This window comes from Megascapheus bottae, chromosome 19 (assembly GCF_031878675.1).
Source record: "Megascapheus bottae isolate mThoBot1 chromosome 19, mThoBot2.hap1, whole genome shotgun sequence".
NCBI classification, from domain to species: domain Eukaryota; kingdom Metazoa; phylum Chordata; class Mammalia; order Rodentia; family Geomyidae; genus Megascapheus; species Megascapheus bottae.
This window is the reverse complement of record NC_143527.1, coordinates 20,173,146-20,245,234: the sequence shown is the minus strand read 5'-3', so window position 1 is coordinate 20,245,234 and position 72,089 is coordinate 20,173,146. Positions and strand designations below refer to the sequence as shown.

The following is a 72,089-nucleotide window of genomic DNA, read 5'->3' as shown; positions in this document are numbered from 1 at the left end:
CTATTTTGTTTCTGAGAGATTTTTTTTTTCTTCTGAGAATTTTGTGTTAAGTAAATCCAAATTTTTTAAACTAGAAAGAAACAAAATAGCCTACCCCAGTGGTAGGTTTGCTAACACTCTTGTAGTTTGGCAAGGTCCTATATAGTACAGAGAAGTTCTACTCCCAGCAATATCAAGTACCCTCCTGCCACCTCATATCCCTCCCCTGACACCCATAGGGCAGCAATTTGCCAACCAGTCTGCCTCAGATCATCCCTAATAGTTTCAGACTTTTCATAAACAACTCAAGATTAAAAAGCTAGCTGGTGACCTCCATAACTATAACTATATATGAAGTTTTGAAATATTCTTTCTTCCTGCCTGAAAGGTAACTCAACACAAGAAAGGAAAAATACTGCCAAGCCCCCCCCAAAAAAAAACAGAAAAAGAAAAAGAAACAAAAAGAAAGCCCTCTAAACCAAAACCCCAATTGATGTCTTTGCTCCTCCTGTAGTCTTACTTTAGATCTTCATAGATAAGACCCTTATCCTAGTGCACCTTCTATCTGGCAAATATCATGTAACCCTTCTATTAATTACAATAAAAATATATGAAAAAAGACCCTTATCCTAAAACTTGACTGAAGGTTAAGGGATGGAGATAGGGGGAAAAAGAAAAATTAAAAAAAGAGCCAGTAATAGGTTAGAAACGAATCCCAAACCTACTGGAAGCTGGAAAACAGTGACATAAGCTTTATGTGAGAATGTTGTTGCCAGATGGGACCAGAACACATCATCTCTTTATAAGAGGAGGCCAAGGAAGATGTCATGACTCAAACCTATAATCTTAGCTACTTGGGAGGTGAAAATTGGGTTGTAGTTCAAGGCCTGGGCTAGCAAAAAATGTTTGTGAGACTCCATTTTAGCCGATGAATAACTGCAATAGCAAACATCCATCCTACCAGCTACAGGGAAAACGCAGTGGCTGCATGTGGTGGTACATGCCTCTTGTTCCAGTGATGCGTAGAAGCACAAATAGATCAGTCCAGTATGGCTAGGCATTAAGAGAGATCTCCATCTCAAAAAATAACAAACACAAAAAGAGAGAGCCAACTAATTTGTTTAAGTCATAGAATACCTGCCTAGGAAGCTAAAGGCCCTGAATCCAAATCCCAGTACTGTTCCCACCTCATTGAAAAATGAGAATCAGTAGTGAGGCTTGTGGGGGTATGAGCCTACAACTCTCTTAAAACATTTCATGCCTTCTAGAATCTTTGGGAGACTCTGAAAGTAGAGAGCTCACTGACAAAGCTTCCACCAGCCCCAAGTAATTGATCAGTTTGTCAACTCAGTTAACAGCCCATTTCCTTTTGTGAATTCAGAGTAGAGAGTCAGTCCCCAGTAACATAGCTGGCATGAAGCAATGTATTTCAGAAATATTTGTTAAGTGAATTAATCAATGAATAAATGGATAAATAGAACAGTGAGAGAAGACATAACTAAATAGATAGGAACCTCGCAGGTACAGATAAAGTGTTAGCTCTTCATGTCAAATTGACCTAGTTTTTAATAGGAAGTAGATATTTTTTGATGAAGTGTCCAACTGTTTATTCCATATGGGCAAAACCAAAGATGCCTATGTTTGATCTTTCCATCATTTGGTAGGTCAACTGAGAGAGTTGTTGAACCCTTTTAGGTTTCAGGGTTTTTTTTTTTTCATCTTCAGTACAGTTTTAATGATAGCACCCACAGAACTCCATTGAATGCTGGGAAGATTGAGTGAGAGATCAAGAGAACACTAATTGCAGTTAATACCATATAGGATGGAGTTAGATAAGAATAGAGTTAATTCTTACACATCAAAGATGTAACAGGAGGTTGCCTTTATGGAATCATGTCAAAAGGTAGAGCGAGCCCCTTCTCTTCCAAATATTCTTTCACTGGCCTTAAGTTTGCCTATATTTGTAGAATTTTCTTTGGGCTAATGAAAATATCCAGAGACAGACCAGTGATGACATAGAAACACACTCAACCATTAGCCACTGGTCACTTGGCAAATTTCAACCTACCTTCAAAGCAATATGCATAGTCATTAAAACTTTGACCTGAAGCTCTGAGTTCAAAATGACATTAGGTGAATTTGTTAGTTTTTCTGAATCTCCATGTTCCAAATTATTAAGGGTTAATGTTACTGTCCTTTGATGTTGCCTTGGGGATAACATGAGCTAAGGTGTATGAGAACTTCTTGATACTTGGCTCATATTCAGTCACAGGAAGTGATTATTATTGATATGGTTTCTTTCTCCTTGAAGATGTTTATTTGAATATTGTTATGAATGGAATGGTTTTCTTACTGGAAAAGTTCATACATTGAAGCCCTAACCTCCAATGTGTTAGGACCAGGGCTCTTGGGACATGATTATATTTAAATGAGGTTATTTTGTAAGGAGGCTTATGAGGTAATGAGCACACTTTTAATCATCTTGATAAGACAATGGCTTTCTCTATCAGGAAAGGACATAATGAGAGGATGGCTGCCTGAAAGGCAGAAAGACAGAAGTTACTAGAACCCAACCATACTACCAACTAGTATCACTCTTCAGCCTTTAGAGTAGTGAAAAATAACTGCCATTTAAGCTGTTTTTTTAAGTTATAGATGCTTGAGTTAACAAATATGACTAAATTTTTCAACAATATTTACAATAATAGCAGCATTGTTGAAACAAGTTCCAGCACCCCAAAGTGACTGCCTGGGAAAAATATGGCTCTCCTCCATCCGCACAAATCAGTGCAGTATTGACGTTCCACAGTACGGGGAAAGGCTGGAAGGAACAGAAGAATAGGGAAAGTTATGGAAAGCATCTCAAAGAGGTTCAGAGAGATGGACAGAATGGGAAGAAAAATAGGGAGAGTTATTTCTACTGTCTGTGACTGTCACCATTTTCATGTTCCTGTGGCTACCTACTTACCTCCATCCTATCTCTTCCCTCCTCAGTCCTCATCCTCCACCTATAGTTTATACCCAGAGAAGGTAATGAAGGGAGCTTCCTACTCCTCTAGAAATATGTTTGCAGTTTGTTAACTTACAGAATTTATAGCTATAGATACTAGAAGACTTTCTGATATGTCTTGTTGTCTAACTATAGCTTCTAGAATCAGTAGCTTTTCCTGGAAGGTACCCGGGCCCAAACCCCAACTAGAAGATGTAAGGGCTCATCAACTCTACTCTTTCTTTTTAGAAGTCATCTTTGTCACGGTGTTTGTGGCTCATGTCTATAATCCTCACTACTCAGGAAGCTGAGATCTAAGGATCATGGTTCAGAGTCAACCAGGGCAGGAAAGTCCCCATGAGACTCTTATCTCCAATTAACCACTCAAAAAAACAAAAGTGGAGCTGTGGCTCAAAGTGGTAGAGCACTAGTCTTGAGAAAAAACCCAGGGACAACGCCCAGGCCATGAGGTTAAACTCCACACATTACAGAGAGAGAGAGAGAGAGAGACAGAGAGACAGACAGACAGACAGACAGACAGACAGAGACAGAGAGAGAAACAGAGAGACAGAGACAGACAGAGAGAGAGACAGAGACAGAAACAGAGAGACAGAGAGAAGGAGAGAGATGGAGAGAGATGCAGAGAGAGTTAAAGACTGGAAGGAAGGGAGGGAGGGAGGGAGGGAGGGAGGGAAGGAGGGAGGAAAGGAGGCAGGCAAGAGATTGTAATCCTTAAACCTTAGATCTTTCTCTGGTCTGAAACCTTGCCTGGCCTCTTTGCCTAGTGATTAGATCAAGGCTGCTGCAGTGTCTGAAATCAGTGACCTCAATTTATCCAGGTAATCTACCTTCATTTTCAAGAGAAAGAATGTAGGTTGGAGGGAAGTGGAGGAAGAGACACATGGAAAACAATTTAAGGTAATATCATATTTGAGTTGCAGCAGAGAAAAGGGTTAAATGGAGACTTTCTTCTATCTACTGAGATCATTTTATGGCTTCAATCTCAAGGGAAATGAGGAGTTTGCACATTTGCTGTTTCCTATCAGCAGACCATCTGTAGGCATTACCTTTCACAAAGAGCTTAGGCATTAACTGGTCACTTTATCATTGTAATATATGTCTGGAAAATCAAAAACCAGCTGTTAAAAAGCTATAAACTAGAGACTTTATTATGCATTGTTTATCATCACTTTAGTATTAGAAGATCATAATGCAGGGACTTTGAGATCTATCTGTATTGCCAAGGAGGCCAAAGTTTATTTCCCTAATAATATGCAAATGGAGCTTTTATACCAGATAATGAATAATCACTTTAGATTAAAGGCTGAAATTTCTTGTACTGGTACTGGCAGTGCAGCCTTTTGCATGAAGTTAATAATTAATTTAAAGAATTACCACTTCAGTGAGCCTACCTTACATTATTTATTAAGTGTAATTAAAGTATTTATTAGTCATGTAATAAATGAGGGACAACCCCCAGCACCTTGGCAATGTTGTAAAAGAATCAGAAACTCTGTTTATCTGTAAAACAAGGCTGTGTATGGCTTGAGTGTGTTAACAGATTATTCGTGATCATTTAGGGTGTTATCAGTGTATACCAACAATGGGTATATGTCTAGCATGCTTACCTACTTCCACATCTTGGTTCCTACTAGGAAAACAGATGCTTTGGTATGTTCTCACTGCTAAATTGGGTTTGTTGACTTAGAAGTGAGATAAAAGGGATTTCTTTTTTTTTATATTTTTCATATATTTTTATTGTAATTAATAGAAGGGTTACATTATATTCACCAGATAGAAAGTGCATTATTAAGCAAACATTGATACCCCTTCTCATGTCTTGGTCCCCATTTCCCTCCCCTTACTCTCACCCTTCATCTTGTTTTCCTCCCTTCCCTATCCAATTTCATATAACCAAATACACATATATCCAATATATCAGATAATAAGGAGGTGAAATACTGTAACAATATGAGATAACCAAGGGACAGCAAAAGAGATGAGAGATAACATAGTACATTAAGGACAACAATCATTCATTATATGGCTTTTGTCTCTGTATCCTGGAGGTGATAACGGGGATTTCTTAGTTCAAGTTAATGCTACCCCCTCCACCATTCTTATAAGTTGCTTGCTGCTCAAAATAGCTGCTCTAACACGGTGTTTTAGAATTTCTGAAAGATTGCTGAAAACATTATCTATAATTTAAAACAACAGTATAAATCACAATCTTAAGAATAGAAGAGGATTTTTTTTAATTGTGGTAGGTAAACGACAGGGTTCTAGGTCAATAAAGACTACATCTCCAAAAGTTAAAATGGCTCCCTTAATCCAATTAGCTGGGTTGCCTGTAGCAATGAAAGATACAAAATGACATTGAAAAAAAAAATCAAAGACATGAGAATCAGCTTCCATGGTTGACTACTGCTCAAAACCTGGACGCCTTCCCTCGATTTCAAGCAAATTAGACTATACAGTCTTCTCTAAGCAAGTCTCACCATCCAGACGTGACAGCCCCCACCTCTGATTACTACCACTTTACTCACACCTCTCTTGGTTCACATCTCTGACTCTTAAGATCTTCATTCATGGATTTCTTTTTAACTCCACTCCATGAAGAGATTGCAAACTCTTTAAAGAAAGAGACAGACTATATTTGCACAGTTTGTGTTTTTTTTTCTTTCAACATTCTTACCCTGGAGTCTTGCTAAAAGTAGGTACTCCATAAATATTTAGTAAATATATTTATAGTTGGAAAGGATAACGTCTTGTCTTTCAGTTGAAGATGGGAGTGTGCGATTTCAGCCCAAGCTCACTGACCAGAATCTGCTACTGAGCAGCAGATGGGCCTGTGGAGTGGACATAAGCATGAGGAAAATGTGACCAGCAGGCAGCTATTCCAGGGGCCATTTAGGTCAGCCATGGGAATCACATAAGTGTGGATGAACTGACCAATCAACACATAACGTCTGCAGATCTATTTCAGTCAGCTAGCACTTCCTTGGTCCTACAGTGCCACACTCAGTCTTTTGAACCCTTTATCCATTCTTTCTTGACAAACTGGAATAAACACTATTGAAATGTATACAAGTTGAGGGTTTCCTAAGGTTATTCAGCTTGTTAACAGTCCTCCCGCAAATCTCACTTCATCTTTTCTCTGCCCACCTCTCTCATCATTTTGAATAGTCATTTTGTCCATGCCTGCATCTTAACCTTTTGTTTCAGTGCAGAAAGGTCCCGCTCCCCCAGGACAGAGGTTGCATTCCTTTCTTCCTAGCATGCTCCAGTTGCTGGGCTTATTCAGTTGTCCCTGAACCCCTTTGCCCCTCTCTGCTTTCTCTGCCATGCCCCCAATAATCCCATCTGAAGAGTATATTGTCATTTATGGCAATGATTTCAGAACAAATCACTGTGTTAAAACAGGAACAGTATCGATATAAGGTCAGAGTTAAAGGGGCTAAGTGGAATTTGAAGGGGAAGAAAACAAAAACAAAAATGAAATTTCACATTTAAATAACAGCCAATGTTACCTGACCCAAACTTGTGAGCTTCTAAATTGATTTGTCCCCGGCCCCCATTTCAGAGCTGTTTCTAGGCGACTGACAAGTTGGCCGTACATCATGTATACCTTAGCCTCGTGCTGTGGCAGCCTCCCCCTGACCTCTTAATCAAGGTGAGAGCTGGGGCATGGAGACAAGATAGACGATCACTTACAGAAACCCCCAGCTGGAGTCAGTCCCACAAACCATCTGCCTGTCTCACTGTGGTCCGACTGTCTGCTAATGCCCCCTTCTCCCATGAGCCATTTATATATTTCCACATTCTTTTCTTTTTTAAAAAAAAAAAAAGGAGAAAACAAATAGATGTTATTGGATGAGCTTGGTTCGGCTGCAGCTGTGAATCACAAAGTAGGAAATTAGTCCAAGATGGAGTCAGGACAGCACCTTCTCTGCCTGGTAGACCAAGACCCACACTGCTGATCTAGCTTCATTTCATGCTGGCTCTTTTATTTGTCTATAATTTCCTCACGGCCTTGCTAGGAAACATCTTGCTGTTGTGTATTTTCCCATTCTTTTTGTGCTTCCAAAGGGATAAGGCCTTTGCTTCAGTCATAACCCATTTCTTCTTGGCCTTGTCAGGCAGTAATCAGTCTGAAGACACTACAACTCGAGAGTGATCTACAACTTGGTAGCATCAGGGATGGGAGCAGGATCATAGGGCTTTGACATAATCCCCTTAGCTTGTCACTATTTACCAAAGTCAGTAATAGATCACAATTATAGACTAGTGAACAGAAGCAGATCTTGGGGTGAGACCCTTGCCTATCATTTGTTGTTCCATTTAATAGAATGTGGGAGATAACATCATACTCTCTAAGGACCAAAAACACACAATCACTGTGTCTGCAAGACAGCACTCTGACAATCCGTTCCTCATACAACCAACAAGCCGATATTGACTAAATCCTCTATACCTCAGTTTGAGTCCCTCTACTAGACTTCTATAGCAGAATCTGAGCTGAAGATTTGAAGGCAAACTGTTTAGTCAAAAATTACAGTATGGGCAGGGAGTTTGGCCTAGTGGTAGAGTGCTTGTCTAGCATTCACGAAGACCCAGGTTCAATTCCTTGGTGCCACATACATAGAAAAAAGCCAGAAGTGGTGCTGAGGCTCAGGTGGTAGAGCTCTAGCCTTGAGAAAGTCCAAGGACAGTGCTCAGGCCCAGAGCTCAAGCCCAGGACTGGAAAAAAAAATTGCAGTATGGAGGTTCCACAAAATTTACCCATGATCCTGCAATGCCACTCCTCAGCATTTATCCAAAAGATTATAAACCAGGATACAACAGAGCCACCAGCACAATCATGTTTATTGAAGAATTATTCACCATAGCCAGAATCCTGTGTAGGAGATAGTCTTAGCTCCTAACTGGACCTGGATGGATATATAAAATCTTGGTCTTCCACTTGAGGAAACTTGACCCACTACCAGACACAGTTTGCTCATTTCTAAAGAGGAGATAAATACTATTCCATTGGGATAGTAGTTTTTGAAATGAATATCAAAAAGAACAATGACTTTAAAATATGTACACCAAAACATGAAAAACTAAAGTTGCAATGATGAATATTTAAAGATGAAATACATTTGTGCATTGTGCTATCCTGTGTGTGTGTATGTGTGTGTGTATTGTGCTTCAAATTCACTCACCACCAGTACCTTCTTCAATCCCCCTCTTCCTTACCATTGACTCTTCTCCTATCAGTTCCCCTTTTACACTCATGTCTCATCATGATTCTAAATGCAACAAAACAGAAATTGAACTTTAGGTTAATGTCATAGAAATTAGGGTTTAAAAATATGACATTTCAACGTGTTTACTACTTTTCTTGTCATTTGTATGTTTCTCTCCAATGCCCCAGATTTGAACAACACTATAATTCTTTGTGAGAGCTGCTTCTGAAATAACCGCTCTCTGATGCTGGCAGTAGGTTGTAAGTGAAGATCATGAGGGGCTAAGATGCTGGCAAGACAAGGGCAAGGTCAGGTATGTGAAAAACATGGCTACAGGGAAATTTGTAAGAGCTTGGGAGTTTAGTTAAGGTCCAGAGTGGTGTGTGAGTTCTTCCAGCAGCACCAGAGAGCAGCAAAGAACAGGACTCAACCTGGGCAATTCATGATCAAAAAAGTACACATCATCGCCTGGACAGCAACTTTACCCAGAGCTAGTGACCATGCACTTGCCCTTAACTCCAGCTGCCCTAGGGAACAGAAAAAGCCTATGTATAATTACATTGAGATAGCTGTATAGCCCAGTTTTTACCCAGACTGGGCTCATAATGGCTGTGAGAAGGTATTCTTTCTTTTCACTCAAAAATTCAAACCTAAACTTGGAGATATGGCTGAGGTGGTAGAACACCAGCCAATGAGTAAAGGCCGGGAGTTTAGCCTAGTGGTAGAGTGCTTGACTAGCATGCACAAAGATCTGGATTCAATTCCTCAGTACCACATACATAGAAAAAGCTGGAAGTGTTGCTGTGATTCAAGTGGTAGAGCGCTAGCCTTGAGGAAAGTCCAAGAACAATGTTCAAGCCCTAGGATGGACAAAAATAAAACCTGTATACAAAATCTATCTGCTTAAGAAAACCAATCCAAAGTAATTCCTTTTCTCCGGTTTCTCTTCCATAGCAAGGAAGAATGGTCAAAATCTTTCCTTCCTCTCTGAACCTGCTCTCTGGTAGGCACCAACCTATACAGGATTTAGAATGAGGCACTGACCTCTAGTACATAATTGGCTTGGCAGAGGTATCAAAAACTTTGGCTCTCAATACAAATCAAATCTCAATGCAACATTCCTATTTATTTTTATAATATTGGGATTTGAGCTCATAGCCCCACACTTGATAAGAAGTTACTCTGCCACTTAAGCCATACATCCCAGCTTCAGTGCAGTATTTTTAAATCGAATGTCATATCTTGAACTCTGTATCTCAGCCATAAACTGCTTACCTAACCTATACAGTGCCCTTGATTTAACCTCAACACCAAATCCAAAAACAAAATCCATTATGTGCAAAATACCAAAACTTTCAATAACAGTAATATCCAGAGAGGTGCTATGCTCAAACCAGACTGGAGCCTAGAACAGAAGGAAAAACCAGCAAAGAGCTTAACTTTAGGTAGAACTCTGATGTTCCTTTCATTTTGAATCTTTTTTATTAATGTTCATGTTTTAAAAATATTGCATTAAAATATTATTTGTCTTGAGTCCTGAGTATTGTGACACCCTTTAAACTCTGTGCCTCAGGCTACTGCTATTCCTAATGAGTGGCAGCAGCTGCACATATTTTTTCTCAGAAGATTAGGACTCAAGTGGATGACACGCCTGTGTTCACAGGTGTGCAGAGTTGTCCTCTCCCCCTCCCAATACAAATCCAAGATGCTTAGAGTGGAAAACATCCATTGAAACATGCCAATCTCCAACTCTTTTTTTATGTGAGAATCAAAATGCAGCTGGGAATTTGGCCAAGTGGCAGAGCGCTTGCCTAGCATGCATGAAGACCAGGGTTCCATTCCTCGGTACCACAGACATAGAAAAAGCTGGAAGTGGTCCTGTGGCTCATGTGATAGAGCTTTAGCCGTGAGAAAGTCCAAGGGTAGTACTCCGGACTGACAAAAAAAATGCATGCTACAGTTGGTGAGTACACCAAATCCACACAGCTATTTGGAGAGAGCTTCCACACATTCATTACTTAATAAATTTGTTTTTGTATGGGAGATTGGGACTGAACCCAGGTCCTATCACATGCTAAGGACATGCTCTAGCAGTAAGTACCACACCTAGCCATTAACTTAGCAAATGCTTCTTGAGCATCTTTGTTTCCTCCTCCTCCTCTTCCTCAATGTGTAAATGAACAAGAGAGGCAATGTGCATGCTCTTATACAATAGCCATTCTGACAATTCTAGTTATTTCCTGGAAAGCAGGAAAATTTCAATTAAGTCCATATACCCAAGTACATGTCAGATAAGGAAGGTCTATGAAAAAAGTTGAAGCGAGATAAGAAGGAAAGAGTGATGGAGTGATGAATAGTTTTGTGGCTGCTTTATATAAGATGGTCATGCCGGACTTCCTGAAAATGTAGCTTTAAGTAAGCATGTAAATAAAGTACAGAGTGGAGAAAGTCATGTGAGGGAGGAAGGGAGAGCTTGGTGTTATTGGTATATCAGGATGGATGCTTCTTTCTGATGAGGGGATGATCTGTACATTATGAAAGGTTTTAGAAGCTCTGTAACCCTTAATCTGCTCCAAGACAATAGTAGTTACAATAACCGAAAGAGTCCCTAAGCCCCGACAAATGTGTATGATGGGTAAAATCGTCTCCAACTATGAACTGGAAGAGGAAGAAGAATTGCAAAGACCTGAAATAACCCAAGCTCCTCAGAGCTCAGAGCCATCTGAAGCCATCAATTCTACCTAGACTTGATCGCCATGGCTCTGCAGGTGACACCCCTTCCTGAATTTATTTCCCATGGTCTGTGAGTCCCTATCCATCCACAAGAGTGAAAACTCCCTGGGTACAGACTGACCATTCTGTATTGTAGAAACCTGGGGTCCTCCCTACTATAAATGGACATCTGTGCCTTCCCCTACTTCCCCCCACTTCCTTCCAGGTGGAGATGCTCTTTCCAGGAGCCTGAGCTGTGGAGAGAATGTTTCCCAGCCCATGTCCCCTATGAATTCCCTGCTATAGGTACTAAAGGGTGCACAGATTTCTCAAAGGGACAGCATGTGACAAAAGTTCACCTTCCACTCAATTAACCTTGAGAGAGAAGGTTTCCTTTTCTTTTTTTTTTCCTTTACTCTCCCAAGAGACGTTTTCTTCCAATGACCTTTTTGAAGCATCTTATTTTCTGGGCAAAAAGCCAAATGATACACTCTTTTCCCAGCTGCAGGGCTGTGGCAGATTTTCAAAGCTGAGGTAAAGACAGCCTTTGGAATAAATGTAAGGTGGGCAGTGTAGTTGTGGGAGTGTGACACATGCTTTATTATCCCAGCCCAGATGTGACTGGAGAGACAGGGCTTTTGCAGAGGATATGCCTGAAAGACTCAAGAGATGCAGGAACTCAGAGACCTCAGGGTTGCTGGGCACTTCCCCCAATTAGGAAGCACACATGAATACAAATTTCAAAAAAAATCAATTCCACTTTGGGTGAAAGTTGAATATTAATAAGTCGTAGCAAAGCACATCTTGCATAGTACTTTGCAATCTATGAAGTTTTTTTTATTGTTTAATATCATCAGGTCTCAGATTCAGCTATCAAATAAGATTGAATTTGAGTTAAGAATGGATCAATAGAGTACAATAAACAGCAGCAGCCCTTTCCAGCCAATCTGTATGACAACGTTATCCCAAAGCCCTCTACCCGTCTTTGCTGCTCAGCATTCCTCATATAGTATGTCCCCAGTGGTAAGTTCAGAGAGGACTAGCATTCAAAGGTCTCCAAAGGCAATTTCATATATTGCAAAGGAATAAATCAAGGGAAAAATGCAAACCAACTCCATTTTCTTGTGACACTCAGCCATTGCCAGCAGAGATGCTTTTCTGATATTCACTAGGCTTCCTGTATGCCACAATTTTGCCCAATGTTCCTGAAGCTTAGCAGCAAGAGTGTTTTAGAATCCTACAAAAGCACCATAATAGAGAAGGTCTCCAGGTAGTGGCTTTTGAGGAGGGAGCGAACCAAAGAGTCATAATAGGGAATCAGGAACCTTCCATAAAGAAGCCAAGCAAGGGGCCGAGAATTTGGCCTAGTGGTAGAGTGCTTGCCTATCATGCACAAAGACTCAGGTTCAATTCCTCAGTACCACATGTATAGAAAAGCTGGAAGTGGTGCTGTGGCTCAAGTGGTAGAGCACTAACCTTGAGGAAAACCCAGGGACAGTGCCCACCGCCACCTCCATGCTTTTCCTTCCTAACAAAGGCTTCCAATAAAAGTGTTGACTCTGTGTGCACTCACCATGATTAACAGCTGAGTGGTGTAGGCATAGGCCAGAATTTTTGTGATTCAGGGACCTTTTTGACTACTCTTGAATGCCCTCCATCAAGAAGCCTCCTGTGCAGAAATTCCAATTTAGGAAAAACAAATGTTGGGAGGTCTGGGTTATAAGAGAAACAATAAAAGCACTATTAAAGTTCATGAAACCCAACAATAAAGGCTATGCACTAAATGAAAAAAAAAACCAACTTTCCACATATCTTTAATTAGTAATGATGGGTTCTAATGAGTTCTGCACTATTGGTTCCATTTACCATTCCTCCCTCCCTGGAAACTTTTCACAGCTGTCCTCCCCCCCCCCAGTTTTAATGAAATACTGTAAACCCATTTTGCTTTGTTGCAGAAAATATTCACCCTAAGGAATATTTGGAATAAGTAGGTTGGGACCTTGGGTGTCTTTAAGACTTTATTGTCTCCTATCTCATGGGTGTTACTGTGTGACTTGGACACTAGAAACAGAAAAGTCTTTGGCATACTCCTATTTAACTAACTTGGCCAAACCAAGTGGGTACTTCTCAAATCTCTTCCTCTTATCCAGTGTCCCAGGCACATATAACTACACCCAATCCTTCTGCTAAAATTTTAGTGTCAGTCCTGTTCACAGAGGCCACGAAGCCAAGACTGTGCCCCCCAGTTTACTTTCATTGTTCCTCCCAAAACTCAACTATGTCTTCCCCTCCTTTCACCCACCCCTACTTGCTGCCTTGGTTTTGTATTATTCCCATGAATAACACTTACAGGTCACAGTGAGTCTAGATTACTGAGCACATGGACAGAGGTCAAACTGAGGGGACTGGAAGGTAATATTGTGCTGAAGGAACTTGAGAGGAAAGGCATTGTGATCTCTGTATTAAGAAGCCAAAGGCCAGGTGAGGATGAATCCAAGTGACAAGCCATCTCCAGGAGTGTAAGTGTGAACCTAACGTACAATTCATACATGAGAATTGCATTTGTCTTTGTCCTCCCCCACCAGGAGTAGCATTCTGAGCTATGTTTGGGTAGCATCAAACTAATGAATCTCCTTTTATTAGAGCCTCATCTAATTTATGGAATGAAATTCTGGCATGTATCTTTTAAATCTGCTAGGATATTCCATGCAGTTTTGGGGATCAAAACGTCTATAATAGGTTTAGCTCTGCAAACAGGTAGTTCTAAAACAGTGTGTGTAGTCACACTTAGGCAGAACTCATCAATGCCCATGCAATATTATGTGAAGGGCAAACAAAAACCTCATATTGCTCACAAGTGCCTAAAATTACACCATTCGAAAGTAATCACATATTTGGGTTAAGGAGCATTACTCATCTTCAGCATTTTTTGAAAGACAAAAAAATCCAAAAGAGATTGCAACCCGTCAATTCTTCATAATTACTGTGAATTAATACTAGATTGTTTTTCTTCCGAGGGAATTTGAAGTGACAAGTGGCCTAGGATCATTGCAGGTGGGAATTAAAAAGGAAAGACCGGGTGGGAGGAAAGCTGAATGTGGAGTAGAAAGTGTAAGAAAAGAACCTCACATTTTCCCCAGCTGTCAGTCTTCCTGCAAGAAACTTGGCCCTTTCCAAACCCCCAGAAGACATCAAGTTATCATTAAAAGAATGACAAACTCCAAGCAAAACAAATCAATGTTTCTGTTTTCATAAATCCGTAGAAAACAACATTTCCTTTTCCCTCTTCAGCAGTTTCAAACACAGGACAAATATTTTCCTACGACTCCATAAATCTAGAGTCTGTAGAGCTACAGGGAATTTCTTCTTCAACTGTCCCCCATAACAACATGGAAAAGGGAAATAAAACCTCAGTACCAAAGGCATAGACTTTTAGAGTGGGCTGACTTACTGAAGCCAAGCCCTGGTTTCCATGGAGAGACTACAGGTCAGAGTCCTGCATTCCAAGCAAGCGAGGGACTTGTACACCTTCTGGCAGGGCCCATAAATTCCCCAGCTTTAGGGCCTCTTTGTCAGGCTGCCAGGCAAGAGGCATATATTGTCCACTAGAGTCTAAGGGTTCCAGGATATATGATTTGAAATGTTGTCCCGGAAAAGTGTAGTCAGGATGTTGTTCTGCCTCAGTGACTCTTCCAGATAATTGAAATGTAGCCCTTTAAGTACCTGGACAATTCTGAAGTTTTAATTATTTAGGAGGAAAGCATTCTAAGCACTAGTGAACATGCCTTGAGAGGCTAGAAAAAGCTGGTAGAAAATGCTTTGAAAGCAGGCAGACACATGTCTGATTCCCAGTTCTACCCTGAAATATGTGAATCAATCTGTAAAGGTTTTGTGGAAGCTTTATTTTCTGTGTTGTTTGGATTTAACATCTTTGCAATTTTATTTCCTTTCTCACAAAAGGAAAATAAGATCAGGCTTAATTTGTTGACTTTTGTGACATTATCAATGAAGCACTCGACAAACAGTTTGACAAGTACTCAAAAAAATATTGCCTCTGCTATGAGCACTGGCATCATAAGGCTAGTCCTCCCCTTCTAAAACACAATGGGTAAATGTGAGTTAATTTTTGTTTCCCTTGTGATAATTGATCAATGTTCACTTTTTTTGTGCCAGTCCTGGGCTTGAGCTCAGGGCCTGAGCACTGTCCTTGGACTTTCTCAAAGCTAGAGCTCTACACTTGAGCCTCAGCACCACTCCCGGCTTTTTTGTATGTATGTGGTACTGAGGAATCGAACCTGAGTCTTCGTGTATGCTAGACAAGCACTTTAACCACTAGGCCAAACTCTCAGCCCTGAATGTTCATTTTTTATAAGGTATTCTGGCATGGAATGTCTTTGGGGCCTGGAAACTGGAAGGGCAGGATCAAACCCAAATAAACAGCCCTGTCTGTTATGACATGGGAGCCTCTCTCTCCCCATGCAAACCCCTGCATGTTTAACTGCCTTCTACCTGTGTTCTTGTAAGTCAGGTACATGTGGAATTAGTGGGGTAGAGTGGTGAAGTACAGGGGTGGACTTTGTCATTAGAAGTCTGAATTCAAATCTAGCAGTGACACCCACAAGACGCTATGTTGAGAATGAACTGTACAACTTGTGGGAGAAAAGGGATGGGGAGGGAAAAAGACAGGGGAAGAGATGACGTTATTCAAAATGAAGTGTGCTCGTTACTTAACGTATGCAACTGTAACCTCCTTATACATCACCTTTACAATAATAACAGTAATAATATTTTTGAAGTCTGAATTGAAAGTCAGGTGCCAGTGGCTCAGTCCTATGATTCTAGTTAGTCATGAAGCAGAGATGGCAAGGATCAAAGTTTCTGGCTCACATAGGGCAAATCAACCTCTCTATTGCACAATTTTCAGCTCTCCAACATGAAGCATTTGGAATGAGTAGCTTCACAAGATTCTGTCAGCTCCCAAATCCTGTTAACTAGAGGAAGAGAGGAGAGACAGACAGACAGACACACACACACAGACACATACACAGAGAGAAAAGTTATGGCTTTATAAAATGGTATAGTATCTTATAGGTCAGCTCTCTGCCTGCACCAGACAAATTATCATTTTACAAAGAAATCTCACTGATGAATTCATTATAATACTTCAAATAAGGTAGACAAGATATCTTTCAAAAAATAGAAAAAAAGAAGGCAGGCAGGCAGGCAGGCAGGCAGGCAGGCAGGCAGGCAGGAAGGAAGGAAGGAAGGAAGGAAGGAAGGAAGGAAGGAAGGAAGGAAGGAAGGAAGGAAGGAAGGAAGGAAGGATTAAAACTAGAATGATGTGTGGCAAATGTCAAGGTGTATGTAGGAGGCATAATGCTGTGCGCAATTTTTGTTTTTGTTTTGTGCTGCTCTTCCTCCCCTTCTGGGAACTGCTGAGACGTCTGGAGGGCGGTGTGTAAATCTGCACCATGTCAATTTCACTCTCGGAGCAGTCCATCTTCTCTGGAGTGTGTGTGACCTTTGCAGGTTGTCACATCCTGGGCATGGCACCAAGCGATCCTCCGCGGAGGCTGGCGTGGGGCGCGCCACAGGGCGGGGCACACGGCAGTTTCTGGGCCCTGTGCCAACCTCCAGATAATTACAGGCATCCGGAAAGAGGTGGTCGAGGTTGGCGGAGTCTGTGTCTGATGGATAGATTGTCTCTTTCTGGCAGAGGTGAGGCAGTAAGAAGGAGCGGGGAGGAGGACAGCTGGGTTCAGAAGGCCACGGGGCAGCAGGGGGAGCATCAGGGAGAGACAGGAAGCCATCGCGGATGATAGTTCAGAGAGATGGTAGAAAAGAGGAGAGATGATGCAGGTACCACCTCGAGGGGAGAGTGACACAGGCAGAGGAGGCTCGGGAACTGAGTAACAAAAGGGGACAGGAAGGGCATGCGAGCTCCGGGGTACATGAACCGCCTTTGGTGTATTTGGGATTCTGCAAGAAGGCTGAATTGCCAATGTCAACTGCACACAGAGGCAGATGAGGAAATAAGGGAGTCAGCTCCCCCTCTCCACTCTCCACCACACACACACACACACACACACACACACACACACACACACACACACACACACACACACACGGGAAAGTCAGCTCCCCCTCTCCACTCTCCACCACACACACACACACAAGGGAAAGTCAGCTCCCCCTCTTCACTCTCCACCACACACACACACACACACACACACACACACACACAAGGGAAAGTCAGCTCCCCCTCTCCACTCTCCACCCCCCCCCACACACACACACATTCAGGGAGCTGCACTGTTGGCAGCTCTGGTGATGCAGGTTTTCAGGAAAACAACCAGCCTTGCTTTCCAGTCTATTGTGTCTTAGAACTTCAAGGGTAGGGCAGGGCAGTGAGAAGGCTGGGCTGGAGCCCATGACGTGGCTGACCTGGTCACCCATGGCAGGAAATTCAAGAGGAGAGATTGCTTCCCTCCCTCTATCCATCCTTTCCTCCCTCCCTTCCTCTGAACCCTACCTGAGGAAAACCATAGAGGCACATCTGGACAGTGGGTGACCTTGTTTGGTCAGCCAGGTGGGAGCTACCTTAGCTAAACATAACTGTGAGGTGGTAAATGAGATGATTGAGCAGAAAATGTTTAGGAAAGTATCTTCTTTCTAGATGCCTCAAGGTCTATTAATAACAACAAGAACCCAGTTGGGCCCCAGGATGCCAGAGTTCCCAGAGCCTTCTGACATCAAACTGAGGAATAAAATGTAAGCCTGTAGGGAGCAGGAGGGATATTTCCTTTTTAAACCATGGCACTGGGAAAGCTACACCTTCACCTCTTAATAGGGATCTCACTAAGTTGCCAAGATTAGCCTCAAGCTTGTCCCAAGCTCCCTCACAGTTCAAATTAGAAGCATGCACCACCATCTCTAGCCAGTGGCTCTTTGAAGGAATACAGTAGTTATAAGAGACAAAGCTAGACAAGTAGGTGGAGGTTGGGTGCAAAGCTGGGTTAAATTCAGGATGTAGTAAGCAGTGGCTGCAGATGTTTAAGGAGAAAACGAGTGACTCAGTCCCTTGTCCAACTCTGTAAATGAATGAATGCTCACCAATTCTTCTGTTAGCAAATACGCATTGTGTATCCACCGTGACCCTTGTCTTAGCTAGACAGATGATAGACACATGGATATAAAAAGCAGACTGAGATGCCTGCCCTGGTGGAGCTCTGATTTATGCTGGGATGTATACATTTTATGTCTCATTTACTGATGAGGGGAGAATCCATCTGGCTGGGATTTTCAGGGTTCTGATTGTGCTAGCAATCAACCTGTAGGGAGCCCAGAGAATTGCAATGTATGGACACCTAGTCAAAACACAGTGCAGTATGTGAATTAATGCACCTTCTATCTGGCAAATATCATGTAACCCTTTTATTAATTACAATAAAAAAAAACACAGTGCAAAGACAACTGAGACTTGCCATAGGAGAAGTCACCAAACAGAGGGGACTCTCTTGGTTGCAATTAGTGAATCAAAATGAGTTAGGCAGTCAAAGGCTCCTATGGACAAACACCTGAAAACCCAGAGATGGGAGCTGCTCTGTGGAATAACTAGCATTTAATATCACCCACTCTTCATTCCCAGTTTATGTATGTCTCTCTTTGATATTATTCCATTTCCTTTATGTGGCTGTTGAGAATTTGGTGCCACCTTCTCCAATCCCATGATCTCACAATTGGCTTTCTCCATCTCACCCCACTTTGAAATTCCCAGAAAGGACCCAATAACCACCTTTGACCTCCCTTGCTCCCCTGTTGGGCCAATGTGATCTACTGAGAGGTGGGGTTCTATATTGCACCCAGGCTGGGTTACTGGGTTCCTTTACAGTTGGTGGGAAAACAGGAGGAAGTAAGAGAAATAATATTTAGCCACTACTAGAGTTTAGGCAACTAAAAACTCACTTCACAGATGGGCACTGATGGCTCACACCTGTAATCCTAGCTACTGAGGAGGCTGAGATCTGAGGATCACAGTTCAAAGCCAGCCATGTCAGGAAAGTCCATGAGACTCTTATCCCCAATTAACTACCAAAATGCCAGAGGTGGAATTGTGGCTCAAATGGTAGAATGTTGGCCTTGAGCAGAAAAGGCTCAGAGACAGCGCCCACGCTCTGGTTTCAAGCCCCAGGACTAGGACACACACACACACACACACACACACACACACTCATTTTACCTAAAAGACAACTATGCAGAACAATTACCCCAGCATTTCATTCAACTGGGATAAAAATGGTGGGTTTTTTTTCCCTCTAGCAGAAATTATAAAGTGATACCATTGGGCAATTTAGAGAATGTTGAAACCCTCTCTGATGAGCTCTCTGGAAGGAAGTAAACATTTGAAGCTATAGTGTAGAGGTATGAGGAGCAAGATCAATTAACATAAAATGACACACCAGCAGGGCTCAAAGAGAACCATTCAGATGACCCCGCTGCCTCCCTTTGCAGATCATCAGAGCAAGTCTGCCACTCTCTGGGCCACCAGCCTCCACCCCCTTTTCCCAGAAGGACAGGAAACTTGGTCAGGAGCAGTGCCTTTAGTTGGAGGCTCTTCATTATCTGAGCACTATTCCAGCACTGCAGGAATTCCCAAACCAAGGAACAAGAACAGTTTGAAAGGATACAGGAGGCATTAAGCCAGAATGGTTCTCCTGGGAGTGGCAGAGCTAAGTGGAAACGCAGTCGGAGAACCACAAAAGAAGAGTGGGGCCATCACTCTGAGAAGAAAGCAAATGCTTACCATCAGGGAAGAAGGCAATACCTTCATCAGGAAGAAGAAACCAAAGCAAAATGAAGAGAAATTCAGTCAGAAATCAATGCTTTAAAAACATACATTCAGGGCCAGAAGTCTGACCTAGTGGTAGAGTGCTTGCCTAGCATGCATGAAGACTGGGGTTTGATTCCTTGGTACCACGTACATAGAAAAAAAAAAGCCAGAAGTGGTGCTGAGGCTCGAATGGTAGAGCTCTAGCCTTGAGAAAGTCCAAGGACAGTGCTCAGACCCTGAGCTCAAGCCCAGGACTGGCAAAAAAAAAAAATCACCCTTTAGAGAGAATTTCTTTGAAGTTAGGGTAGTGTCACAGTTTGCACTGATGTAAAGAATAGTGAACTAGAAGCAGAAGCTAGGAGGTGGTGGTGGGTCCTGGCTCGTGTGTTAGCAACATGCTATGTGTAGTTTTGGACTCTATTTCCCCATTCACTAACTGAATTGACAACCCTCACTTTTGGCCACAGTTGCATACTAGGGTCCACTGAGATGATGGGTAGGAAGCAGTTGGTAAAATATTAAGAATCTCCATTATATTTAATTAGGGCCGGTGATTAATTAGAAAATGACAGTCTAAAATTGGGTCACTCTAACCAAGTGAAGTAGGAGGAGGCTGTTTAAGCCTCCTGCTAAATGAGCTGGCATCCTGCTAAATGACAAGGGAAGAAGCAATGGATTCTATATTCTTTAGAACAGACTATGTGGCTGCTGAGTAGCAACTGAGCTCTCAGTCCCTTGCAAGGTGGCAATGATGTAGAAGGCTCACATAACACATAACGTAATCCTTGATCCTTACTATCTGATTAAATAAACCATGTACAAATAAAGTGCAAGTCACAGAAAAATTAAGAGGAAAACCAGGCTGAGGAGCTGATAAGAAATGTCAACAGCACTGAGAGAGATCTGCAGGCTGATGAGCCTTGTCTTGAAGCAAGATTTGGATAAGTAAGTAGAAGAAAGTAGGAAGGTCATTAAGGTACAGGCCACAAAGGCCATGAGATGACACAGGTGCTTGGCATTGCTGGCAGAATATTTGATATGGATAAAAAAATGGTAGGTGCCAGTAACAGACAATCATTTTGGAAAGGGCACCATGTGTAGCTTGTAGGAAAACTGATTGCTAAAAAAGCAACTCATTAGCGAACACAGACACTGGCTTGACTAACTGGTAAATTAATGTAGAGACAGACTCCTGAACCAACAGGGGAGGTGAAGATAGTGGAAAAAGTACTCAAGAGAAAGGAGCTCAGGGATTCAGGAGGTAAAGGTCAAGTGATAACCGAGGAAAGAAAAAAAAAATAACAGGAGATATTCAGCAGGCCTTGATAGCTAATTATACATAGGGAATGAAGAAAATGAGGTATTGTGATTGCCTCAGTGTTGAACAAATGTATTAATTACAATACTATGTGAGCGCATGCTAATTGTGTCTTGTGTCTAGTAGGAGGCTGGAGGGAAAGAAAGCTTCTTGGAGGAAGTGAGATGTTCATGAGATCTTAAAGGTTATGTTCACTTGCTTTTAGTGGGAATAAAAGCTTTCAGAAAAAGGAAAAATTGTAGGCCAAAACAACCTGGGAGGGGTGGGGGAATGTATCTAAACACATGAAAGGTAGAAGTAGGCTAGAGCATCAGATTATTCAGAAACTTGGACTTATATAGCAGGGAGAAATAACTCTAGGAAAATATGTAAAAGACCAAAGGGAGACCTTCAGATTTTCTTACTGCTGATTGTATAAATATAGGGAATGGAAATATATAAAGATCTACTGATGAAGTATAACGTGACTCCTGAAGTATCCTGTGATAATGGTATCAATCTCTTACTGGTCACACATTGATGCCCATTGCCTTTGTATGCAATTCCTTTTAGCTCAGTAAAGGAGTGATGTTGTTTGGTGCATCCGTCTTCATCAATATTTTTTTCAGTTTTCATAATGTTTAGGGGATCATTGTAGGCTATAATTATATTTCTATCTTTGGGTCATGTACAGTTTGGTGGATCCTGAACTCAATCTTATCTGATATATGTCAGAATTTAAATTGGCAATTCTTTTAAGGTTTTGTTTCTGTCCTATACACTTGTTTGATTTTGCTGATTAGGCCTTTTCTCACTCTTTTATTTTAACGTTCTAGTTATATATTAATTTTGTCTCTTGGTAACAGCATGTTATTTTTTGCTTTGTAATTCAAATTGAGATTCTGTTTTGATTGATACATTTTAATTTTTACAGTGTTGTTTTTTATTACTATCATGGATATACTTGATCTTAATCTTAACACCACATAATTTCTACTTATATCATTGCTTCCTTCAAGAATTTTACTTAGGGTCTGTGTTTGTTTTAATTTTGGCTGCATGTGGATTTATAAGATATATCGAAAATGCTTTAATATGCATTAGTATCCTTAATTGTTATCTTTATAATGTGATAAGATACATAATCTTTTTGCCCTCTGAAACTATTGATAGTTCTGTAAGATCATGCAATTTTCTTACTTTCCTCTCCAGCTTCTTTCCTTCCCCACTAAACTTTTTAATGAATGGTAATAGCGAAGATGCTGATGCTAATGATGATTCTCTACTAATTTAAAATGCATTTTTCAAATGCTTTGATAAATCTTTACATGGTTGTACAGGGACTTACAATTTAGCATTTGTGCCCAGTTCATCTTGATCAGAGCCACACCCCTTCCAGCATCCTGAGCGGCCCAATCCTGACCCCTGGTTATATCAAGTTTCCTACTTCATTTTTCACTTATGTACATTAACTATTATATTTGTCATCCAGCTTTCCTTCCATTCATTTACTCCCCCCCTACTAACCCCTCTCTACTTTTTTTTGTCAGTCCCAGGACTTGAACTCAGGCTTTCTCAAGGCTAACACTCTATTCCTGAGCCACACTGCCACTGCTGGCTTTTTCTGTGTATGTGTTTTCAGGGACTCAAACTCTGGGCTTCATGTACACTCTACTGTTAGGACACACTTCCAGCACCCCCCTCATGCCATCTAATTTTTAATACAGATTTCTTTCCACTATTCTATTCCTTAAGTGTTGTAACATTTCGTATTTTGCTTCTTAAGAAGTTCTCTCTTCCCCTCACTTGACTTTTGTTAGTTTGTGTTTTAAATGTTATTGTTCATTAATTACATTTTTCTCTAATCACAATTGCCTGTTTCTTGTTCCTTAATCCTATCCTAAGGTCATTAAAATTCACCCCCAGAGTTTTTGCCATTACCTCTTGGTTCTCAACTGGATGGTTGAAGTTCAGCCTCTAGTGTCTTTAAGACAAGATCCAATCATCTCATTTCTCTGGGTCATATGAGTTTGGTATAACACTTGTATTAAACAATAGTTTGAACTTAAATAATTTTTGTTCTTATTTCATTCCTTAAAGGTTTTGTAGGTATTATATTGCTATGAAAAGCCTTGAACCTAACCAAATTTTGTCCTTTTGGAAAGAAGTTTTTCATTTGCTTTTGCTTCACATTGTTTGTGTTAGGTTTTCTTTGTTTAGATGGCCAAAGAATCTCTTGTCAAATTTAGGGTTGGTTTTGGGGAATTCTTTTTTCTCATAGTTTATGTTTCATTTGTCTGTTGTGTTTTTCTTTACTTTGTATTTAAATTTATCTTCTTTTACTTTCTGAAAAGATATTTTTGTTATTGTATACTTCTAATTACATTCTATGTTCTGTTTTTTCAGTATTCTTTTCTCAAGTTCTTTGTCAGCATATAACCGTAGACCTATCCAATCCATTTTATCTTCTATGTTTATCACATTCTTTATTAATCCTTTTGTCCTTTTTTTAAGCTTTCTTTCTCAGTACTAAACTTGGACCCTGTATTTTTAAGCAAGCACTCTTCCACTGAATTAAATTTCCAACCCTTCTTATTCCTTTTAAACTATACATTGCCATTGTTACTGGCTTACTTTCTTTTTGTATTAACAGCAGTGTCTGTCATCATTTTTGTTGTTTCTGATGTGTCCCCAACTTTGGGGACAAATTTTTGTTTATCCTATGCTTCTATCCTAAGCTAGCTCTCAGGTAACTCATTGTTTTATTTCTTTCACTGGAATTTATATTTTGTAAATGATTTTTCTTAAGAATTTTTTCTTTGTTGGTTCTGTAATAATGTTCTTGGCATAATTCCTTTTCTCTTGATGGCAACACCGTGGGGTATATTCTCTTTGTCTATTTGTTTCCAGTGATTATTATCTTCTATAATCTTTGTCGAGTTTTTCTGGTAGTTTCATTTTTATTCTAGTTCATTTCTGAACCAGCCATTTTGTAGCTTTTTATAGGAAGAGTTAACCTATGGCCACAGTCAGCACAATCTGTGCTTTCAGAGCTAAACTCTACAGCTATAGGATCATTTCTATGTATGTAGACACATGTTAATTTCCCAGAAGAAAGAAGAGATTTGACATGAGATGATTAATCTAGTACCATTTTTCTCCAGTATACTTGAGTACAGGGCATGTCTGTTATGTCTTCTTTGTTCCACTTCCCCTATTTCCAATGGATCCAAGGAGGTATAATCACACATTTGCTTAGAATGTGTTCCTTTTCACCTCTTTCACAAATTGTGTGATCTGGTAGCTTTGTCTTTGGCAGCAGACATCTTCCAGAAACTGTCTACCCAGATTGGGATTTCATTGCTTTTGGCAACCCTTTACTAGACAAAGGTGAAGAAAGTAGCTTTCTATTTCCTGTTTTCCTCCGTGTTTTGTAATGAATTCAAACTTAAGTAGGTAGGTCTCTTTAAACACCACTGTCCATTTTAAGAGTGTGTATCCGTCACTGGCATCTCTGAACTTCCAGCATCTGGTACTATATCCAGGAAAGATGTTCCACATCTCTTCAACAGAACCTGAACAAGGAATCCTCATTATTCTTCCCAATGATGATATAGGAAAGCAGAGTTCCCAGGGCCTTTTTGTATGGTTCAGATATTTCTGACATTCCCCACAGGTTTGTTGCATTTGCTTAGCATCTTGCTCTCACAGTCTAAGCCAAGTCAGAGTACCTTGCACACAGGAAACAGTGAACTCTACAGAGGTATCTCATATAGCAGGTGCTTTCTTTTTGACACTAATCTGGTTGCCAGCCTCAATTTTTATAGATATATGAAACTGGACACTTTTCTTAGTCCTTGTGGATTCCATGGGAGGCTCCTGTATGGGTATGAAGTTGTGGACAGCCTGCATAAGAAAAACTCAGTACAGATCTATCAGTAGAACAATCAGAGTTCAGGCTTCTTTTTTGGCCAAGAGAGAGATTTTTGACTCAGGGAATTGACACCTTAAATTTCTTAAGAACAAGAAGTGTGTCTCAGACTGTTCTTGATAAACATAGTTATTTGATGAAATAGTTATTTGAAAATTACACATGCTTGTTTCTGATTTTCCTTGGGTCTGTTGGTAACACCAAACAAAAAGAATCTTATATATTCAAAATATTTTAAGTATATAATCTAAGACAAGATTCCTCAGTCCTTTTGTGGTCACCAATGGATAATATCATTCTTTTCTTCTCCTTTTTTGTCTTGAGTCCTTCAAAATACTTCAAAATGCTCATGCTTCATACATTTCTCACCGCTACATTGACACAAGTAAGTACCCATACTTGACCACAACTGGGCCATGGAGTGATCACCCACTCTGGGTATCAACACTAAGATGAGTGGAACAGACAAAGGGAGGGTAAAAGAGATGCACTACTACATTGTGCATTAGCATCTTCATCAGGAGCATTAGGAGTAGCCACCTCTAACCACAGCCAGATCCATCAATAATCTTTAATCCAAACACATATGGTTTATCTGACTAAAGCAGAGCTCCCTGATGACCTACCTTCACTGTACTACTAGCCTGAAGACCTTACATGAGTTTTCATGCTGGTCTGCCCAGAACAGCTCAACATAATGTCCAGTTAAACATATGCCCCAGTAAAAGTTATATTTAAATAATAAATTATGTGTTTTCTCTAGTTTTTTAGCACTTGACTCTCAAAACTTCTCTCTCACTTGGAGAAGAAAAATAAAACACATCTATCAATAAGCAAAACTCTCTTCTTCCCTTTCTTTGAGAAAGATTACGACTCACCAAGAGAGCAAGGCAGATAGACCCAAAGTCCAAACACCCAGACTACCAGGAAAGTTAGGTTGGGGAAAGGTTGAAGACACAGGCACTAACTGGGTTCCAGAATGGCTCTGAAAAGGAGGGATTGTCATAGCCCAGGCTCATGGGAAATGTTTTATAATAATGCAATCTCCAGGACAGGAAGATGAGTACTTAGGGAGGGTGAGCAAACTGTGCAGCTCTTTTACCTCCCCCTGTGCCTGTGCATTGTGGCCAGTGAGGCACTGGTGATTTCTCTTGGTTATTTCATTTGTGGCAAGGATTTGGGGTCTGTATCTGGTCATAACGGTGATGTATGTGTGCCATCTACAGTAGGCATGGCTAATGAATTCTATTTTATTTCTTAATTAAGAATTTGAAACTACCTCAAATTACTGCAATTAACATGGATTTTTCTTCCTCGTTTATTTACTTATTTACTTGCATGAAATTGCACCCTTGGCTTAAACCAACCACAGTATTCACAGCCTGTTAAAATATATAGCATTCATTAAAATATTTATTCCTTACCAGCATTCTGGGGATGGTGCTGGTATCTATGTAGACAAAAACACTTTTCAAAGAATAGCCATTGAATTTAGTCCATCCAAGTTGGTAACATAAAAATGCACTTTATTGACAGACCTTTCCATTACTGAAATACACTTAATATTTTCAAAGTAGACTATTATACTGACTTATGGTGTTGTGGGGTTTCCTTGCAAAGTCTTGAAAACCATAAGCATCATCACATTTTCAGAATATCAATGGTTACTAAAAGGTAAGAATAACCATTTTAAAATAGAATTTATCAGACTGGTGTAAACACAAAAATACTTTGAATACTGTTTAGCACCAAATTATGTAGTAGTTTTTAAGATTTGACCTTAGTTTTCATTCTTCAGATTCTACTTTAGGTTTTGATTTCTGACTAGTTTATATGGAGTCAAAGCTCAAAAGGGGATGGTTGGATTTAGTCAAAAATAAACTTCAAATAATATCCAGCAGGAACATGTGTACAAAGAAATGTGTACAAAGAAAGCAATCAATAAGTAGTTCATTAAAAGTCTTAAAAGATGTATATCTTTTTAAATCCAGACAGTCCATCTCAAGGAATTTTTCTTTAGGACAAAACAGGTACATATGCTAAGATTTAGCTACCATGATATTTATAACAGCCTTGTCTATAATAATTGCCAAAATGTGCAACAAGAAAAGATTAGGTGTATTATGGTACCACCTTACATTGGAATGTTAAACAATTGCTAAAAATCTATGTTGTTTATACTTGTTCTATATAGCTGCATTATCCTGAATGGTAGCAGCTTAAAATAAGAAATGTATCTATCACTATCAGATCAGGTACAAGGGCACATTGGGTCTTTCACCAAACTGCAATGAAGGCCTTTAGGAACTCAGCTCTTTCACAGTTTAACTTAGGTGCCATCCACTTTCAAGCTCATTCAAGTGACTATTGACCAGATTCAGTTCGTCTTGAGCTGTCAGTCAGAAATGTCTCTCAGTTCCTTACATTGTGTAGGCATTTCTGTAGAGCAGCTCATGCCATGACAAATGGCTTTCTCATAGTCTGCAAGCCAGAAAACAAGACAGGATGAGCAAGATAGAAGACACAGTCTTTTTATACCAAATCTCAGAAATAATATCTTTTCCCCTTTGCCCTACTCTACTGGTAAGAAGTCGAAGGTCCAGCTCGCATTCATGGGGAATGGATTATGGGATTACACAACAATGAGGACAGGAGAGTACATCATTGAGAACCATTTGAGACACTGCCACACAGTTCAAGTTTACTGGCAAAGGTATTCATGACATCCTATACAATGACATAAATTAGATCACAAAACAGCATGCTTAGTATGATCTCTGTTTTTAGACTAAAATAAATATATTCATGTATACATATTTATAAAAAGAAAGCAATCTAGGTGTTGCATGGGTTAACAGTAGTTATACCTGGATACTGAGGTAACAAATGAATTACAGGCCCTGACTCTTAATCTGTTTTCTTTTTCTAAAATAAGTTTATTGCTCATAAGTTTTTTTTTATAGTAAAACCAGTTAAATAGTCCAGTGTTTCTGACCTCAACTATCTTTTCAGGGATATTTCTTGCTTACTGCTACTTGAAAGCAACTAAATAGAAGCACACAAGACCACTGTGACCAAAGATATTGTGAATTGTCAGTAATGTTCTAGAACTTATTGCTGTGTTTGTGGTTTCTAAAAATCTGCTATTACCAATAATGATACCATGAGAAATTAAAATTACTTTTATCTTCTTAATTTCCTGAGATCACTTGGGACCACAAGTCAATTGACTTGGGAAAGATATCGTCCTATGAAGATCTTTTTCCCCTTGAGCCAGTGTCTTTTCCTACTCAATTCTTGTTGTGTCCAGAATCATGTAGCCATTTCCTCTGCAAAATTCCAAAGAGATTGGTTCTCTTTATATGTCAAAACTAGATGAACAGATCTGACACTGCTGAACATAATTACAAGTTTGGAAAGGGAGAGGGGATAAGGGAGAGAGGAAATGGAGCCATTAATAATCTCCACACTTCATTAGTTTTTCTGTGTCATGCCACCAGGAGGGCCTGCATTGGGATGTGACTATTCAGGTTTGGAATGACTTCTTCAGCAATGTAAATGTTATCTTAAGGTCACTTACTGATGAAAACTACTGTATTGCCAAGCACAGATTTATTGGTTGTTTGACAAGCAGAGCAGCTGCTTTATACCTGTATAGAGCAAAAAGAAAGCCACCTAGGATGGGCAAGACACCTAGGATGGGAGATGAGATCATATCTCCAAGATAAGAGGGGATTAGGATCCTGTTAGCAGGCTTCTTCTTATTGGATCAATAGTATAATAGCTATTATAACTGACATCCAAATCTTGGATCATTTTCCCTCATGTAAGGTCCAAATTAATACTTAGCCAAGTGGTGAATCAGAAATCTACACAGCTCCTGTGTGTGTTTCACCATGTTCTAAGGCCTCTGAGATTGATGTCAGTTCCTCGGCATCTAGCTGAGGAAAGTGAAGATGCTATACCAACTTGATGCACTCCAGTCACCTGGGCCCTTTTTCATACAAGAGGCCTTGAAGTAGTCCCTGGATGGCAATTCCTTCCCAATGACTCCACTCTGTGAAGGGAGACTATAACCATAGGCCCTGTCTGGAAAAACTACAGAGGTAAAAGTCCTCAAATCCTTGTAAATTGAATGGGAACTCATATCAGTCACCAATAAGAGACTTATCCATAACTGTTTGAGTGGTGAATAATTCTTCCCCACATGAGAGAACTTATCGTACCAGTTGTTATGTTTATCCTTTTCATGATTCAGGCAACAAGTCACTGGTAAAAATGTTCTAAGGAGTCAAGGTTGTTCTCCACTAGGAGACACATGCCAATGTTTGCAACCAAGAGAATTCAGTGGAAGCTAACAAAACTCACTACCGCTTTTCACAGAACCTCAGGGTGAAAGAACAAGCAGTGGCATTGTTGATGGATACATACAGACTGGCCTCTCAGCCTCAGATCTGCCACTGAGCAATTTAGGCTGAGTGTGGTGACTCCAGCCTATAGTTTCAGTTACTTGGAATGTTGGGATTGGAAGATCACAGTTCAAGGCCAGCCAGGATTAGATGTTCGTAAGACTCTACCTCAGCCAATGACTGGTCTCTGTGTTAGATGCCTGTCACCTCATTGTCAAAAGGAAGCACAAACAAAAGAGGATGGAATTCTGGGACCATCAGAGAATAATAGTGAGAACATACCTTGAAATAACCAGTGCAAAAGGGGTTATAAGTGTGCTTCCAATGGAAGAGTACATGCTTAGCAAGTGTGGGGACCTAAATCTAATCTACAGCACTGCCAAAACCTAAAGCGAGAGAGTGATTTTATTTCCTAATATCTCAAATGCTTCTGGAAATGACAGATGTGTGCTGCCGCATCCAGCCATTGAATGAGATGAAGTGCCATGGACTAAAATTATAAAGGAGTCAAATAAGGCTCTATTTGTGTCCTAGCCATCTTTTGGGAGGCTCCTTGAATTCCTTGGTCTCTTCCTCCATCTTCAAAAGGGTGGTAACATTACATTACTCAGTCAGTTCTTTCTCTTTTTTTGCAGGGGGGGGGGCGGGGTCGGTCCCTGAGCTCTTCAGCTCCTTAAACCACAGAACCACTTTCAGTTTTCTAGTGGTTAATTAGAGATAAGAGACACGGTCTTTAGCACCCAGGCTGGCTTTGAACTGCGATCCTCAGATCTCAGTCTCCTGAGTAGCTACAATTATAGATATGAGCCACTGTGCCCAGTTAGTCTATTCTTACATATAGTCACATTTCTGACTAGAATTGGGAATTTTCCACTTTGAAGGACTCACATGATTAGACTGAATTCAGAAATTTTAGTCACATTTATAGTCTCTTCTGCTATGTAAGGTAATGTGCAGGAGTTCGTGCGGTTGAACACTGGCACATCTTTGAGAAAGAATATCATTATTCTGACTACCACATAAAGGAAAAAAGGAAGATAGTCAATCACGAGTTGGTTGATTGAGAAAGAAATAGCTGTAACAATCTGGGCCCACAGGAATCAGTTTCTGCAATGGAGGGTAAGGTGGTCTCGGGGTCAACTTCTACAGGGAAAGAAAAGGATAGGATAGAGCCACATACAGAGGAAAAGGTAGGTTTTACCTTCTCCCAGCTCCCATTTGACTCTGTGAAGATTACCAGAATGGAATGACCCTGCAGAACTGTCATAAGGATCAGGGCCTTTAACATACTTTTCTTCTTCTGATCGCTATGACCATGTCAAATACAGTACATGGCTTCCCTGTGCGGGAAAGGTGTGACAAATCAGCTTTCCTCTGCCAAGGATAACTCCCAATAGCTAGAATAACATGTCCTTCATTCTAAGCAAGCAATCACAGTTACATTATAGCTTTCTTAAACTTCCTGTTTCCATGTGGAACCAATTAAGAGAGTTGGTCATGGTGTGTTTTGGAACAAAATTCGACTGGCATATCTCACAGAGTGAAATCCTAGATGTAGGACATTCAAATCAGAAAGAAAGGAGTCATGTGTTTTATGTATATCAGAAGACTAAACAAGACAGGGCTTGGAAGAAGAGTAGGGCCTTGAAGGTTGTGTGAATGTGGAAGCAGGAGCATGGATCTCATGAGGAGAGGAAAATGGGATGGGTTCACAATGAGTATTGAGTCTAATGCTTAAAACACTTGGACAATTCATTCTGGGAACTAAGACCCGGAGCCAACTCAGAAATCTAGGCCTCCATCCAAAACAGAGCAGAGAAATGGTCATTAGAAGAGACTAAGGGCAGTCTAAGTAATATAGCTAATCACTTAAGCATCCTGAAAACTTACATGAGGTACTGGTGCAGAGAATACAGCCCCAGATCAGCCAGGGTGGGTAGCTGAAAAGCAAATTAGAAATCCATTTTCAGCAAAACTACGCAAACGCAAGAACTTAATTACCAAGAAAAAGGGCATTCTGTGTTATATTAAGTGAGTGGGCTGCATGGTGTATCATCTGGCCCATGAATATCATTTGGCCCGAGCCCAAGTCTGATCCTGGCACAGGAGTAAGACATGCATCCTGTTTGCATGAGTCGCAAGGGTTAGAAAGATGTGGGGCCAAGACATATGCTCACTACAGGAGAGGTGCTTTCATAGGACACCCAGGCTGACTTCAGTATTCATTTTAATTGAGTGGTGCCTGCACTAAGCAGGGAGGGGCAAAAAACGTATTTGTTCTCATCTCTGGATCCCCAAGATTCTCACTCTCTCCAAGGAGTACTGAGCTCAGTGAGTGCATAAGGCAGATGGGTGGCTACTTTGTCCAGATATCATAGACCTGCTCAGCCATCTCGACCTCTCTTCTATCCTGTTGCCAACTCTAAAGGAAATGCTATATAAGAAAAAGATTTCCAAGTACAGGTGATAAGCCTATCATCTAGCTACTTGGAGACAGATTAAAGAATTGTGGTGAGCTAAGCTGGGAAAAAAATCAAGTCTGTGAGTGTCTCTCTTGTTCAGTGGCTGGGCGTGATGGCATGTGTCTATCATCCCCAGCAATATGAGGAAGCACAAATGGGAGGATCTCAGTCCAGGAATAAAACATGAGTCTACCTTAGAAATAATCAAGGCTACCCAAGTGGTAAAATACTTGTTTGGCAGGCATGAGCTTGTGTATTCAAATATCTATTACTGCAAAAAGAGGGAGACTTCCAGCCCAGTGATGCCATATACATCTGTAATCCCAGCACTCAGAGGCTAAAGCAAGAGAAAGATGAGTCAGATGCTAGACTGAGCTACATTTTTAATGAAAAAAAAAAAGAACAGGGAAGAAGGGAGGGAGGGTGGGAGGGAGGGAAGGAAGGATGGAAAGAAGGAAGAAGAGGTACATCTCAGTGTTGGCATCCCACCTAGCACTTAGAAGGCCTTGGGTTCAATCCCAGCACCATTAAAAAGATTTTTCAAAATGTGCCATTTACACAAACATGTTTAACACACAAAGCCATGTTATTAGTTATCCTGTATTCAAATATATGCAAAGGGAAAGTGCAAAAGGCAGACAAGTTCAGGAAAATGATTTATCAGAAGAAAGATATTAAAGGGGTTTAATTATCCTTAAAACATTTTGTTTTTTATTAGAATTAAACATTAGAATGAAAACAAATCCCTTGAAGTGTTTACACTACATATTCTGAGATGTGGACACTGAGTGTTTGATAGTAAATAAGAAAGGAAGAATTAATCACCAATTGCCTTTCCTTCCTCTGGTGGAAATGAGAAGGCAGTGGGGAACAGAGACTGCAGGAGAGCCAGCCTGACAGCTTTGAAAATTATTTTGGCTTTGGATTTCTGTTCATGCACACCAAGTAAGACAGCTACATATGCTGGAGCATGAAGGGCATAGAAGGAAGCCTATCAAGCAAGGTAGTCTAGAAGTACCAGGGTCCTGGCCAGACCTAGCTTAGCCAGGCATTCAGGAATATCAAATGGCTTAAATATGACATGACTGCATTTTTCTCACTTAAAAGATGTTCAGACAAACCAACTGACTAAAGGACGCTATACTTAGAAGTCTAAAGGTATAACTCATCTCAACAACTAATAAACTTTTTAATAAAATTAATACCAAGAAATGAAAACATATTGAGGAGAGGGATTAAGAGCTGTACAGGATTAGAGGGAGGAAGGAAAATGCAGTCAAACCATTATAGTCCATGTATATTGTGTAAAATTTGAACTATGTAACTTGAGGATAGGGATGGGAGCTGGAAGAATGAGGGAGAACAACGGAAGTAGTGATATTGATCAGGATGCATTGTACTCATAACCTAAATTATGGGATTGCACAACAACCCTTCATACAAAATACTAATTTTTTTAAGAAACAAACCAAAGAAGCGCAGAGGTCAGCACCACAAGGCTAGAATGGGCCCCAAGACTCTCTCCTCAGTCATGGGTCCTTTTCCATGGAGGAGTTGATGATTCAGCCTCAGCATTTGCAGACCCAAGCTATCCAAATAGACAGATGTGGGAGTGTGGAGGCTCAAATGGTTTCTCCTTACTATTTAATTCCTCTAAAAATCCTTGCCTGGAAGTCCAGAGTAGGCTAAGAAATATTATCTTTAATTCAACCAACAAACGGGACCAGCCCGAAAAGTTGGTATTTCCATTGCTCAGGAGAGGAATGGCTAGTTAGCCAACAGCTTATAGTAGCTACAGTAGTCAATAACTCATGTTCTCATGGAGCGGAGATTGCTTCCTCTGGACAAGACTTTCTGATCCATGAGAACGAATATTGTGATGTTTTCCCCAGAGCAGCCAGGGAGCTTTACTAGTCATTGCTTCACATTTTAGAATAGGAACAATTATACTTGATGCCTTTGCATACCTAGTCACCTATCACGAAGCCCCAGAAAAAAAATGACTCAGTGACTTGGGACTTTGAGGAGGCTGCCTGTACAATATGGTTCAGCCTCTGAACACCTTCTAGTAGAAAGGTAAGTTGGAATTGTAGGGGAGAGGATAGCCTCGCGTGTACTTCACGATCTCCTTGGATATGAACACGTTCTCTTCATAGTTCCAGAGGTTATGTCTCTGAGAAAGGCACTAAAATTAAATCAGAAGAAAACTCTGTAACTCAGAAATACTATGGAACTCATTCTTGTTCAAGACCCACAAAAGAAAACTTAAACAACAGAAACTGCCAATACAATCTCCTTTGTAATTATAACATGATATATCTGTCTGTATACAATGTAGTGCAGGTTTTCTAAAAGACTTAGCAATTCAATAAATCAACAACAAAGAAGACAATTGCCCAAATACATTTCTAAATGTGCTGCTAAGATTACTTCCAGGAGGATATCATAAGGCTGGGAACTCAAGAGACAGCTGGAAGACCAGTGCCTGGTGCTGAGAAATAGAAACAGCTGCTAGATGCCCAATGGTAAGAAGGCCTGGCCTGATAGGGAGAGGTGGCAGCCTGGATGGGTGGCATAGCTAGGTTCTTGTTACAAGCACTTTAAGTTTTATGGGAGACAGAATTGGCAGGAAACATGTAAGAAGCTCACACTTTTCTCTGTATCTTCACCTCTCTCTCCCATTTCCATTCCTGCAACAGCACAGTCTCAAATCTACACTGATATCAACACTCCAACTCAGCAGCGAGCCACTCCTGTCTCCTAATTAGACTCTTTCTCTCTCACCTACTCTCCACCTGCTCTCTCCCTTTCAAATAGATGCTATCAACAAGTACATTTATCTCCCATATTTTCTTAAGGATGAGAGAAAAGAGAGAGAAAACTTGCCTTAGTCTTATTTGTCACTGCCCTGTCAAGCTAGCATTCTCCCTAATTGCCAGATTTTAAGGAAGTATTCCAAAATCAATGTCTCCTTCCCCTCCTTTATCACCCCACAGTCTGTTCCCACAATTCCACAAAAAACCTCTCAACTCCAGGATGTGCCAAGTTGTCAATGCCCTTCTTTAGCCTCAACAGGAATGTCTCCATTTAACCATCTCCTGGCCCCGCAACTCAAAGTATTAGCTACTTTTGGCCCTGCAGGGCACTGTCCTTTCTGTCTCAACTCAAGCCTTCACACTGCCTTTCTGATCTCAAGCCTTCTGTCCCAGGGAACAGCCTTTCCTACAAAGTGAAACTGTGATACCATGTGACAGCTTTATGTTACTTTTTAACCACATTTATGACAACTCCTTGGCCTCCAAGGATGCCATAATGGGTTGAAGAATTTTGTCAGACACCAGAGCCCATATTTCTTATACCGGTGTCCATGACATAGTGTGATCTTGGTTAAGTCATCTCTTTAAGCCAAAGTTACTTCCCTTCTAAAACTAAGTATTTTACATTCTTCACTGTCTCATGAGCTTCTTGTATAGATATAATCAAATATGGAATCTGAACCACTTTGCAAACACCTAAGTACAAATGTACAGACATTCCTCTGGCTTATGATTTTTCCATTTTATGATGGTGTGAAAATGATTACACACTCAGTGGAAACCACACTTTGGATTGTAATCTTTCCCTGGGCCAGCAATATGCTGTATAATACTCTCTGCAATGCTAAGCAGTGGCAGCAAGCCACAGTTTCCAATCACAAGTGATCATGAAGAGAAAGAACTGACACCTTGCCCTGTGGTTGCAAGGCTGTGGCACCTACACGCATTTGCAACTTATGCTATTTTCAACTTATGATAAGATTATCTGGGTGCAACTTAATCATAGTCAAGGAACAGCTACACTATACAAAAATGACTGATTAAAATCACTGGCCAGTAGCCTTGGAGATGCTCTCTGTTGAAGAGGGACTGGTAGTACATCCATATGTTATCATCCTATCTTGAGCAAATCTGATCATGATTTGACTTGGGCCCACTTTCTAGACAGGAGATGATAACAGCTATTCTAGTCACTTCTTACAGCTAGCTAGCATAAATACCAAATGAAATAATGAATATGGAGGGACCTTGCAACTCAGTAAGACTGAGATGCCTGCCTGCCATTTCTCATTCTTTTCTTTGTCCCTCTCCATATGCATTAATTAAGCACCCTGTACCCAGCAGAAGAAAGCTGTACTTGCAAGAATCCCACGATGCCCAATGATAGAGCTTTCCTACCACTTCCAGAATCAATTTAGATTCCAGTGAGTTGATAATGGATAATTCAATAATAGGAAGTAGCAAATAATAAATTGATGATATTTGACCATGTTTTACTTTTATAAGGGGGAAATGGAGAGGCAAATACAGTAGAAAAGAGAGAAATTGTCTTTTGAAAAAATGATTGCTCTTGGGCCGGGAGTTTGGCCTAGTGGTTAAAGTGCTTGCCTAGCATGCATGAAGACCGGGGTTCAATTCCTCGGTACCACATACATAGAAAAAAGCCGGAAGTGGTGCTGAGGCTCAAGTGGTAGAGCTCTAGCCTTGAGAAAATCCAAGGACAGTGCTCAGGCCCTGAACTCAAGCCCAGGACTGGCAAAAAAAAAAAAAAAAGATTGCTCTTTCAGACCATTTGCCCTACATTTGAACCCACTCCAAGGAAAGTCTCATTGGTGTCTCTCTGGCACATCTGAGGCAGAGTGTCTACAATCTCTAATAGATGCGCCTAAGTTTCTAGGTCCCCATGGTAGCAGAACCATCACTCATTCCTCAATCTCCTCCTCAAGGAGATCAGCTACTATTTCTAAGGAGAAGCTAGGTTATTACCAGACCAGATAGCCAGTAAGAAGCATTTTTATAAATCTGTACAACCCCGATTGCAGCAGTGAGAGTTTAGGCAACCTGTGCATGTGAAGGGAGAATAGAGAATGGGAGAGAAGCTGACATTTGTTAATCCAGGAACATGAGCTGTATTTGTATAGTCAAGCTAGTCAACAATGTCCTCTGTCCTATTTACCAACAAAGGACCCAAAGGTAAAACATTTCTCAGGATGACAAGAAAGTAAGAAGCAGAGGAGATTCCAAATGTCAGGCCATTTCTGTTCAGGTAAGCTAACTCATCAAAGGTGTCCAAGTTCACACCATGTGCCAGACACACACAGAAAAATATACACTGAGTATCCTTGTGTGCCCTATCCATAAACATTCCTCCCACCCTAAGAAATTTCATTTTTTATGGTACTATGGTTTAGTTAAAAGATCTTAATCTGCCAGGCGTGGTGGCTCACACCTGTAATCCTACTTATTGAGGAGGCTGAGATCTGAGGATCAAAGTTCAAAGCCAGCCCTGGCACAGAAAAGGACCTGAGACTCTTATCTCCAATTAACCTCTAGAAAATGGGAAGTGGGCCTTGGCCCAAGGGTAGGGCAGTAGCCTTGAGCTGAAGAGCTCAGGGACAACACCCAGGCCCAGGGTTAGGGAGCTAGTCTTGAGCTGAAGAACTCAGGCACAGCACCCAAGCCAAGTTCAAGCCCCATGACTGGCAAAAAAAAAATCTTAATCTGAGACTGAGTCTTTCCAGCTTTGTGAGCTCACCTACAAAATAAGCCTCTTGTCTCTGTGGAAAATATATGCATTGCTATGCAGGTCCAATTCTTTCTGTGAAAAATGTCTACGCTATGACACATTGCTAAGGAAGAGTGCCATTCTCTCTGTTTGTAGGACAGCAGGTGAAGGGTATTTCCCTGACACTGTCAAGGTCCCTGACACTAGGTGAGGATGAAAGGATATCCAGAACACAGCCAAGGGGATGATGTTGAATTTCAAGAGACAAGGAACACTCACAGAGCTGTTTAATAACTCCCTAAGATCCTAGTGGTCCCAGAGCTGTGAGTAGGGCCTAGATTTCCCTAGGTTGGTTGGCAGCCTCTCTGTCCTGGAATCATAGTAGAAATCACAGTAGAAAGAAGCCTTCAGTTCTTGAGTAGAGCAAGACCATCATGAGAACTTCAACTCTGTTTTTTTACTGCTTCTCCCTGGGTGTGTGATATCATGATTTTATGGACACCCCCTTCCAAACTGTAAATCCTAAGATCCTAAAATTGAATGAACTCAGTATTAGATTTTATCTGATTTTCTATGAGCCTATAGAATCACAGCGTTCCAATAAGTTGTCCATCAAGGCAGAGCAACATCTTCCTTTGAGTTCCCATAGCTAACTTCCCATAATGAGCCTTAGTGTCACACGGAAAATCTATGGTTTTTAGACGGATTCCCAATCTCACCCTAGGAAACTGAGATTTAGGGATATGAGTGGGGCAGATATGTACCTTTTTTTTATAATTTTTTAAATTTCAATGTGTAGAGGGGTTACAGTTATATTCGCCAGATAGAGGGTGCATTACTTCTCACACACTGATATCCCTTCTTATGTTTTTATTCCATTTCCCTCCCCCACCCACATTTTTCCCCTCCTATTTCAAATAAACAAGTAAACATCTATATAATATACCAGATAACAAAGTGGGATACTGTAACAATGTGAGATTAACCAAAGTGCAAAACAAGAGAAGAGAGAAAAACATAATACATAAAGAATAACAGAATGTAACTTTTAAACAAACTGCTTGCTTGTTTTCCATGTATGTGATCCCTGGAAAACAAAACAAAACTTTGAGAATTGTTTCACAATCATACACTAAAATTAACCCACTTACATGTCTAAGAACGCATCAGAAAGGAAGTTCTTCTAGGTCTAGATCTTGTTTCTGTCTCTTCCTTGTATCCCTGGAACCTACCTAGTAGAGCATTTGGCACTCTGGATGTTCATTGGGCTCAGCAGACCAAGAAGGCCATAAAACACAGCTTGTCCTCACAGTAACAGTTTCATATGTAAACTTGATGCTGTTGACAAAGGATGTGTCATAAACACAGGCAATGTCACGGGCACTATCTGTTTTTTAATTTATTTTTTATTGTAATTAATAGAAGGGTTACATGATATTCACCAGATAGAAGGTGTATTACTTCACAAACATTGATACCCTTTCTCATGACATGGTCCCCATTTCCCTCCCCCCGCCCCCCGCTCTTTTTGATTTCCCCCCTTCCCTATCCAATTTCAAATAACCAATTAAGCACATATAAAATATATCAGATAACAAGGTGAAATATTGTAACAATATGATACAACCAAGGAATAGTAAAAGAGATAAGAGATAACATAGTACATTAAGGACAACAATCACTCATTACACGGTTTTTGTTTCTTTATCCTGGAGGTCCTTACATTTAGTGTCATAATATTTGGCCTTATGTCTCTAGATTTTTGTTCTATTGTGAATCTCTGCTAGGAGAGCCCAAGCTTTCTACTGAATTTGACAAATGAGGGAGACTCTTGGGTCTATGTTCCTTTGAGTCTGGCTTACTTCACTTAATATGATTTTTTTTAAGTCTTTCCATTTCCTTACAAATGGGGAGATTTCATTCTTTCTGACAGCAACATAGTATTCCATTGTGTACAAATACCACATCTTGTTGATCCATTCATCAACTGAGGGACATCTAGGTTGGTTCCATATCTTTGCTATGGTAAATAGTACTGCAATGAACATCATTGTGCTAGTGGATTTAGCATGTCCTTGTTTCTGGATGATTGGGTAAATGCCAAATAGTGGAATTGCTGGGTCATAGGGGAGCTCTATGTTTAGTCTTTTGAGGAACTGCCATACTGCTTTCCATAGTGGTTGAACGAGTTTGCACTCCCACCAACAGTGCAATAGTGATCCCTCCTGGCCACATCCCCTCCAGCATCTGTTGTTATTAGTTTTCTTGATCCTGGCCATTCTAGCTGGAGTGAGGTGGAATCTTAGAGTTGTTTTGATTTGCATTTCTTTTATGACCAGAGATGTTGAGCATTTCTTCATGTGTCTATAGGCCATTTTTGTTTCTTCTTCAGAGAAGACTCTCTTTAAGTCTTTGGCCCATCTTTTAATGGGATGGTGGTTACTTTGGGGATTAGTTTTGGAGTGATTCAATTTTTTGAGCTGTTGATATATTTTAGATATGAGGCCTTTGTCCATTGTATGGTTAGTGAAGATCTTCTCACATTCTGGTAGGCTTCCTAATTAATTTACTAGCTATGCCCTTTGCCATACAAAAGCTCTTCAGTTTAATGCAGTCCCACTTATCCAGGCTTTCTCTGATTTGTTGTGTTTCTTGGTCCTTATTAAGAAATTTTCAACCTGTGCCAGGGAGGCCTAGTGTATCTCCTATTCCTTCTTGTAAAGTTTTCAGTGTGTCGGTTTTTACCTCGAGATCTTTGATCCATTTGGAGTTAATTCTAGTGCAGGGTGACAAAGAAGGATCCAACTTTAGTTTTCTGCAGGTGCTTAACCAGTTCTGCCAGCACCACTTGTTGAAGAGGCTATCTTTCTTCCATTCTATTTTTTTGACTCCCTTGTCAAAGATTAGGTGGCCATAGGTCTGTGGTTTAATATCTGGGTCCTCAGTTCTATTCCATTGGTCTTCAGGCCTGTTCTTGTGCACAGGCACCATCTTTAACAAATTAAAAGGTACCCAGATCTAGTCTTTGCCATTCACAGTTTCTGACATCATTTGGATTAGCAAAATTATGTAAAAAAAAAAACCCATTTCAGCACAGCTCACCTGATCAGCATAATGAAGTTCTTTATACACTCCTTGTGTTGATGAGGAAGGGAGGAATTAAAATTAACTATACATCACCCCAACAATAAAATTGAAATTAAAAAAAGTAAAAATAAAAAAGCATACACAATGGAGTTCTATGCTTCCGCATTTCCCTATTTGGAAGGAAATGGAAAGCCCTAGAAAAATTATATTAAATGAAGCCAGGCCCAAAGAACAGTTGATTGTGTGGGGCTTCCCTCATTTGTAGGGGTGGGGGTTGGGGAGGGAAAGTGGGAGAAAATGAGGCAGGAGTACCAGTGTTTGACAAGAATTGTACTCATTTCCTTACTTTATAACCTCCCTGTATATCACCTTTACAGTAAGAAAAATACAATAGTTTTCAATTTAAAAAAAGATTAACTGTAGTAGTCAAGATTTTATTATTCATCAGTATTGGTCCCAGAACCCAGACCACAGTCTCCAGATTTTTTTAGGCAGGATATCTTCCAAGCTGCAAGATTCTGAGAAGTAGCTGTGTATCTTATTTTGTTTTTAAAGAACAGTCAATGTGTTCTTTTCTTTAATGCTGCTTCTATTGGCTGCCAAGAAAATCACTGCAGAAAAAAAAATGAAGCATCATTTTAAAGTTCCCTGCACAACTCTTTCCAGAGACCTGAGCTATGGAAAGTCTTCCCTAGACCTCTTTTAAAAAAAAATCCCAAGAAAGCAAAACTAGAGTTGAGTAGATATGCATTCATTATTTGAGTTGTCTCCTTCAGATCAAAATAATGGTGCAGGAGAGTCGTTGTGTTTGTGACAGTTGCTTATGAGTTTGTTGTTGTTGTTGTTGTTGTTGCTTATTAGAGAGACTGGGACTCTTGTCTCTGCCCTGGAATTATCATTACATGGATGTAGACTTTATAGACTTGGGGGATGGCTGCAGTGCATTTCAAGGAAGGTCTACAAAGAATCCCTCCACAATCGTCCTCATCAACCAAGATGAAATTTCTCTGTCCTCTATACTCCCTAAGCCTGGTTTTCTTGAGCAGTGAGTGCCACAGCCCTTCTCAAATAAATGCTTAGCAAATGACACTAATCTAACCTAACCCCGTGGTTTGATTTTATTTTTCCTCCTTCCTTTCTCTGTTCCTTCTATTTTGGGTTGTTTGCCATTGTAGCTCTCCTGTTTCAATGTTTTTCTGCCTCTTCAGGCATTCCAGTTACTCTATTAGGCTTTGGTTTCTGGGAGGGGGGTGGGAATGTTCCTGTTTGTTTTCAAACTCCACTTCTGTTTTTATGTTTAATGCAAAATCCTGTACTCACTTTTCATGGCAACTCTCATCAGAATGCTGAACCACAGACCCCAATGGGAAGACTGTGGTGGTCCCACTGATGAGCTTTGCCTATTTCACCTTGCCTACCTGTGCTAATAAGCTGGAAATAAATCTCTCCCATTGTTCACATGTTGATCTGCTCTGGTCTAATTGGTGCCGTGGACGCAGGATAATTTCTCCCAGTAAAAAAAGTTCTTCCATGGTGCTGCCACACCATGGAGAATTCTATTTAGTGTTCAGGTTTTGAGAATAAGTATTCGAGATGGATCTAACTTACCTAAGTAAATTAGCAATCTATCCCTCTGCAGTACCTGGGCTTCCTGTCTCTTGGTCTTTAGTCCTTCATTGCCCCTGATCACACTTCTTGTTGGGGCGATGGAGCACTCGTGAGTAGCCTGATGTATCCTTAGCAAGATAGAAGGCAAGGAGAACGAAATCTCTGTTCTGATCTCCTGGAACGTTGCACTAGTTCCAGCTGTGGCTATACTTCATGACTGTGGGGATTCTTTGCTTATTTATTTTTCTTTTGAAAGATTCTATCTAGATTCCAGCAAACTTTTCAGCAAGCATTATTTTGAGACAGCTGAAGAAGGAAGGGCTATTCTTTTCCCTGTCATATGTCCCTAAAATAACGGGAGGGGAGGTGGGGGATACAAGCCTTGGGGGTCCCCTTGAACTATTGAGAATAGCATAATGAATTGGCTAGTCATAAACGATTTGCTCCCGAGTTCCAAGTGATATAGTAATGAATTGCCAACGAGCCATTAGCCAGACTGCAGCCATATGGTAAGGGATAGGACCCTGGCACATTGTAGCCATACTGTGGGTTTGTCTTTGTAATTGTTCCCATCCAGAACCTTCCCAACTCTATGGCTGCTAATTAACATCCTGTTTAAGCTTCTGTTGTCAAAACTAATCATGTGTTTGTTTTATGTACCGAGGTCTTTCTCTTATCTGATTAGTAATAGTGACCATTAAGAAATGAAAACGTGTTTGAGCTCACATAAAAAACATTTGAGTTTCCCATCTTGCATTACCCAGTGGGCACTCAAGCTGAGCAGAACTGGCCTATAGTAGTAACTCAATCCAGGAGCTTATTAAAACCAACAAATTATCATCTTCCCCACAGATACACAAATGAGGATTCAGTCCATTAGTTTTGCCATTGTTCTTCCTTTGTGTGGACATTACTCTAGTTAGATCTTTCACAGTAATATATGGATTTTATTATAATAGTGATGATAATAAAAAATAACTAGGACAAGGAGATTCATTTCTTAGAATAAGGTATGCTTTTAAATATCTAAGACCCCCTGATGAGATTTTGGAAAGAATAATGTTGTTTCTGGAAAGAATAACATTGTTTCTTTTTTCTTCCTTCCTTTCTTTCTTTCTCTTTCTTTCTTTCTTTTTCTCTCTTTCTGCTTAGCTCCCATTTCATTACTTTCTTCACTGGTTTCCTTAGTAGTGACCCAATCAGAGCTACAGGAAGAAAGAGTTTTGGAGAAAAGTAAAGGTATCCTAAGAAGAAAGGGGAATGAAGAATTACTAAAAACACAATTTTATGAAAGATTTAGTATGGGGTATACAGGAGGAAATGTCTACTGTTGATATAATCCAGGGGGAAATCTAGTCTTAAGCTTCCTCACTACCAAAGTGTGGCGGAAAGAAGAGAAGCCCTTTATCATCACCAACCCCCGATACACATACAGCTTCTGGAAGCCTTTCCCACTACAACTGCCAGTCATTCATGTAAACCGACTTCCCTTTCATAACAGTTGAACAATATGTAGAGATGGAGGCCAAGGAGAGAAAACATGGAGGTGAGGAAGCCCACAGAGTCGTAGTTCCTTGGTGTGCTCCTGCTGTCTCCCTTCCTTTAGGACTCAGTGAGAACAACCCCTATGTTTCACAACTTTCTGATTTCTCCCTGCATCAAAGTACAGCACCCCAGAAACAGCACCCCAGAAATGTGTTAATTTCAAGGTCAGGCCAGTGTCTTCCATGGCATCTGTGACATGGTATAATGCAAACAGATTTCCATATGTGATCCCTTCCAGTAGTCCTCGGCCCCCAAGCACCCATATCACGTGAGAACACGACTCCTCAGGAGACGCTGACATTTTAATTGGAAGCATCTGTCGCCTTTTCTGTTATTTTTGGCCAGGTTTGGTTTATTTGTATGAGCCTATGTTTGTGTACAGGCCTGCCTACGTGTTTCACAAAGCCTTGTATTGCCTCCCCTCTCGTTTTCTTCTCAAGTATCCAGTTGGGATATGTGACGGGGCCATTTGCCTTCACCCCCAACTGTCCTGACATAGATTTCTCTCAGAAGAATCAGGGTGGAGAGGGCCAAGCTGAAAATAGAAAAGCACCTTCCTGGAAAAGCTGTTTCAGGAAAGAGGCCTACCACTTACTGCTTACTGTGAAGTGTCTCTTAGCTGTGCACAGGAGCTCCAAGCCGTGAGGTGCCAAGCACAGAGTGAAATTCTCCCATCTCTGGCTCCAACACTAGCTGAGGCCTCTAGTCTCTGGATTTGTATGAACTTTTCTCCCAGAAGCTTCTAAGACCCTGCCTTATAATTTTTTTACTCTTTTATAGAACCCAACTTTCTTCACTCCATTAACCCCAGTTACCTTCCAAAGATACCCTATCTTATCTTGTGACCAGATCATATATTAGCAGTGCAATGGGTTAAACACACCACACACACACACACACACACACACACACACACACACACCCTTCTGAAACCTCAGAATAGCAAATAATTTGGAACCAGGGTGTATGAGATAGCACTCTCAAGAAAATGATCCCAGATAGGATGGGCCTTAATCCTAAATCCCGTGATTGGAGACAAAGGAACTGAGGTGACAAAGAGAAACAAAAGGGTTTGTAAAGACAGAAATAAAGACTGCAGTGGTGAGCCATAAACCAGGAAATGTCAGGAGCCATGAGATACCAAAAGAGGCAAAAATTATTTTTAAGAGCATGATTTGGGACCTATAAGCCACAGAACTGAAAACAACTTTCTGTTATTTTAAGGCACTAAGTTTATCAGTCATTCAGATCTGCCCTGGATTTGAAGTGAGAGGCTCTGACTTTTCTCCCTGGTCTGCCACACAGCTGTGTCCTCTTAGGGACCATCCAACCTCAAATCCTAGCCAGTACATTGAAGGTCGTATCATGTCTGCAATCCCTTGCAGCTAACTGTTGTCTATTTCAGGAAGAAAGCAAAGTTACAACCACTTATGATGACACTGTAAACTGAATGTCCACTCTGAGAGGGAGATCACAGATCAGTGGAGGAGAAGGGACAAGAACCACTACAGAGAGGAGGTAGTTGACTGATAAAACACAGGAGTAGAGAGCATGAGAGACAGCAGTGGTCAGAGCTGGAGGAGCAGGTGGTGCAGTGACTGGATGAGTGGGTGACTATGAGGACACAAGCTGGGTCCCAGCATGAAAGCAAGGTCTTTGCTTTGTACCTTAAGTGCTCTCGCCCTTAGATTACCTGAGTTATTCTCAGAGGGTTCCAAGGCCGAAGACTCTTGCTAGAAGTATCTGACCTGGGCATACACAGCTGCTTTATGGAATACAAGCTTTTATACACTGTGGGCCTATCCGCTGTAAGACAGGGAGGAGCGATGCTAATGTAGTGTTTTGACTGGAAAATCTCTGGTCCTTGGAGAGATCTCCCTCCTCTTCAGAGCAGATATAGAAACTGATGCCTGAAAGGAGGGATTTGTTCAAAATCCCATAGCTGGTAAGGGACATAGCTAAGCCTGGACTATTTCTCTGTCACCTCCTCACTAGACTTCCCAGGTTCCTATCTCAGATCTGTCATTTATGGGTGATGTAAGGTGAGATACTTAGTCTCTTTAAGCCTTGGGACTAGAAGACTGGAGCAATGAGAGCAAGCAGGTTTTATTAGGGCTTACAGTATGCTAAATATTTACATTCATTTTCATGTTTAAACCTGACAATAGTTCTACATTTTATAGTTGTAGTCACTAGAACTCCTTTGTTGTAGGAGGGAAAAATGCATTTCTGTATGATTAAATAAATGCCTTGTGATCACATAGCGTAGAGTTTGAATACTGATGGCATGTTTTGTCCCGTGCACTGTGCTTAGTATAGGCCTAAAGGAATGAGAAGGAGAATGAGCTGAGGACCAAGCTTTGCACAAGCCCTTCAAAGGTGTCCTTAATTGCCATTCACCATGAAAGGAATACAGAAGTCTGTTGCTGTGTCTGCAGGAGGCAGCCTGCCTACTCTTTTAAGGAATGCCACAATGTCACATTTCCCCTTGGCTCTGCAAGGGTTTCAGGTCCAGTGTACCTGTTAGCTGCCGAGATCCACTCAGCACTCCACCAAGAAAGAAGCACGAAGATCACCAAAGCCCATCTCAGTATAGAGAGCTGAACTCTGGAAATCAGAGAAGCAGCTTACAGGGAGAGATGACAGCTCATTAGCTTGTTCTTGTCCCACTTGCCCAGCAGAGCAGTATCTCCAGCTGACATTTGCAAAGGCCATTCCCCTCACTTTGCATTCAGGATACTTCACCACCAGCCAGAGCTCCAAGCAGCCTGCACTGTTACATGTGTCTGTAGTAACACACTCAAGATCTGACGTTTAAAATCAGGCTTCCTAATTCTCCTCCTTCTCTCCTGGAAATCCAATAGAGTCTCCCATAGGGCAGAAGCCAAGAGAGCAGACACCCACACCATATGATTTTGAAATCATCAGAAAGGTCCCTATTCTTAACTCCTGTATTCACTGCCCTTTCACTGTTTCTGGGTCACTTCCTGCCAAATGCCTTCCTCTTTTCCCCAGCCTCCTGCAGGGAGGCTAGACCTGACATTTTGGCACAGACCTATCCTTGGCCATTTACTTCTATCTGAAGTAGCACTTTATCATATGTAGTCCTGCATTATATTTAAGTGTTTACAATGTGAGGAAATGTGCTTCCCAGAGACGGAACTAACATTCTGGGGCAGTGGATCTCTGAAATGTTAGAATGTATATAGCAGTTAATCTATCCTTTTTCAGATTCTCTTATATTTTCAAGTCTAGATCTTCTCAGTATTATCTTTTTCCTACCAAGTAGACCCATATCTTCAAAGGCCTTCAAATACATAATTTTTGATATCATCCCCATACTCTAGGCCGAACAACTCACTCCTTCACTAAGCCCTTTGTGTTCACTTTTCTTTTCATCCTCTCAAAATGGTTCAAATGCTCCTCACTGGAGGATAAGAACTAAATACATATGTCCCCTAACTAAGAAGAGTCTGAAAATGGAGCTTGGATTTCAAGTGCATACACTTTCAGAGGAAGGAAAGAGGAATTAGAAAGGGAAGGAAGGGGAAAATAACATAAATTTAGTTCAAATTTTACCAAAAAGCTGGGCACTGGTGGCTCATGCCTTTACTCCTAGCTACTCAGGTTAATTGAGTTAATTGAGTTAATTGAGTCCTAGTTCTTATTAAGAGTGGGCTCAAGAATTTGGTTAAATTACACTAGCATAGAAGGAATAGAAAATTAGGAAATAAAGCCTGATAGGAAGTTACCAAACAAAACCAAGGAGAATAGACCTTTCTCAATCCTACATCTCCTAGACCCAGAAAACTTCCTCACCCGAATGAAATAGGAAAAGTTTGTTGAAATGCAGGTTATAGGAGAGAAAGGCTGCCAAATGCCTTTCCATCTTTTTGGCAGGTAATGCAGAGCTTTCCTGGCCAAGCCTTGTTTACTGGAACCCTTTGTCCAGTGCCATGGAGAAAGTACAGTTCCCCTCCTTGCACTGTTGCTCATTACCAAGAAAAATGATGGCTTGATGGTCTTCCAGCAAGAGAGAACAATCTGTTTCACTTGAAAGTTTGGTAATTGATTAGGGCAATAGATTTTCTTCAGGGCAGCCTCTCTGGGAGAGTCTGGCTAGGGCACAAGATTTACATACATCAGCCTCGCTCTGCTTTGCAAGTTTGTCTTAGAAGATGAGATCACACGGCCATTAGTGGAATGAAGGGTGGGCTGGGAGGATGGGAAGGCAGAGTGGAATTCCCAGACATCATTTCTCAACAAAGAAGGCTTTCAAGAACTTTTGTGTCAGTGACTCTTAGGTAAATCTTGTGAGGTCCTCAACTGGAAACGTATTCAATGAAAGCTAAACTCTTCTATAACTGCACCCCCTCTCAAGAATGTGGCATCCTGAGAGTTTGCATCATAGGCTCTAGAAAGGTGAGCTTTTAGCAACACTCACTCTCTGTTCAGTACCATGTGGGGTACATCCCACCTGTTCAAGGCAACCTTTGCATCTCACTTTCTCCATGTGTCTCAATCTTTCCAACCTGTCATTTACTCCATTGGTTAGGGGAGGGAATCATGATTTTTTTCTCAAAGAAGTTTTCACTTTAAGCCTCATCACAAAGTCTCTAATAAAGAAATTCCCAGCAATGTTGAGTTGGGGATGGTGGAGAGAAAGTAGGCCAGACAGAGGGAAAGATACAGCATTGAAATGATGCTGCACAGCCTATTGTTTAATGGGACTTCCTTTCTTTGATCCTGACCTCTGAGTGTTTGGACTTGACCTTCATATAAACAATGGGGAAGGTTGTACCTCCTACAATGCCTGGTTCCAGCTATGTAAGCCTCCCCAGTAACACTGGGACCTTAGAACAATAGGGTCAGAGAGATGTGTCTTCAGGATGGCCTAATGAAATGAAAAACTTATTTAGTCTGCATCATTCTTGCTCTCCCTAGCCAAGTTCATGTGGAAAAATATTCTCCCTTGATCCGATGAAAATGGAACAAGTTTCTACAAGGACCCAAAGGCAACAGAACAGAATCCCTTATCCCACCACTACCCCCACATACAATGAAGGGCAGGGGAACTTGAAGCCTATTATGTACCTTTTAGGGAACAGATCCTACGAGTTCTACCCTACAGTTCAGAGTTTTATCTCTAGAACTAAAAAGTGAGTTCTAATCTGATTAGTGGCACCAGTCAGAAAATGAATGAACTCTAAAGATGATGTTGTGGAGATGGAAAGATGTTAGCAGATGTAAAGCCAACATTGTAGAAGGGCTTGCTTTATTAGAAAAGTGCTGTGGATGTCTCTGGTGGATGTTCTAAACTAGATCTGATCTGTTTTACATGTGCACAAAGTAACATTGAGAAGCATATGCATCAGCCAGCAGACTTTGTTGAGCATCTATAACATGCAAGGCTTAATTCTATGTGGTATACAAAGATGAATAAGGCTCAATTCATGTCTTCCAAATGAAGGTGGGAAAATACCTCTGGAGTAACTGTGTTAAAATCCCTACTGCTTACACTGCATGAAGGTACCAATTAACATGTCACTGATATCCATGTAAATGTTGATTGGCATATTAATAAACAGATTTATTCCTAAACACTGTAAGTCTAAACACTGCAGTGATTTTTTTTAAATCATTATAGGAACTAACATGGAAGGAGAGAGAAAAATGATGGATTTCTAGATCTCTGTCCACAAACAGCAAGAGATAATATCTTCAATATCTTCTGTTTTAGGTAGAGAGCAAACTTCATAATAGTTCATTTGAAAGGGCAATAAAAGATCCTAGATAGAAGTATAAGGCAGTGTCCACAGCTCCAAACCCACTGACCCAGCTCCAAGATTACTCGTGATGTTAATTTAGTGTTTGGGAAAGCCTGAGAAGGAAGAGATCAGAAAGGGTTGCTGGGAGCAGAGAACACCCAGAGGAATGGAACTCCAGCCATGAGAAGGGGAGGTACACTACAAAAACAGCATTTTCTTCTCTCCATAGTTATCTCACAGTGTCATCTGTGAACACACAGAGAGAAATGAGATAGGATAGTACTTATTCTCCTAGTACATCATACAGTTTCATATGACATGCTCAGTTCACTAAAAGACACAATAGTCTCAGAGCCCAGATCCATTTGGTGGGCTTACTAGAGAGGACAGAGCTTTTCCCATGAATTCATGTGAGTCTAGTTAGCTTGAGGAAGTCCGCCCAAGTCAGCAGCAGGGCAGACAAAATGACCTTCTGAAGCAACTTCTCATGAGACACAGTCATGGCTGACGGGGCTTGGCTGGAATTCCGAGACATTCCAGTATTGGCACAGGGCAGGCCCTTACCCCAGTCAAGCTGACCTCAGCTTTCCCCCTCCTGACAATTATGCCTTCAGGTCTCCAAAGCAATCCCTGTTGTGGGCAACCTTTGGAAGTGACATGCTGTTTTCTGATGGGAATAAAAGAGTCTGAAGTAGCCAACAGGCTTCTCAGCAGGAGGATTTGTTATTCTTCTAATTGTGGCATTAAACCTCAGCTAGCATTACATAAACATGCATGCTACTATCCAAGTTGCAGAATTAGTTTCTTTTAGCAGACTTCATCATGGCCAGGGTTAGTCTCCCTCAGAGGTGAAGACAGCCACCAGTACTTGGCTAGGAGTTGTAAATCCTGAAACTCCATTACCCTCACCCCGACTCCCCTTCCCAGAGCTTTCTCATCTTTTAACTGATACCTAAAAGTCTACTTTTGGGACTTAAGACATTCTACTGAAAACTGTAATTGCTTTCCATAGGAAGGAATACTAGCTAACTTCAGAGAAGTGTAAGAAAAAAACTTCCTGGTTTCAGAAAGCAATTAGAAAATAAATGGCTTCCTCAAGAGGGCAACCTTGGTTAGATTAAAGTGCTACTGTTGAAGAAGATCATTGAATTGAATGTTCAAAATAATGTCTTGATACTGGGAGTTGGTGGCTTATGCTAGTAATCCTCACTAATCAGAGGCTGAAATCTGAAGTGCATGGTTCAAAGCCAGCCCAGCTAGACAAATCGAAGACACTCTTACCACCAATTAATCACCAAAAGCCAGAACTGGAGATATGGCTTGAGTGGTAGAACTAAGCCTTGAGCTCAAAAAGCTAAGCAAGAGTAGAGGGCACTGAGTACTAATGTAAAAGAAATGCTTGAAAAATATTTCCAATAATGTTCAAAGTAATACTGTATCCTAACACTGACATCTTAAAAACTAGATCTTAACATTATAACAATAATAATAGTAGTGAGTATAATATGATTTATTCTATTTATATTTGATCTTATAGAATAAGAAATAGGATGTTTAATATAGTATCCCAGTTCCAAACTCATTCTTTAAAGGACTTGTTCCCTATTATATCACACAGCTCTTGCTTATACCAAGATTTGTGAAACATGTTTGTAATTGTCCATCTCATTATATAGCTGAAGGGAACAGGGTCCCCATTCTCCATATCCTCTCTCCATACTTTAACTTGCAGACTTTATTAAAAATACTTTTGCTAGGTGCTAGTAGCTTACACCCATAATCCTAGCCACTCTATAGGCTGAGATCTGAAAATCTCTGATCCAAACCACTCAATGCAGGAATGTCCAAGAGACTTTTCTCTCCAATTAACCACCAAAAAGCTAAAAGTGGAGCTGTGGCTCAAATTTGAACAGAAATGCACCGAGGCCCTGAATTCAAGCCAAAGTTTTTGCACAAAAAATAATACTGTGATTAAAAATATAGGTAATAATCATTTTTCAAAAATTACATATCCAGTCCAGGTGCCAGGAGCTCATGCCTATAATCCTAGCTACCCACAAGTATGAGGTCCAGAGGATCACACCCCCAATCCAGCTCAAACTGAAAAGTCTGTATGTCTATCTCCAAAATAACCATCAAATAAACATACTGGAGGTATGGCTTATGCGAGCAAACAAATCAATTAAGCTTTGTGGTCAGATCCTGGTATCAGTAAAACTTTTTTTAAAAAAAATCAGTATTCATGGTATGTATCCATTGTCAAATTTCACCAAAACTCTTCCATGACAGCATTTATATTCATTCATTGATTCATGCATTCATTCAATCTAGTCACCAACTCTCAAGAACAAGATTCTCAGCCCAGGTTAACCATCAAGAAGTGAAATGAGCACATCAATAAGTAAAAATGGTCCTGGAAGTACCTAAGCTGATCAGTGACAGGGAAAGCAGAGGAAGGGCAACAGACTTGTCTGAGGAACCAGATGATGTCTGGATTCAGCCATTGATGCCAAGGATTAAAGTGATGTAACCCAAATTGCCTCTTCCTTAGTGTTCTTTTTTTAAACAGAGGTATACTTCTAGGGGATGAAGGTTGAAATGTTTTTCTAGTTTTTTTCTTATAAAGACAGATAAAGAGGAGCGCAGGATTTTGGACAACTCTTCCACCAGAATACCCACTTAGCCCCTTCTCTCTTGAGAGCAAAGCCAAAGGCATGCAAGCTGGTTTGTACAGGTGTCAGGGAAAAAATGAGATGCGTCCACTGTGTTTCTGGCAAGCAGAAAACCCCTGCTGGCATAGGGCCAACCTGGTGGCATGCAAGTAATATAATACACAATCTAAATGCAAGCGTTTGGGGCCTTTTTGGGGAATCAATTAACAATAAGCATACACATCCATTTACAAAATAGCAGTATGCTAGAGGATACCCACATGGTAACTGGAAACTAAAATAATACCAGGCGGACTAATCATTTTTTAAAAAGTCTTCTCTAAAAAGCCAAGAATAATATTAAGAAAGTAAAATTTTTAAAAATGTCATCCATCTGCAGAGTTATATCCTAAGGGATACAGGGCAGAACACACTAACAAGCAAATGAATCCATATATAAATGAACTCAAATTCACGAATTCAACAAAAAGCAAGGTGGGGGAAATAAAAAAAAAATCTCCCTTGTAGATTAGCTGCCCCAAATGAAGCACAGTTCCATTTGATCGATTTCTGTAGGAGATAAGATGTTCTGAGGCACTGCCCTCAAGGGAAATTATTCTTTATCTGCCCATTCACAGGGTTCCCAGGATTAATTCTGAACCTAAATCAACCCCACACTTCCACAGGCTCATGCCCACATGTGAACCCCCACACATGTACACACACCTCACTTGTTCACCTCTAGCTGGAATCCTAGACAAGTCATCTATTGTTAGCTGCTAACTGGGGAAGTGACCTGGCAGAAAACTTATTGGGAGAATAAGTGAAAAAAAAGAAGAGGAGGAGATTACAAACCAAGTCTGAGAATTTGACCACCAAAAAGATCCTAAGATAAATACTTACCGGCTGATAGCTCTAAGAAAACGAGGTGATGATTCAGAGAAATTCCCCTCACATTGTGTGGCTCCTTGATCTGGTCTTCAGGGTCTGTGGTCTGGAAGCTTTGTGCCAGTGAGATCACTCTGGGATCTACACTAAGGTGATATCTCCCAGTGACACCAGAAAAAGTGGGATTCCTGAGCTAGGCATAAATAGGCTGATATCACCAGGCAACTGGGGGTAGCATCAAGCTACTTGTCCAGCTCCTCCTGGATATTTACAAGCCTTTCCATGCATAGATAGGATCTGGTAATTACTGCCATTTGCACCCACTAGAAATCATACCTGTCACATATGTTGAGCTCTTTGGGCCAAGGGACATGACTTAGTTATTTCCTAGAGGATAAAAACCATGTTTGATTTGCCCTTAAATACTCAAAGAATACTTTAATCATAATCTTTGAATGAACTACTTCAGTCAGTTGATCTCAATGCCTGGCACTACTCTCTCCACCCGTATGGATAATCTAGATGCTGCAGAAGCTCATCACCAAATAGGCATTGAGCCCCACCAGGGGTAAAGTCCTTCAAAATATGAGCATAGTGCACAACTCTTGATAGATCACCTGATAAAGATCTGGGCTGATGGGAGGAACAGGCTCTGAATCCAGGCCACAAGCAGACCTGTTGATCACAAGCATGGTACCTACCTGGTCATCTGCTCTGATCAGAGATGCCTTAAGGCGAAGAGAGATGCGGGGAAACAGATATACAGGCCCCTCCATAACTGTAGACTTCCTACATCAGTTCATGTTTGCACTGAGCTTTGCCATTTTAATAAGTCTTTCCCTTTATCTTCTCACAATTACCTACAAACTAGATAAATTATTCCCTCTAGGTCTGCAGGGGAGGAAATGGATGTTCCCAGAGGTTAAGTAAATGACCCAAGGTCACACAGCTGGATGCCTGAGAATCCATGTTTTCTCATGTAGCAATCTCAGGCCATCTCTGGGAGATCCCACTGCTTCTTGTCCTGAGGGCTACACCTCATCAAGATAGAAATTTCCGGAGAACTTACTTCTCTACAAAGATTTAACTTGTTTTACAGATAGAATTTTTCCCATAAATTTTCACTTAAAAAAAAGAAGCAGTAAGAAATTTTAAATACATTGAGTCAATCAACCAAAACGATAAATCATCCCATAGAACTATGTGAAAGTATCATGCCAGGCACTGTGAGGGTTAAGAAAGATATTCTCAAGCTACACTTACAGCCGCATGGCAGGTGCCTCGTGTTACCTTAGGTCACCATCAGATGATCTATTTATTAATAGCCATGTGTTGTACACTCAGTTATGCTTTCAAATAGTATTTTTATAAGGCTAAAAAAATCTGAAATGACTTCGAATTTGAGCAGTGCTTGAGCACTGGTTCAAACAGTTCCTTATAAGTTCATGTAGTGATACATCATACCGAATTTCAAACCCTGATATAAATTTATGCTTACTACATGGAAATAGATCTGTCTTGTATTATGAATAAAGAGAATGGCCATTACCTGTCATTCTACCAACAAGAGTATAATCCCATTTTTGAAGGGATTTTTTTAAGGAGTTGGTATTATTTCTGGCTCAGCTGATTTTTAAAATCTGTTTTATTCTCTCAACCAACAATTTGCAAAATTTCAATACTCAGAATCAGTTGTCAAAAGGCAGATGTCTACAAAATCAGAGTTTCTGAAAAGGAGCTTTGAAATTTGTATTTGTACCAAACAACCAGGTAATTTGGGGATTCAAACTAAGGGGGAGCATGCAGGAGGGGGCATGGCTGGTAATGAGTCTAATTTATCCCATGACTGGAAGGAGAGAAGCATATGTCATTAGCATCATTGCACCCTGAGCAGATATCTCCTTTGAAGAGGTTTGTCTTGTGGGGGACTTGCCTTGACTTCAGATCTCCTGAGGAATTTAAAGCTTTCTCTTACCATCTGACCTTCATTTACTTTATCTGTAAGGATGACAATGCCTTTCACAGGATCCCCATTACCATTTGAAAGCCACAGCAAAGTAAATCAAGCTTTGATGGGGGATGGGTACAAGTTAGAAAGGAAATATAGGAAAGGAAATATACTCTAAGAACTTTGCATATATGTATGAAAATAGAGCAAAACTTTAAAATTGCTTGAAGAAGAGGGTAGGAGGATTGGAAAGAATGATGGATGGGGGTAGGTTTGATCAAGGTATATTGTATAGGAAAACAACGAATTGATGCTAATACAAATCTTTTGGGGGAGGAGAATTGTGAAATGCTATGGGAACACTATCATCATTGGTTTCTGGATGTGGAGTGTTGTAGAAAAGAAACATGTCTTACCTGTAACCTTGTTACCTAATACAGCTCAACACTAGAACCATAAGTACTACACACTATGAGAAAATGTACAGCTCACAGAGATAAACTCAAGAAGGTAGCCGCTAAAGGCCTTGCCCTTATCACTGAAGTCCAGGGTGAGTTTTAACCCTGTCACCTTTGGGACAACTTCTTCCCGGCACCATCCCTCAGTTCTTGTCTCTTATTCTGCTGTGGATGGCCCAGAGCTCAGAGCCGGAACAATCCCACATAACTCACTACCAGGAATGGAAATGCCACAAAGCACATTTAATTCTACTCTGACAGTTCCCGGGAAACAGGCCTACTTCTCCATCGACCTCTAAAATAAGCTGATGGTTTTGGTAATAGGAGTCTCTCAGGAAATTCCATTCATCTATTCATTCATTCATTGTGGACCGTAGATATTTATTGATTTTTTTTCTTTTTACAGTGTGCTTCTTGCTGCTGCTGTTGTTGTTTGCTGTGTGAGGATTTCTCTTTGCTTGATCAGCTTGCTTTCTCAGGGATCTCATCTGATTTCTCAATTTTTACTGACATGTAGGTCATTAGAAAACTATACTACCCAATAGCTATACCCCATTGCCTTGGACAATAGACTTGACAGGATATTGTGTCAAAAACACCTGGTTTATACAGTCTGAAATGCTTGAGGTTCTTTTCTTTAATGTTTTGGTTATTTTATTTTATTGTCAGGGTATGTACAGAGGAGTTACAAGTACATACATAAGGTGGCAAGTACATTTCTTGTTGTGTCGAACATAGTTACCCACTTCCAAGCTTTTCTCCCCTTGAGGTTGTTGGCACTGCGAAATTCCATAGCAGAGAATACCAAGACATGGAACATATACAGCATGAGAAAAAAACAATCTAAGCTGGCCGGACACTTGTGGCTCATGTCTGCCTCCTAGTTATTCAGGAGGCTGAGATCTGAGGATCATAGGACCATGGTTAGAAGTCAGACCAGGGAGGAAATTCCATGAGCCCCTTTGTTTTGGGGGGGGGGGTTGTTTATTGTTTTTTTGCTAGTCCTGGGTGAACACAGGCCTAGTATGCCACCACTTGAGCTACAGCACCACTTCCAGATTTTTCTGTGTATGTGGTACCAAGAAATAGAACCCAGGGCTTCATGCATGCTAGGCAAAGCACTCTATCATCAGGCCACACTCTTGGCCCCTCCATGAAACTCTTATCTCCAATTATCTAGCAGAAAGACAGACATAGTGCTGTGGCTTGAATGAAATAGCTAAAAGACAGGACTCAGATCTTGAGTTCAAGCTCAAATAAACAAGCAAATAGATAAAACTGGAGTATTCAAAGTTTAAATCTGCAATAGTCTAAGGGTTTTGCCAGGTGATTCTATGGATGTTCTGTCTGTGGTAAATTGCAATCTACAACAATCATTAGGGTAACTGAGGAATCTCCACTTCCTCAGATGGCAAAGAAAAAACTTACACTTAATTTGAGGAGAAGATTAAATAAAGGAAATTTCAATGAATCTCTCCAACCTCTGTTGAATCTGGGAAACCCAACCCAGATACAAGGCTCTCAAGGCACCATCAATCAGAGCTTTCACACTGGTCACCATAACTCCAAAAGCATCCCCCAAGTCTCAGAGATCTGGCTTAAACAATGCATCCTTACAACCTACCCCATGACCCTCCTCTGCCCTGCTACAACAGGTTGCCTAGACCTCTTTCTCCATAACAGGTACTCCCTTCTCCAGAGCATCTAGTTCTCTGGCCAATTGTTCTATCCCTTGCCCAAAACCAGGATCTTTGTGAGCATTTTTATCATTTGATCCTCACATCCTTCCCCTGAAGATGGCTTAACCATATATTGGCGATGCAGAGAAGTTAACTAACCGACCCCCAAATCATCTTTTGCAAGGAGCAGAATTGAAATTAAGCCTCAGAACTGATTAGAAATTTTGAGCTCATCTGAATACACAGGGCTAATACCGATGTGCCTCAGCTGTAATTAGTAGGTGCTCCATAAATAACCATTATTACTCCTACTCTCAGCCTTGAGCTGTGGATTTTCGCTGTGAACCAGGCCTTCCCATTGGACTTCGAGCATGCTTTACTCACTTAGTCCTCTTAGCAATCCAGCCAGTGTTGGGCCACACAGGTTTTATGTTCATGGGATCCTCTATAAATGTTTCCTAAATCAGCACTGCATTGAAATCACTAGCCTTGAAGACCTGAGAGGATTTCAAAAGTGGGACAAAGAGACAAAGTACAAGCACAAAGAAGGATATACTTTGACACAGTGCAGGGACCAGCATAGCTGGAACCAAGGAAAGAAAGATGAAAGATTAGATGCAGGGCTCAGGGAAGCTTGTAGCAACCTGAACACCTGTGGCAGGCAAGTTTCTCATCCTGTCCATTGTACTTACATAGAGGCAGACAGGTCACATAAGAAACATTTCATTCTTCTTATACCAGGGCATGGAGGTGTCTTGATAAATAAATAATAGAAACCTCGTATGAGAACACAGAGATATAGAGCTAACTCAGCCAAGCCTGTCCATAATTCACATGCTTTCTCTGGTCTCTGTCACTCCACCTATATGATGGAATATAGGCACTATAGCCCTGCCATTCTCTGCCTATAAGTCTAAATGAAGCTTATAATCAGAATAGCTTTTCTCGCCACCCAAGCACTATTGAACATTCCATCTACCAATATTAAAATAACTGCCCTGAGTCTAAAGTGCTATAATTCACCACGAGGAGCTCAATCTAATATGGAAACCAGGAGAACTCCTGATACCAAGGCCGGGGGGCATTCAGTGTGCTGCTTCATGATCCAGGAATTTAGCAATGCTTGGCTACAACTGGTCTGTTCCAGTCACCATACCTGCTTCTGGATCCCTGTGGAAGGTACAAGGCTGGAGGCAGGCAGGCAAAGTTTTCAGGCCCTGACTCAGACTATGACAAAGTGAGCCCAAGAAGGATCACTCTGAAAATATTCATTCTGTTCCCAGTAGTTCTTTTTTTCATATATTTTTATTGTAATTGATAGAAGGGTTACATTATATTCACCAGATAGAAGGTGCACAAACATTGATACCCTTTCTCATGTCTTGGTCCCCATTTCCCTCTCCCAACCCCCGCCCCTCATCTTGTTTTCCCCCCTTCCCTATCCTATTTCAAACAACCAAGTAAGCATATATACAATATATCACATAACAAGGTAAAAGACTGTAACAGTATGAGATAACCAAGGGACAGCAAAAGAGATGAGAGATAACATAGCACATTAAGGACAACATATGGCTTTTGTTTCTATATCCTTGTTCCCAGTAGTTCTTAAACAGATACTCTTCCAATAAAACATCTAGCTTATTCTTTGGGATGGGGTAAAGCACCTTCTCTCCAGAGTGATCACAAAATCTCATTTTCTTACATGGCCACTTTGGGGATAGGCTGGGTAGCTGTGGGCTTCTATATCTTCATATCTTCTGTTCCAACGGTCTTTTCCATGAAGACATGCCTGGCCGCATCCGAGCTCATTCCTGAGTGTTCCTGGAAATGGCTGGCTCCAGCCATTCTGCCTGCTTTCTAATATTTCTCCAAATGCTTCTTGCTTCTACAGACTTTCGGCCCCCTACTCCTCCCTCACCTTTATGCTTCTTCTAGAGATCAAGTCTGTCTCATCCTTAGCACATCTCCTGCGATTACCAGCCATTCTTCTACCTCCTCTTCTGCATACCCTACTCCTAATCTAGGGCTTGCCACTAGTGAGGCTCAGTAAACAACTGGATAACTGAAGGAATCTAGAACATTCTACATAGATGTAACAGCAGATTGAGTTAATGTATGTTAATAAAGAATGTTACATTAATTTTTATACACAGAAAATTTAAGAAGTCAGAGGTTTGTGTTGACTGAGTAGGGAATTCTGGGTTGTTTTCCATGTCAATCTGCTCCCACCCTCACTACTCCAAACTTGTGAGACTTGGTTCAAAACACCAACTAGCTCCTCTTACATGCAGATCACGTTTAATATCCAAGTATATTCCACTTGATGCTGAAAAGTGAAAATAACCCAAGACTTGGGTTAGAAGCTCAGCGTCTGCCATTTACCAGACCCCCAGCTTGAGCAAGCCTTTTAACCATTTACTTGAAAGCATTGCTGTCATGAACAAATAGGAGAAAGGATACAAGTGTCTGCTTCAGTAACGGGTACTCAAGAATTGCTGAACTTCCTCCCACTGATCCCTACATCATCATTGCAGAGAGCCTCAGAATGAGCCTGACTGACCTCCACCCTGAACAGATAACCCCAAGCTCCAACAATCAGTGGGTTTCTTGTGTAAATACATTGGTGGTTAATCACAGAACTAAGCAAATGAAGCAAAGATTTTGCAAGACTGCCTGTGACATTCCTTTGACCAGGAAGGGTCAAATGGATTGGGATAAAAAATGAATAATTAGCAATGCTGCTGATATAGTTGGCCATGCAATTTTTGAGCTGGGTCCTTTCTTCCACCACTTGCAAGATTCCCTAGGGACATACAGCTTAGCGGTTCCTTGGCTCCATCTTCCTTGGTCATTAGTTATTAACTCCTTGACTTGCATTGACTGTGCGCCAAAGCCCTTGGCCCAGACACAAAGTGGCTTTTATTAAACACTAGTGATTAAAAAAAAATGCTTCTCTCCCCCATGATAATTTCAAAGTGCTCACAAATGTAACTGGCCCAATTTGTTGTGCATTCTAATTAGCATCCTACAGACCTACTCAAGAATTATTTTCACATTTTATATAATGCACCTAAGACCCATCTTATATTTTCTATTGATGTCCTAGACAACCCATGAGTACATTCAACTGCAAATTTATAACTGCAGAAAATCGTTTTCAGGAGATGAGCCATTTTTTCAAGCAGTTTGAAGCCATTTTATGTTGAGGCATTGGCTGAGATACAATGGAATTTAAGAGTGTCAGTACTATTTCTTTCTCTTTTTGTCAGCTGTGGGACTTGAACTGTGGGCCTGGGTGCTGTCCCTGAGCTTTTCAGTGCAAGGCTACCACCCCACCCCTTGAGCCACAGTGCCACTTCTGATTTTCTAAAGATTAATTGGAGATAAGAGTCTCACAGTCTTTAGTGCCCGATCCTCAGATCTCAGCCTCCTCAGTAACTAGGATTACTGGTATGAGCCTTCACGCCTGGCCTCAGTACTATTTCATCTTGCAACAAACCTTGCCAAAAATCCATCCACAAGGTCAAAGAGTATTTGTAAGCAAAAGGAGGGAGAAATGTTTTTAATGTTAAGTAGTCAATAAAAAACATTGACTCACTGAGATACCAAAGAAACAAGCAGCAAGTACTGAAAGGGTCTGTCCAATACAACAGACAGATGCAAGAATTAACCTACATTGCAACTGTAAGGACTGAGAATATGCAGGGAATCTTTAGCAGAATGTACATTTGCCTGCACAACCATTTTCTTCCCAACAGTGACCCCTCATGGTTTATAGTCATGAATTCCCTGTCCAGTCAAAGAGAATTAATTTTGTTTACTTCGTCAGTATAATATGCAAAAACTCTGTGTGACATTGTTACATATTGTCATGATACCTTGACTCTGAAGCAAAACATTAACTCCAAAATCTGATATCTGATTGGGAGGTGGACTGCTCTGACCATGTTAATTGTAATCCAACAGACTGGAGCCATCAATATTCCAACCATTCAAAGCCAGAGTACCTGTGCCTGGTACTGTAGAGACACAGAAGAAAAGAGTCACTGGCTATCTGATTGAGATAATTTATAATCTACTTGAAAAGATAAACCAACCAGAAAAGTCCAGTAAATGTAAAGCATCAGGGCCATGCCAGAGCTTCAGATAAGAAGTATATTGGAGTGAACTTGAAAGGTCAGAGAAAGGTTACAGGGTATATAATATTAGAGACCTGAGCTATAAACAAGGGGAAGTGGGTAGAATGTCTGACTTAGCTGGAATGGAAAGTTCATGCAGAGGAAGAAGGTAAAATTAATTATGAACTGGGGAGGTGGAGCAGGATTCGAAAGACATTAAAATCTATTCTAAGGGGGATAGATTTTAACTTATTTTTTTATAATAATCTGGGGCAAGGACTTTGTAGCCAAGGAAGGCGTTGCTAAGAAATTCACCATGACTCTCCAGAGAACATAAATAGAGGAAATTTAATTAAAGGAGGAGAAATTCAACGGGAAGAATAGTTTTGAAGATCAGAGTAATAGATGCTGGGTGGATAATAATGGAAAATTACAATCATAAAATGTCAGAGCTGCAAAGATCTTAGGAATAATCAGACATAGACACATTCTCAGTTTCTTTTCATCTGTATTTGAAGATTTTCACGATCATCTCAGAAATGGGTCCCAAAATGTGTTCTTTTTACTTGGAAAGCACAAGATGGTTCTAGATTTAAATGGCAAGGTGGCTATTGAAAGCTACAATTATGTTATCCGTATCATCACTTTAGTTCTCATTTTGACTTCAAAATCTACAATAGCTCAAAAGATTCACTAGCAACTTGACAACTTAGGATCTTACCAATCACCTTACTTAGACCAGATCTTGAGACAACTACCTCATCCAGGAGCTCTTCTACCACAGTGTCATAAATCACATCTGTATTTGATTTCAGGTTAGTTTATGAATTAATCATCTATATGATTAAAAGATCATGTTTATGATCTCTCATTCCATGCTCAATTAAAAAATACATGAGCACATATCCACATACACATTGCATACACACATGCACACACAGCTTAGTCTGAACCCTAGAACCATGGAAGACATTGAAGATACAAAGATGAATAAGCCCTAATCCTGCCACTAAAGTTAGTCTCAAACTCTTTCCATTTAGCTGTGCTCATTGTCAGTCTATGCTAAACAGCATCCAAGGAAAACTCAGATTTCCATTCTTCCTTTCCCCACATGCTGTCTCATGAAAAAGTGAAGATGAAGCTGGGTGCTGGTAACTCATGGCTGAGATCTGAGAATTCAGGTTTAAAGCGAGCTAGGCAGAAAAGACTACGAGACGCTTATCTCCAGTTAACTATCAAAAAATCTGTAAGTGAAGCTGTGGCTCAAGTGGTAAAGCTCTAGCCTTGAGCACAAGGACAGCACCAAGACGCTGAGTTGAAGCCTGGCGACTAGTACAAAAAAACAAGTGAAGATTAATTCACCTTTTCTGGGGCTAACCTCATGACTTTCTGGGTTTTTTTAATCGTATTTTTATTATCCTTACATAGTTGGGCAAAGGAGTCACCATTTGACAAATCAGTTTAGGAATGCCATGCATGTTGAGCAATGTCACCTCTTTCATCATCTTCCCCCTCTGCTCCTAACTGTACCTCTTCCCTCAATGTTTAAAAAAAAACAGGATATGAATTGACTTTTATTGCTGCATTCCCCCACTTGCTTCAAATCTACTGAGATACCATGTCAATTCCCAGGCCTAGACCTTTCTCCTTAGGAAGTCAGCTTCCATGCTATAAAAAAGTTAAGGGAGGAATTTGAAATAGTTAGAGACTACAATAGAGAAGGAAGACACATGGAGGAGAATCTAGGACCTGAATGTGTGAGCAAAACCTTATGCATCTTCCAGCTCAGCCATCTAGTGAATACTGCCAGGCCATATCAGGAAATGAAAGAGCAAAAGCCCAGCTCAAATTCACAACCTACAGAATCATGAGAAATAATGTCTTTGTTTTATCTTATTCATTAGACAATAATAGATAACTGAAACAAAATCCATAGTGGAAAGATGAACACAATCATACTAGATATTTAGTTTGGGAGAGAAAAAAATTCCAAATACTACATAGATATCTCTCTATGACTCATTTTCTTATTTGGTGGTTGGCTTGGCTGACCTAAGTATTTGTCTATACAACCCTATTGTACACATACACACACACACACACACACACACACATATGCACACTGTGAGAAGGTATTTAAGCTCTTCAGAAGGTCTTTAAACTTGTATGTGGGGTCAGTGTCTGAATCACTAATAATCTGACCTCTGAATAAATGAAGCACTGAAATAGCATTTTGGCATTACTCTTAGTAAGGTAAGGCATTCTGTCCAGCTTTCTGTTACCTTTCCATCTCAAAGATCCACAAGTTTCCTGCTTCAGAGAAATTGCTACCACACCGGAACTATTTCAAGTTCAGAGCATTCTTTGGAATCTGATTGCTTCACTCATTTTACATAATTGTTTTATAAGTCTATGTGAACTGGACTGTTACATCACTCCTTGGTGTAGGAGAGTTCACTGAAAATCATCTTTCTTCTGTTCAGAAGCCAAGTTCAGAGAGGGCCTCCAGGGAAGGTCAAACCATGCACTGACCAGTGTGGAGCAGTGAGCTCATTCCGCCCAGAAGACTGAATTTGCTCACTACCTTTTCTAAAGACTAAATCTGCCTCCAGTAGGCTTTGTTGTAGGCTTGTTTTCTTCTGTTTTGTTTTTTTGGAAGCACTAGAGATTGAACTCATGCTGGCTAGTAAGGCACTTTGACACTGGAGCCATATACTACCATTCAGGTTGTTTGGCTTTAGTTATTTTTTCACTTTTGCCTCTTCCTACTATTAAACAACAGTACCTCTCTCATAACTTGGATTACAAATGTGAGCCACTACAACTGACTCCTTTGGTGAGATGGAGTCTCATTAACTTTTTGTCATCCATAGCCTCGAATAGTAATCTTCCTGATCTCCACCTACTGAGTAGCTGGTGTGAGACACCAAGCTTGGCTGCCCCAGTAGTTTTATAAAGCCAAACATGCCGACCCAAGAACTCAAATGAAAAATAGTATGAAAAAGGAACTCTCTTGTTCAAAATCTTGATCTATATTAGGCTTTGGGGTTTCATACTGAGTGAAGAGAGGTGTGGTGAAAGCATAATTTTGCTCAGAAATGTGATACTAAAGAAGCATTGATGCAGACTTGGAGCTGGGCATGATCCTAAGGGTTCATTTTGCATGCTCTCCATCTGAAATGCCCACTCTCTCTTTCATCATCACTGCAGAACAAATCCTGATGAATCCTCACTGAAGTGGAAGGATAATTCTACAGCAGAGTTGTAAATCTTGGGAACAGGGAACCAGAAAGTCACAAAGATTAACATTTAAATTCAACAACCAAAATTAATGAGTGGGGGGGGAATAGCTCAAAGAAGTTTAGACAGGACCTTGCCCAGAACAGTAAAACTGATTCACAGCTAAGAAGAACTAAAACTTACCTGCAGAATACACATAGTGTACATTGCACCTTTATAAGCATCTTCATTTTTGCCTCACCATTTGAAATAAAGACTATATAAATTTAATCTTCTAATGAATAATTATAACAAAGAAGTGTACCCTCAAAACACTAGCATGTCAGGTTTCATGAGAACCTGAAAGTGTATCCAGTCCTACCCTCACCTTTGGTGTCTATTCTTTCAGCTCAAGTGAAGAACAAGTTGTAGCTCTGTGGAAGAGTGGTACTTGGGCCATCATTAGCCCAATCCTGCATTAGATGAAAGCCAGCCTTGATATAATCTGGGAGAACTAGCCAACTCATGGGTCCATTATGTGTAGAATATTCCAAGCCCTATGTTCTGTTGGCTGCAGCACAGGGTGTCTGTGAGGTCAGTAATGGGAAGGAAACTACAGCCTTCAAACATCAGCGTACTGTAAACTCACTACTCACTGGAATTCTCAGGAACTTGGTATTCTGATTAAATGATCAGCTTGTTCATAAGACTTAGGACCTGGTCCATTTCTATACTTTCCCACTTTCCAATCTGCTGTGACACCTGATCCTTCATGGAGGTGTAACCAGAAAGCTTTTTCTCTATCCTGGACTTTGGAAAAATTTCTAAAACATCATAGTCTCAGGCCAGGAGTGTGGCCTAGTGGTAGAGTGCTAACCTAGCATGCATGAAAGCCTGGGTTCAATTCTTTGGTACCACATACACAGAAAAAGCCAGAAGTGGCACTAAGGTTCAAAGTGGCAGAGGACTAGCCTTGAGCAAAAAGTGTCCAAGGACAGTGCCCAGGCCCTAAGTTTAAGCCTCAACTCTGGAAAAAAAATATTCTCGTTCTTCTTTTCCAGTCTGTCAAGTCAAGTGAACACCACTGGGCTTGGTTTGCTGATAAATGATCCTTTAAGCACATATAATATTTGATATTAATGATAAAATTTGGATAGATCACATACTTCTGTTGTTTTTTGGACATTTCCAATGTGTGGTGAATATAACAAATGGACCAAGATTATGTCGAAAAAAATGCAATTCTCTTTTATCCTCCTCTGGCCTGAAACATGAGCAATGGGAATAAGACTGGGGAACTACTCCACATCCCACATCCACACATGCCCAGTTGCTTAGTGTCATCCTGTTCGAATGGTCCCAACAGCACTGCAAGATACACACTTCCCTCTCATCTTTCAGACAAGGAATCTGAGGCTCGAGGAGATTAAAGAATTTGCCCAGGATCGTACAATCAAAAAAGGTGGGGCTAGGATTTGAACCCACTGCACAGTCAGTGGCTCTGGAAGTTTGATTGAACAAAAGCTTGAAGCTCAACAATCCATCAAGGAGGATTGCTTGGTCCTTAAACTTATTTTGCCTGCATCTCTGGTTTCTCATTTATAAGTTAGTAAAAGGAAAGAGCAGTGCCCTTCCTTATTATTCAGTCCTTATCCACCACTATGGGTGTTTTTGTTTTGTTTTGTTTTGTTTTTCTGTCAGAGGCCAACTTGGGACAACTGGCAATGAAGACAGATCTGTTTCTTGTCCTCTGACGGCATTTAATCAAACAGACAACATGGAAGTGAATGAAGGAATCAAGAACATATGAATTAGATAGACTGTGTACATCTCTTAAATCCATAGAATGCATGTGGATTGTGAAAGAAGAATCCAGATGTTCCTCCCCCTCTCCCAAAGCTATAACCTTTACACAGAGATGGTTAAAAAAAAAACATGAGACTCTTTAAAATTAAACCATCCAAGAGGGCTTCTTGGAGGAGGTAGATTTATCTAAGTGAGTTTGAGAGAGTAAACACACTGGAGAAGATTAGAAGTGATATTCACTGGCTGAGAAAAAATGCTAAAGCAAGAGAGGATGGTCTTGAAGAAGGCTGCATGAAGTGCATGTCTAGTCCTCAGGGCTTCCAAAACAAAACCACAAGTTGAATGACTTAAAACAACATAATTTGGTTTCTTTAATACCTTAGAACTACAAGTCCTAATACAATCAAGGTATTGGCATGGTTGGTTCTTCAGGGGGCTGCAAAGGAAAATCTGTCCCATGCTTATTTCTAATGATGGCTAGCACTCTGTGCATTCCTTAGCCTGCAGACCTCACTTCAATCTCTGCTTTTCTCTCCCTGTGTGAGTCTTTTAAGAGGACACCAGACATATCTTTTAGGGTTCCACATCTTCCCAATATGATCTCATTTTCATTTAGTTATCGCATATATAACAGTTGTTCTATTTTCAAATAAAGTCATCTTCTAAAGCATTGGAGGTTGGGACGGCATTTCAGCTCCTGACAAAATAAGAGAAAGAGATACACTGCAGGTGAATGGAAGCAAAATAAAAAACTGAGGCACAAGAAAATACCCAGGTTGCTGAGTAGTAAGGACAATAAAACTGATCACCAAAAGGCAGATCATCCAGACATTTCTGCCACTGCTCTAACAAGGCCACTACTAGGTACAGAGGATCCAACATCTACACAGACCTTTAAGGACGTTGGGTCTAGATGAGAGAGGAACTGAATCAGCTAAGTCACAATAGAGACAAGGTGCAACAGCTTCAAGAGTGGTCCTTCCTCTTCCTCCCCCTTCCCACTCCACCTTCTTCCTTTCTTCATGAAATACCACTAACCACCACTTTGTCTCAAGCACATCATTTCCGATCTATCACCTATAATAGATGCTGGATATTGAACAGCTAAAAAATAGACAACAATAGCAACAGAAGACTCTGCTTTCATGGGGCTGCATACACCCCAATAGAAATGGGCAATGAGCATAATACTGAGTCATCTAAGCCTCTTGAAATATTTATGTAGAGGGAGAAACAATGATAGCAACTTAATGAGGTACATGAGTTCAGGAGACTGGACTGCAAATTTTAAAATAGTTGTCAGAGTAGATCTTATAGGGAAAATGAGTTGAGCAAAGATTTGAAAGTGCAGAACTGGGAATGAGTGGCTATGGCCAGGACAAGAGTCAGCATGAAACCCTAAAGTGGCAAAAAGCCTAGCAACAAAAGGACCAGTATGGCTGGCAAGGAGGCATCCATGGAGGAAAAGAAGAAGAGATGAAGTAGAAGAGGACTAAGAAACAGACTTGCAAGCCATGTAAAGACCTTTGGTCTATAGACAAGCTATGCCATTAGTTGAATTTGGTTCATGATCAGGCTTACGTTTGATTGAGATCCTGATCTCTAGTTAGAGAATAGACTCTGGTGCTCATATGTGAAAGCAAGAAGCAGGCAAAGAACTATGTTATCACAACTGAGATAAAACAATGGAAAATGAAGTTGGGAGAATAAATAGAAGATGATTTTTTTGAGTACAGAGGGAACATAAAAATGAAACCATAAGATACACAGTTCTGAAGCTCAGCAGAGAATATGGGGCTAAAAGTAAAAATTCAGTGTCACAAACATATAGATGGTGTTTGTTTTAACTATCAATTGCTGTAATATTTTACATCAAAACTTAGAAACCCAGCCAGGCATGGTGGAACATGCCTGTAATCCTAACACTCAGGAAGCTGAGATAGTACACAATGGAATTCTATGCTGCTGTCAGAAAGAATGACATTGCCCCATTTGTTAGGAAATGGAAAGACTTAGAAAAGATCATATTAAGTGAAGTAAGCCAGACTCAAAGGAACATAGGCTCAATGGTTTCCCTCATTTGTCATAATCAGTAGAAACCTTGGGCTCTCCTAGCAGAGATTTGCAATAGAGCAAAACCTTGATACAAAAGGCCATATAGTAGGACGCTAAATGAAAGGATCTCTAGGATATAGAAACATAAGCCATATAATGAATGATTGTTGTTCTTAAGGTCCTATGTTATCTCTCATCTCTTTTGCTGTCCCTTGGTTATCTCATATTGTTACAGTATCTCACTTTGTTACCTGATATATTGGATATATTTGTATTTGGTTATTTGAAATTGGATAGGGAACGGGGGAAAACAAGATGAGGGGTGAGGGTGGGGGAAGGGAAATGGAGACCAAGACATGTGAAAGGGTATCAATGTATGGGAATTAATGCACCATCTATCTGGCAAATATCATGTAACCCTTCTATTAATTACAATAAAAAAATATATGGAAAAAAAGAAAATCATAAATAAAAGACCAGCTGGGCTACTTAGCAAAAACCTTGTCTGAAACAAATAAATATATAAAACTCAGAAACTTAAAATAACACTCATTGGCTTGTACAGTTTCTGAGAGTTGCAATTTGGAACAGCGTACCTGAGTGGCTCTGGCTCAGGACTCGAATGAAATGAAGCTGCTGTCTAAGGGTATGGTATTTTCAAGGCTGAACCAGGGCTGGAGAATTCACTTGTAAGCTCATCACCTGGTTGTTGGCAGGCCTAAGCTCCTGGCTGGTTGCTTATCTAAGGCTATAGAGTTTCCTGGCATGCTACCCTCCACACGGCAATGTGCATCCTCAGAGTAAACCCAGAGGAAGGGACAAAGACAGAAGTCATGGTTATTTTGATAACCTAATCTAAATGGCATACCATCATTTTGGCCATATTCTCTTATTCACACAAAACACTCTAGTACTATATGACAGATATAAGATCAGAATAACAGGAGATGAAGGATATTGGGGCCATCTTAGAAGAGTCCACCAATTGAAGCTAAGTGATGGGAGAATATCATGAATGACCGGCGCTATTGTCCTTTTTCATTTTTATTTTTTAATTTATCTTCCTTCCTTCCTGATGGCCTCCTAAATATACAGCAGACGTATATGAAGTCCTCAGGGTCAGAGAAGACTTATTTGTAAGGACTTTATTTGTAAGGAGCCCATGGAATTGGTAAGACATTCAGATACACAAATAACCAATCCCAGTATCACAGTGTTACAAACACTAGACAGAGAGCTCGGTGGATGTGGGAATTCAGGGAAATTTCACTTTGTGTAAGAATGTACGGTTAGTTATGAACAATCATGGTGGGGGTTACAACAGCCAGAAACGGCTTCAAGGAGAAAATTGGGCCTAAATAAGAGGATCATTGTATTTATAGGGAACATGAACTCCTACCTTCCCCCACATCCTGAGCTTCAGTTTTGCCTGAAAGGCTGTACTATTTCCTTATTTCTGGAAACCTTCCTTTAGGACCAAGTGTCCTTGCTTTCAGGAGAGCTGAAGGGCTCAGCAGGCCAGGCTACAGGACTGTGGAGTTCAAATACCCAGTACCTGTCCACACAGGTGGGAATTGTAATAGTCCCATCTTAGAGTTGATGATCAGATCAAATCCAGACCCTGACTCTAGCCCCACATCAGCCAGCCCCTCCTGTAGCCCCGCTAGGCAGCTCCATCGATCCCAGAACATGTAGCAGAGCCTTTGAAATACTGCTGCCTCTTCCTACGCCTGTTCCCCTCGCCCCTATGGTGTCATTTCCAAATCCATAACATTCCAATGGCTTTGGGATCTTTTAATTACATGTGACGAAACCTTGCTGTTGCTGGAATTAGACGGCCTGTGTTGACGATTTATAGGCCTCAGCTTTCACGCAGGCAGGGTAATAAATAACATGAAATGGGCCCTTCAGTATTAAAAACTTCAGAGCTACCCACTAAGCCATGACAGAAATGAGGGGCAAGGGGAGGGGGATGGTTTGAATGAAAAGAATAAGAAAGTTTAAAAAAACAGTAATGTCTGTGTCTCATGTGTTTAAAATACTGTATGTGAATCAGGGAATGTCAAAAATATGGGGTGTGGAGCAATAGGCAACTCATAAAATTTTATCTCTGGCATGAGGATTTCCAACCATATAATGAGGCCTTTCCTTTCTTTTTTTTTTCTCTTCGTTTTCATAATCCTAGGCACTTCATGCTTGATGAGGTGACTGAGAGGACAGTTAGCTGGCACACCTATGTTGTGGCTTCCCCAGATTTAATGACAGAATAAGAACCTCAGGGTAAAACAGCCCTTAGCTTCCCATTAAGATTCTCCTGCAGCTTCTTGCCCAACCTTGGTCTCTTCCTCACACTGCTTCTCTCTTATCAAACCAAGTCCCTATTCTCTTCTACTCAACTACATTTTTTTCCACCCAAGTAAGTATTCAATGCTTCCTTTGAGCTCACACAACATCTACCCTAAAGGTACCTCACTGAGGATTGAAAAAGTCACCTCGAGGAGGCATCAAGTCCCCACATGTTCATAAGCTGTACCTGTCCTGCACCCAGGCTGGGTCAAGAAAATGGTCTAGATGTTCCTTCCTTCCTCCCTCTTGGCACCTAACATTGGATACAATGAAAAGCTCTATAACTCCTTGTCCTTGTCCTTAAAAGCTAAAACTCAAGGAATCAGTTTAGGTCCAGAGAAAAGAACTGGCATGAGAAAGAGCAATGAGAGGAACAAGAATGGGCTAGTGTGGAAGAAGAAATGCCTTATTTCAGGATGTTGGTTTGGGAAGAGCTCAGGATACCTCAATCACTCTGAGGTCTCTTCTCAGGGAAACACTACAACTGGATATCTAGGAATCAGAGATATTCTGTGCATCTTAATGTCAGAAGTCTTTGGTCATCTTACCTGGGTTCTTCCACTGCCAAAATTTAGCTCTGTATGTGCCACCACTACCAATGACTGATGAGCCCAGCCAGGAGATTACATTGGTCTATATTACTTCTTTGCCTTTTTAGGCAAATCTTCCAGGTCAAGACCACATCTTACCACCTCAGAGACAGGCTGACCTGGAATCAGGTGTCTTTGCTGTCCCAATTATCCAGTCTTCTTCAAGGCATTAACTTAGTTGGTCAGATAAAAGGTATGAACCAGAAATTTGTCCTTGGAGAAGCTAAAAAATTTGGGTTATCTTGGGGCCCCTAATACAGTATAGTATACTAAAGTTGAACTTCACTTGAGCCTTTAAAGTTGGCCCGGCACAAAAAGTACCTGACAAACCAAGTATAAGGGTTAGCATGGATTCTAATGGGCCATTTAGAATGGGAAACCTCATGGATAAGATCTAGATTTTCAAATCTGAAAGAAGGAGAAAGGGTTGGCAAGAAGCACTGAAGCAGATGAAAGCAATGGGTATTGTTCTATTTTTATCTACAGCTGGTCAGAAACAGTCTCCACATGGACAAAAACTATGGGCATCATTTACTGGGGGTTTTTTCCCTCATGCATAAAACTGGGTTTTACACAAAATCATTGAAGGAAATAATAATGGTGGGGTTGGAAAGACCTTTCTGACAGTAAGCTAACTTCTTTAATGAACTTTTCAAGTATCACCAGTGGTAGGGACATATGAGATAAATGAGAAAATAAGGGAGTTTTTGCTTTTGAATTCGCTAGGCATCAGCAATCAGAAAGCCTACCTTATGTTTTCAGCTGACTTGCCTCAAGCAGCCCATGACTTCTAGATAGGTGTGTTTCACTTTCTGAACCTCAGAGCTCAGAATTCTCAGGACAAATTGCTGAGAGCTACAGTAAATGGTTTTAGAAGTCCTTAGTAGAACCCAGAACCAAATATTAAGTAAAAGTGAATTCCAGTTTTCCATTTGTTTA

At 40.6% G+C, this 72,089-nt stretch overlaps 1 long non-coding RNA gene across 1 annotated transcript; it reads right to left on the bottom strand.

Annotated features, from left to right (window-relative positions):
- Positions 1 to 40,951: 40,951 nt before the first annotated feature.
- LOC150049720 (uncharacterized) lies at positions 40,952 to 64,874 on the bottom strand. The gene is made up of 3 exons (XR_016538869.1): positions 64,742 to 64,874; positions 41,887 to 42,004; positions 40,952 to 41,079 (listed from the first exon to the last, which is right to left on the bottom strand). It is a non-coding gene; the product is annotated as an uncharacterized LOC150049720 (long non-coding RNA).
- Between the last annotated feature and the right edge of the window lie 7,215 nt (positions 64,875 to 72,089).